The following is a 67,368-nucleotide window of genomic DNA, read 5'->3' as shown; positions in this document are numbered from 1 at the left end:
ATTTATGTTGGGTGCTATATATAATGCAAATGGTCTTTTTGAGGTACCACTTCAATTAAAAATTAAAGCTTGCTCTCTCCTTCTCTAAACTAAGCATGATTGTTAATGGAAATTCAAAAATCTCTGTCTCGCCGGGCAGTGGTGGCACACACCTTTAATCCCAGCACTCGGGAGGCAGAGGCAAGCGGATCTCTGAGTTCAAGGCCAGCCTGGTCTACAAGAGCTAGTTCCAGGACAGGCTCTAGAAACTACAGGGAAACCCTGTCTCGAAAAACCAAAAACCAAACCAAAACAAAACAAAACAAAACAAAAAAATCTCTGTTTCATGTCAGAAGAACCACCTGATAGAGGTCAGAAGAAAAAACAAAATTAGGAGACTATTCTATTTCCACTAATCTTGTAATTTTTTGGTTTTATTTTGACTCTTTAAAACTTTTCTTGGTTTTGTTTTTTTTGTTGTTGTTGTTTTTTCGAGACAGGGTTTCTCTGTGGCTTTGGAGCCTGTCCTGGAACTAGCTCTTGTAGACCAGGCTGGTCTCGAACTCACAGAGATCCACCTGCCTCTGCCTCCCGAGTGCTGGGATTAAAGACGTGCGCCACCACCGCCCGGCCAAATAAATAGAGAAGATTTTTTTTTTTTCGAGACAGAGTTTCTCTGTGGCTTTGGAGCCTGTCCTGGAACTAGCTCTTGTAGACCAGGCTGGCCTCGAACTCACAGAGATCCATCTGCCTCTGCCTCCCGAGTGCTGGGATTAAAGGCGTGTGCCACCACCGCCCGGCTAAAACTTTTCTTAAGGTATAAATATTATCTCAAAATTTATAAAATTTATATATATATATATGTATATGATATTAATGGTCATACAAAGTATTAATTCTAGAAAAGGCTTCCTCTAGCTTCCGGTACATGATTTTGTGTTTGAGTCTCTATCAGGTAACCTGGAATTAAGTTTTTGTACTCTGAATGCACATAACAAATTGTGGTTCTTTAGCCTCTTTGACATCTGCTGCATATAACATTTAAAATGTTTAAATTTTGTGCAGAGAACCATGAGCAAGCCTAACAGTGACCTTTGACGTCTCCAAAAAAGAGAATGTGGTCCCATAATGATGATTCCACTGGGACTATGGTAACAACACTAAGTTAACAAACACCACAAAGATTGGCTTTGGACTACAAACTGCTCAGGACAATTTCAAAATGGCTAGCTGAGATGATCCAGCCTCAAAGACTACTCAAGCCAGGACTTGAGACAAGCCCTGCACTTTTCCCTTACACAGAGGCTGGACAAAAAAATGATACAGCTACCTCTCCCAAGCCTTGACAAATAATCCCAATGTTTTTCAGGGCCCCCTAAAGATACCATTACCTCCAGGGAACAAGTAGTAATTTTAAGAACATGATGCCCACATTCCCAAGTGGTAGGGTGGGCAGTTTTTGGTCTTTCAATGGGTTATGGGTATTTGTCATCATTTAGGGAGGATGGTTACAAATTGCTATTGGTAATGGTCAGAAAAAAAGGTGAACAAAGGAGATTAGATTCAGGGATCTCATTCTAAAAAGAAAAGGGATATAGAAATAGAATAAAAGGGTAGATTATTGAGTCTACTTTTAAACCAAAACAACAACAACAACTACTGTCTCAAATATTTTACATTGGTATGGATTTTCATATTTTGATATAAATTTGAGGTTATTTTGTTATGCTACATATGCATTTCTACTCTTGTTTGGAATACTGTACTTAAGCATCCCATTTTAAAATATAATGTGTAGCTTAAAAATGCAGGTTAAAAATTAGTCATCTATAATAGTTACCCATATCTATCAAACTTATGGCCATGTTGCTCCTAGATTTTCTCTCTCTCTCTCTCTCTCTGGTTTTTCAAGACAGGGTTTCTCTGTGCTTTGGAGCCTGTCCTAGAACTAGCTCTTGTAGACCAGGCTGGCCTCAAACTCACAGAGATCTGCCTGCCTCTGCATCCCGAGTGCTGGGATTAAAGGCGTGCGCCACCACCACCCGGCGATTCTCTCTTTCCAGATGTCTTCTATTTATTCTCTCTGCCTATCAGCCCTGCTTATCCTTTCTCCTGCCTTGCTATCAGCTGTTCAGCTCTTTATTAAACCAATCAGGTGCTTTAGACAGGTACAGTAACTCAGCTTCACAGAACTAAACAAATGCAACATGAAAGAATGCAACACATCTTTGCATCATTAAACAAATTTCCACAGCATAAACAAATATGACACATCTTAAAATAATATTCCAGAACAGATCTCTGTGAGTTCAAATCTACACAGAGATGTAGTAGTTCAATGTTAAGGTCTTTAGACTCTTTTGGGGGGCCTGCTGCCCAGCTCCCAAATGAATCACACAGAGTCTTATTTTTTTTTTTTTTTAGTTTTTCGAGACAGGGTTTCTCTGTAGCTTTGGAGCCTGTCCTGGAACTAGCTCTTGTAGACCAGGCTGGTCTCGAACTCACAGAGATCCACCTGCCTCTGCCTCCCGAGTGCTGGGATTAAAGGCGTGCGCCACCACCGCCCGGCTCACACAGAGTCTTATTATTAGTTATAATTGTCCAGCCTTAGCTTGGCTTGTTTCTTGTCCGCTTTTCTTAATTTATATTATACCATCTATCTTTCCCATTCTCCCTTCTGTAAGTCTTGCTCTTACTTTGTAGATTGCTGTGCAATTGGATGGCTGGCCCCTGATATCCTCCTTCTAGGGCTAATTCTCCTCTGAACCCCTTCTCCCTGTTTTCTCCTTCTATACATTTTCTCTGCCTGCCAGCCCTGCCTATCCTTTCTCCTGCCTCACTATTGGCTGTTCAGATCTTTATAAGACCATCAGGTGTTCAAAGAATCACAGATTCACAGAGTTAAAAAAATGCAACATAAGTAAAAGCAACATACCTTAACATACTAATTCCAACAGCCAATGCTACACATAGGAATCCTGTCTCAAAAAACAAGCAAACAAACAAAGATGGGTTCTAGAGATAGGCTACCTGTACTAGCTTAAAGGCTTAAAGTCTGGCCTGATCTCAGTCATACAGGTAGGTTAGAGGTCATTTGCAGTATTACCAACATCTAGTCCTGGTTTGGGGAGCTTGATATGGCCTGGCCCAACAGATAACACAGATCACCAGGCTATTAATCACTTCCAATTCCCAACTTTCTGAATAGAAAAACAGTTTTTTCATCTTTCCCCTTGGAAAGACAATCCTGTCTACTTAACATTCCTGGTTTCTTTGGAGATCTGTGGGCACAAGGACCTTCGTGCTGTGCTCCTAAATATCACTGTCATCACCACCACTACCATCACCATCATCCAACACAGAGGCCATTAGATGAGTGTCCTGACATTGTATGATCCCAACTCCTACATGAATAGATGCCTACAAAGCTGAGCATAATATGAAAAACAGAAACTGTGGCAGTCAGAAACTGCGAGCTAGTCTCTGCCTGGGGATTACCCACTTTATCAATCAAAACTGTTTTCCTACTCCTCCCCTTCCTCCTTCCTCTCTCCCCTTCACCTCCCTTTTACCTCCTGTCTCTCAGACTGGATTTCTTGTAGCTTAGGCTAGCCTCAAACTTGCTATGTAGCCAAGGAAGACTCTGAACTCCTGATCTTCCTGTCTGTTGCTCCCAAATTCTGGGACTACAGATCTGTGTCAGCCACGAGCTGCTAGGAAAGCTCTTTCCTATGTTGGGGAGGAGCAAAGGCATTCCTGAGGCAGATGCAGAGGACACCATCCCCACAATCTAAGAGGTCATCTCAAGGGCAGCCCAAGAAAGCAAACATGTTACCACATGCCACAAAAACAGCATTTGGGAGAATGAAAGTGTCCAAGCCAGGGATGGGTCAATTTCCAGCACCAAATGGTGTAGGAGGAGCCAGTGAAGACAAAGATGAGATGGGCGTAGGAGCCAGCGAAGCCTGAGAATGGCCCTTCAGACTGGGGCATCACCGCATGACAAGCTCCCTAGAGACTTGACACAGGAGAATATATTATCCCTGGACCCTCATGACGTGGGTTCCCAGGTTGTTCTGCTGGCCATATGACCTGGGCCACCTATTTCTCCACTTAAATGACAGCTCTGCACGTGAAATAAGGGAAACAGGAACCCATTCCGATTCATTTTATTGGTGGAACACAGCAAAACTTGTCCACACAGATGGAGGCCAGGCAAGAAGCCCAGCTTTTTAGTCTAGTGTAGACATAGTTTCTTATGGGCTGCCAGTCTGCAGATGATGACGTGGAGACTTCCTATCAATTATGAAAGCTATGCTTGTCTTAACTAGCTCTTATAACTTAATTAACCCATTTATATTCATCTACATTCTATCACATGGCGTTACCTCTCTTTCATCTTGCACCCCTGTTTCTTCTCTGGCGTCTCCCATACCCCTAGATTCATCTCCTACTTCCCCTCTCCCTGCCCGGAAGTCCCGGCTATACCTCCTGCCCAGCTGTTGGCCGTTCAACTCTTTATTAAACCAATCACAGCGATCTATCTTCACATAATGTACAGATATCCCACAACCGTCTGCGTGGGCTGGAGCCACAAGCTCGTGGGATCACTCCTGGTTCTACCCTATGATTCCCCTCCGCGTGACCAGTAACACAGAAGACAAAGAACAATGACCACATCTGTATGAAAAGGACCAACAGAAGCAAGAGTTCTCATGACAGAGTCACCCAAATTCTCCCACCAACCTAAATTTAGAAAGGGAGAGACAAGGAGAGCTTTGTGTGTGTGTGTGTGTGTGTGTGTATAGCCCAGAGATTGGCACTTGTATCTTATCTTTCTCACTCTCCACTGTTTGGGATTTTTGTTGTTATGGCTGTTATTGTTTGTTTTTTTGTGTGAGGCAGGGTCTCATCATATAGCCCTAGAAATCCTGGAACTCAGAAATCTGTCTGTCTGCATCTACTCCCCAAGTATTGTGATTCAAGTGTGTGCCACCATGCCCTGCTATCTATCACCTTATAGTTTGAGACAGGGTCTCTCAGTGAATCTAGAGTTCACTGAGTCAGTTAGCCTGGCTGGCCGGTGAGCCCCAGGGCGCCCCGGCTGCTGTGCACTGTGCTGGGATTATGGGCATGTTTGGCCACACCTGACTTTTACAGGACACTAGGGACTGAACTCAGGTCCTTGCATACAGAGCAAGTACTTCCTGTCTGGAGCGTGACATGCTAGCACATAAAATAGTAAAGTGTTTTAAAAGGGGGGTGTGCTGTAGCTCAGCTGTAGAGCCCTTGTCTAGCATGTGCCTGAGGCAAACTGACTGCTGCACCCACTTGCCTTGCTAGGTGTGGCTGATACCCAGGGACGACAATGAATTCTCTGCACAAATTCCTGACCTCAGCTTTCTGATATAGGAATATACCGTGAAGACTCTAAGTTCAGTAACTAACTGTTTTTTATGTCTAAAAATGTTGGGTCCTGGACTTGCGTAGGTGACAGAGAGTGAAACACAGAGATCTAGAAACGGAAACAGCTTCCGGTCTAACTGGTCGGAGCCACAGAAAACAACTTGACTTTATAGTCCCGAGAAAGAGCTACACATCTCCTGTTATGGGCTAGAGTTGACACGCAGGACAGAGAGTACATTCGAAACCTAAAGCGCTATTGGTGTCACAGTGTCTTGGGACGCGCCAACTGAGCTGATGCTACAAGATTTATGGTAGCTCAGGAATATTGACCTGAACCCTAGCTAGAGGATTTACAACACCCCCAGCGTCTCTCTGTCTAAAACATGGCATTCTGAGTCCATAATAACCCGGAATTTATGACTCTTTATTATGTTATCCCTGGAATATTAGTCCAAAATGTTTATACAGTTGTGGGTGGTTTAAAATTGCCTTTTTCCCCTGCTTGGGAAAATACAGAGCTGAAGGAGAGAACGACCATCAGTCCTAACTTCTCGCAGAAGCACAGGTTATGGTACACAACTTTCTGAGTTCCTTAGACTCCTCAGTGGCTTAGGTTTATGACTCCCTTAACATTCCTTATAGGACTACCTCTCAAGTTAGGTAACAAAGTGATTGATTTACCCTTCACTACTGCAATTTGAAGCAGTTAATGAAGCAGTTAACTGAGAAGAAGAGCTCCTTGTTCTGTGACAGTTACTGAGATAGATCGCATGGGAGTTATCAGGGTGACTCCTTTCATTCAGACAGGTGGAAGGTAATCCTTTTTGACTCCTGCCTTGCCTAAGAGCTTTTGCTGGGGTATTTAAGGTGTGGAGAGAGAGAACAGGAGGAGAAAAACAAGGAAGAATAAAGAAGGAATCATCAGGACAGCGTTTGCGATCAGGACAGCGTTTGCGTGTCTTCTTTCCCCAAACCCTAAAGACAGAAAGGCCTCAGTGCAGCAAAGCAGTGGAGCTCTTTCTAACCTGGGTGGTCTGGGGCTGGTTCCTCTAGGCTGCAGTGCCTGGCTGTCCTGGAATTGGCTCTGTAGACCAGGCTGGCCTTAAACTCACCTGCCTCTATGTCCTGAATGCTGGGATTAAAGGTGTGCGCCACCACTGCCCAGCACAAGCAAAATTTTTTAAATATTTATTCATTCATTTATTCATTCATTCATTCATTTATTTATTTATTATACAATATTCTGTCTGTGTGTATGCCTGAAGGCCAGAAGAGGGCACCAGACCTCATTGCAGATGGTTGTGAGCCACCATGTGGTTGCTGGAAATTGAACTCAGGACCTTTGGAAGAGCAGGCAATGCTCTTAACTGCTGAGCCATCTCTCCAGCCCACAAGCAAATATTTTTAAATAGTTGTGTTGTGTTGGGGATTTGGAACGAGCCCAAGAAATAAACTGGCATGGCACCAATGAGCAAGAGACAAGCATTCACACTTGAGGCACGTGACACTTTATGAGGAAACGAAGATCTGAGGAAGCTGCACTGAACAGCCATGTAGTGCAGCTGCACAGACCAGCAAACTGCAGAAACAGAACAAAACCCAGGAGCTTGGGAGTGGCAGCTACTACGCTGGGGAAGTGGCTAGAAGATGAGGCTAGTGAGGGAACCTTTGTGCAGATTTCCCTGGGTCTCAGTATTTCCCCTTCACTTAACCTTAGCCAAACCTCAGCCTAAAAATAGCTCTCAGACACCACTCCCACCTCCGTTTCTAAGAGAACTCGCTGCAGTTCAGACCTTGGAGGACCAAGAAAGGAGCATTAGTGTTTGCTGTAGGAAGGACACTTGTTTGTTCCCAGCTGCTCAGCCCAGAAATAATCACATAGAAACTATATTATTTAAAACACTGCTTGGCCAATGACTCTAGCATATTCCTAGCAAGCTCTTCCATATTAAATTAACCCATTTCTATTAATCTGTGTATTGCCACGTGGCAGTGGTTTACCAGCAAGGTTCCATCCAGTGTCTATCTCTGGTGGAGCTACATGGTGTCTCACTGACTCTGCCTTCTTTCTCCCAGCATTCAGTTCAGTTTTCCCTGCCTAGCTCTACTCTTTTGCCCTATCACAGGACAAGACAGTTATTTATTAACCAGTGATATTCCCAGCATACAGAGGGGAATCCCACATCAAGTGTCCTGGCTGAGATGGTACCATGGGGTGGTGGGATTGGTGTGAAATGGCAAGGGCTGGTTCCATGTGTTGGGGACAATTTTTGGAACCATTGATGGTATCAGAGCAAACCTGGATTGTGTTTTGTGAGTCCCAAGACACAGAGCAGCTGGGAGTAGTGCTGGGCATCATTCAGAAGCATGAGGAAACGGGCTAGCAGACTTTCTGTCCTTGATAAGAAGAGTCTACTCTTAGGCAGACAGGCGGTGGTACACACCTTAATTCCAGCACTCAGGAGGCAGAGGCAGGTGGATCTCTGTGAATTCAAGGTCAACCTGGTCTACAGGTGGCCAGGACAGTCAGAGCCACACAGAGAAAACCTATCTTGAAAAACAAAACCAGGGGCTGGAGAAATGGCTCAGCGGTTAAGAGCACTGCCTGCTTTTCCAAAGGTCCTGAGTTCAATTCCCAGCAACCACATGGTGGCTCACAACCATCTGTAATGAGGTCTGGTGCCCTCCTCTGGCCTGTGGGCACACACACTGACAGAATATTGTATACATAATAAATAAATATTTTTTAAAAAAGAAAAACAAAACCAAAAACAACAGGAAAAAAAAGTCTGCTGTGATGTAGGGAGGGCATTGTCTTATGGGAATTCATTTCCTACTTTTGCAATAAGAAGAAAAGAAAAAATAACAAATAAAGCAAGGCTAGCATGGTGTTTCATGACCCAGCTATTTTTCAAAAGTTATTTAGCTCAAAACAGTCAAATGCCAGAGAGGCACATTTAGAAATGGCATCTTAGATCTTTTCATGTATACATATGTAAAGAGATTCATTGTATGATCTGGGTTCCCAGGAGCCTTAACAAAGTGCCATGGGTGCTATGGAATAATCCCCTTGTACACTATAAAGATTTGTCGCTTGAATTAGTTTAATAAAACACTGATTGGCCAATAGCCAGGCAGAAAGTATATGGGGCAACCAAGCTAAGGATGATGGGAAGAAGGGCACAGGAGTCACCATCCAGATGCAGATGGAACAGGAGAAGAATGTGCCATGTTAATAAAGGTACCACCATGTGGCAGAGTGTAAATACGGAATATGGGCTAACGTAAAATGTAAGAGTTAGCTAGTAACAAGCCTGAGCTATTGGACAAGCATTTATAATTAATATAAGCCTCTGTATGACAATCTGGGAAGTGACTGCCAGGATTTGGGAACAGGCAAGTAGAAGACAAACTTCCAATTACACATGAATAAGCTGGAGATCCCTGGAAGCTGGAGGGCGGAGTAATTCCAAACCCTAGAGCAGTGATCCTCTGGATTTCAGACACAGTTGCTCAGGAGAGGCAGTCAGGCATAGTCAGTGCAACACTTCAACCTTTTTGTTCTACTCGATAGGACGCTGTCCATCCACATTGGAGAGGCCTGTCTGTAGCAGGAGTTCCTGCAGAGCTTTGCAGCTGGCCTGATTCTGGAGTCTTAGCACCTGGCTTTGATCTGCCTTTTGTAACTGTTATCTCTTGTGCCATTACCTTCTGTTTAAAGCATGTAAATCTTATCTGAGTGCTTCCCAAAAGGTGCAAAACTTGGTTGTAGAAGATCTGAGAAGTTTTGAAGCTGAGAAGCTTTGGCATTTATCTCCTTTGGGGAACTTCAGATAAGAAATTTTGGTAGACTTGCTAAGGTGAAAATTATATAAAAATAATAAAAAATAATAATAAAATAATAATAAAATAATAATAATAATAGTAATAATAATAATAATAATAATAATAATAATAAACCTTTTGCAAAGCTACAGGTATTCAGGTCACCAGAAGCTGACTCCTCTGTGGCTGCAAAGACTAAAAGCATCCTAGAGTGACTGTTTCTCCCACAGACCTGAGTGAACGGAACACCCACACATATGGCAACTAACGTGGGACTTGAAGAAAAAAGGGATCTAAACACTCTTAACAATGTGCTCTCAAGGTAAGAGGACTCCAGATTTTTGCAGGGTCATGGGGAATTTAAACTCCCATGAAATGGAGCAATGAAATGTGCAGTTTCTAAAATGCTTGTTAAAAGGAAAAGTTAGTAACTGCACAATTATTGCAAATATCAAAAACAAATAGAAAGGTTCTGAGACAAAGAATAAATCAAGAAAAGAGACCCATCTCAGTAGAGAAGAGGGAAGGAAAGGAAATTTAAAAAAGAAATTTCCCAACGGGAAAGGGAGAAATGTTCAAACCAAGAGAAAAGTTTTTCTTGGTTGAGAAGAAAGGAAAATGTTAAATTAAGGTCTAAAGATTAAAGGACCTCATAAACAAAAAATAAAGGAAAGAAAAAAGTTTCTTCCTAGTAGAAATAGAAGAAGACAGGGGTCTCTTTCTGATAAAAGAAAGAAATTAAGGACAGCTGGAACTCAGAGCTCTCTGCACTCGGCCTGCCTGGAGAGAGCTGCAGCATCTGAATTACAAAGAATGGTGAATGGAGCTTCACTGCCTCTGCTTGAGCTAGCATGGCTCCCAGAGCTTAGAATTTTCTTGTTGTTAGTTTGCTTAATTTTGGTTTAAATGTTTTTTCCCTCAGAGCAGGGATAACTAAATATTAAAGGTCCCTTCAGGGCATAAAGTACTAAAGCCAATGCTATTTGAATTTCCAGAGGTATTAGTCATTCATTATGTGGAGGATGTCTTGATTGTCTAATTAATGTTTAAATTAATGTTTAGTTTTCATAGTAAATAAACTAAAAAAAACAAAATTCATGATTTTAAACTAGATTATTGGATATGCTCTTGTCTGTTTATTATTGCTAAGAATTTGGCTCTGTTCTTTTTTTTAAGATTTATTTATTTATTATGTATACAGCATTCCTTCTATGTATACCTTCTATGTATACCTTCTATGTATACACCAGAAGGGGGCACCAGATCTCATTATAGATGGTTGTAATCCATCATGTGGTTGCAGGGAATTGAACTCAGGACCTCTGGAAGAACAGTCAGTGCTCTTAACCACTGAGCCATCTTTCCAGCCCCTTGGCTCTGTTTTTTAAGTTGCTTTCTGCAAATTTTTGGTTAAATTCTATAAAAATGTAATAGCTGAAATAGATCAGGTTTTTAGCCTATTAGCTACTGTGGCTACCAAGGCAAAAGCTCATAAAAATAATCTTTTACTGATAAAGAACCTTCAAAGATTATTTTCCAATAAATAAAATCCAGGTAAATTGTTTATTCCACACTATTAATAATTAGCAAATGTATAGAGCCCAAAGGACAAGAAGGGATATTAAAGCCTTATGTGACTGATATAGCCATGGATTTATGGGGTAGAGATTTATTACAAGCTCAAATTAACATTCCTACAATTTCAAAAAAAGCTCATAAATGATTTTTAAAATGGGATAAGGGGGGAGCTAGAGAGATGGCTTAGTGGTTAAGAGCACTAACTGCTGCTCTTCCAGAGGACCTGGGTTCTATTCCCAGCACCCATATGGCAGCTAACAGCTGTCTCTGACTCCACACACAAGATACACATGCAGGAAAAACACCAATGCAAATAAAATAAAAAAAATTATTTAAAAAATGGGATATGGGGTGGTGGTAGCACACGCCTTTAATCCCAGCACTCAGGAGGCAGAGGCAGGCAGATCTCCGTGAGTTCGAGGCCAGCTTGGTCTGCAAGAGCTAGTTCCAGGGCAGGCTCCAAACCTACAGAGAAACCCTGTCTCACACAAAACAAAACAAAACAAAACAAAAAAAGGGATATGTTCCTGAAAAAGGTATTAGAAAAAAATTATCAAGGAAAATCACAGACTATACAGGTTGTTCAATGGCAAGACAAAATAGAAATTGCCTCTCTAAACTTGGGATAATGGCCACTGCCAATAACCCAACTACTCTGTTCTGAAAACGTCAATTTTAATTGTTTTTAAAATGTTTTTAAAATTAGTTTTTAAATAACAGAGTTTTTTTTAAAAACTAATAAGCCTGTATGGGTGGATCAAAATAGCCCTGACTAAAGAAAAATTACAGGCGCTTAAACAACTAATAAGAGAATAGTTAGATTCTCAGCACATTGAGGAAACTACTAGTCCTTGGCATTCTCCTGTTTGTAATAAACAAGAAATCTGGAAAATGGAGAATGCTAACTTATTTGAGAGTTGTAGTAAGGTAATTCAACCTATGGGATCTTTGCAGCCTGGAAGCCCTTTACCTTCTTTAGTACCTAAAGCTTGGCCTAGTGTTGTTATTGATTTGCAGGATTATTTCTTCACTATCCCTTTACAAGAACAAAACAGAGAACATTTTTCTTTTATAGTGCCTGCTTATAATAATCCCAGCCTGTAAAAAGATATCAATGGAAATAATTCCTCAAGGAATGTGAAACAGTCCAACTTTATGTCAATATTTTGTACATCAACCACCAGAAATGATTTGTAAACAATTTTCTCAATCTGTTATTTACCATTATATGGATGATATTTTGTTGGTAGCTTCTGATACAGGTACCTTAGAAAGAATGTTTAATATAGTACAAAAACTTTACATTGTTGGGGATTACAAATTTCTTCTGAAAAAAAATACAGAAAGGAGATTCTCTTATTATTATTTATTTATTTATTTATTTATTTATTTTGTTTTTTTTTCGAGACAGGGTTTCTCTGCAGCTTTAGAGCCTATCCTGGAGCTAGCTCTTGTAGACCAGGCTGGTCTCGAACTCACAGAGATCCGCCTGCCTCTGCCTCCCGAGATTATTTAGTATTTAAATTAAGTAAATAGAATCCATCCACAAAGCATACCGATTAGAAGAGATCAGTTACACACTTTTAATGATTCTCAATATTTTTGGGTGATATTAACTTGTTACACACTACCATTGGGTTATATACTCAAGAGTTAAGTAATTTGTTTCAAATTTTGCAAATTGACTCATATTTAAACAATTTAAGACAATTAACAGCTGAAACTGAAAAGGAATTGACCCAAGTAGAACAAAAATTACAAAATGCCTATGTGGATTGATTGGATCTCACAACTGAATGTATTTTAGTAATTTTTCCTTCTACCTATTCCCCTACTGGACTCATTATGCAAAGGGAGGGTAATATTTTAGAATGCTCTTTCCTAGTTCACAGAGCAAAAAGCTAAAAACCTATATAGAAAAGGTTTCTGAATTAATTATAAGGGAAGAATAAGACTTCATCAATTGTCAGGAATAGATCCAGTTGAGATTGTAGTACCTTATAGTATGCTAAAACTATGCAGTTGTGGGTGATTAATGATGATTGACAAAGAGCTTGTAGTAATTTCTTAGAAATTAACAACAAATATCTGAAAGTTTGTGACTTCCATTATAAAAAGAACTGAATGGATTCTTCCCAGCATGGTGAAAAAAAGCACCCATTACTGGTGCTTTTACATTTTATGCTGATGCAAATTATCTAGGAATGTCTGGTTATAAAGCAGGAAACATCAAAGTAGTTCAAAGTCCATATGCTTTAGTCAAAACCTCAGAATTATATGCCATTCTAATGGTTTTATTGTAGGGTAAAAAGGGCCAAGAAAAGAACACCTTACCACCAACTAGACCTAAGACCTGGACCCTGAAAAAACACCCTGACCTTGACTTGACCCCAGGACCAGAATCAGGCTGCAGAATTTTACCAATCCCTGAGCAAAGAATCCCACCAACCTCTGAGGTCCCTGAACACAGAATCCCACAAATCCCTGAGCATGAAATCCCACCAATCCCTGAGCTTGCCCCAGAATCAATCTACAAAAGTCCACCAATCCCAAACCACCCTGGAAAGCTACACACACACACACACACACACACACACACACACACACACACACACACTCCTATATAAATTTAGTCTGCGGCTGTTTCTCACCTGAGACAGTCACCTTCCAGGATTCTTCCTTCCCAATAAATCTCTTGAGTGAGGTTTGTTGTGTGGTGTGGCACTTTTGCCAGAGCGGAGCCCAGCTGTAACAATTTTTGCTGGAGCCAGAGCAGAGGAGAGAAGAGCAGAACTGTAAGGCTTTGCTGCCGGAAGCTTTCCCCTGCTGGAGCAGAGTTGTTACCTCTAGGGGCCCTAAGCAGAGCTGTAACACTTCTCCCGAACTGTAACAACCTTGCTGAGGAAACCTTCCCCTGCTGGAGCAGAGCTGTCACACTGGCATTGGGAACCCTCCTATGGAGCAGAGCTGTAAGCTGCTAAACTTACTTGGTGATAGTCCTTGGCTCCAGACTACCAGGATACCTTTCCATCCTAGCTACATTTATTAGACTTTAATGAATCTCTTAATATCGTTACTGATTGTTAATCTGCATAAGGGGTTATATTGCATATAGAAATTGCTGAACTTATTCCTGATAATCCAGAATTAACTTTGCTATCCATGCAACTGCAACAAACAATCCTGGACAGAAATCATGCACTATATATCACACATAATCCATCTCATACTAGATTGCCTGGGCCATTAACAAAAAGAAATTAAGAGATTGATCAATGGCATGTGTACCATTATTTGCTACTGAAGGGGCCTGTCCTGTGACACCTGAATAATTACAGCATCACATGGGAGCTCTGTACCCTTCATACCTGTGTTAATTCTAGTATGTCTTTAAACATAGCCTCTGAAAGTTTATACATTCTTCTTAGAGCAAGGCCAGTCATCTGGATAGCAGTGAAGTTATTGACTCACCCGTGATGATTCTGGTGCAGAAGCTTGCTGACAGAATATTAAGAACACATAAATGCTCAGACTGGTTTTCACTCTGGTTATGGGAATTATTACATTGACAGTACCTGCTACAACGGCTGGATTGGCACTTCATAAAGAAATTCAAACTACTGGGTTCATTAGCGACTGGCAGAAGCATTCTACAGGGTGCCCTTGTTTCTCCCACAGAGCAGCGTGAACGGAACACCCGACACACCACCTGTCTCCTTTTCAGATTCAAACACTACAAAACCACCCTTTTACACCCTTTTACAGTGTCCAGGCATAGGGTCCACGTATATAAGGAGTCAAACTGACAGGTAGGATTGAACATCATAACTGGGCAACCCCACTCTCCACTGCCCTGACTTCTCACCCTTTTGGTTGAAGGATGGAGAAGGAAAAGGGATAAGTGGCGATTGGAGAGGCTGGGCGGTCAGCACAGAGGCCCTGGGTGTGGTCAGAGCAGGGCTGCAGGGCATCTCCCTCAGAGTCCCCAGTGTTGTAGGTGGAAGGAAAAAAAGGCCGCAGGGGCCTCCTTCAAGCAGCCTGAAAGGAGAAAAGTACAGCTCTGAGGAGACTTACCTAGGACCGGAAGCCACTGTTGGTGCAAAGGCAGACCCCACATACAGAAACCCATCCAGACGACAAATTCCCTCTCTCCATCTTTCCAAACAAAAGAAAACCCTCATTGCAATAAAATCAAGTCTTACAGGAATTGTCACTGGAGAGCCTAGAAAGAAGCATTAACGTCCTGGCTGAGGTCTGCCCAGGCGCCATGGAATGGTGTGGCTGCGCATGGAATGGCCATGGCTGAGTGCATAGATAGAGGATGTTTGTGATATCAGAACAATCTTGGATGGTGCATCAAGGTGGGATGCCTGAACGACTTGGCAAATCCCAGGTAGACAGAATAGTTGTAGGTAACATCAGGTATTGCCCAGGAGGGTGGAGAAATGGGCCAGTGGCTGCAGCCCATATTGCCATAGGTAGGCTTTTGGATTCAGGTACGTGAATTAAAACCAAAATTATACCAGGATGGGGAGGTGGCTGGGCAGTAAAGAGCACTGGCTGCTCTCCCAGAGGACTTGTAGTGGTTTACAAATTGCAACTTTAGTTCCAAGGGATCTGATGCCCTCTTCTGGCCCCCACAGGCACCAGACACACAAGTTGTGCGCAGACATACATACGGAGAAAACACCCATGCAAATAAAATTAAAAGTAGAAAAGAAAGAAAGAACCTGACATTCTTATATGCTCTCAAGCTGACAAATGGCAGCTGACACAAGAGCAATCTGTGATGTGGAGGAGGGAGAGTGAGCAGGAGAAAAAAGAGAGACAGTGGAGTCAAACCTCCAGGTCAACATTAGTCATTGTGTAGCGGGGTGGGCAAAAAAGACACTCCTACACCCGAGACATGAGTATGAGAAGAGAATGAGTTTGGGGGTCTAATATAGGGTAGCACATGAGAAATACTGGGAGGAAAAGTTGAGAATGTGCGTGAAATGGAGCAGATGAAGCTGTGGTAACATAAGAAAGGGGAGTGTTGTTTGATGAAGTCCAGAGAGAGGGAGAAAGGCGCAGGCAGGACTGAGCACACAGTTGGGTTCCCAGGGCTGAAGAGCAAGGACACACAGCACCCAGAATAATGAAGTACTGAGAAACAACCAAGACTGACAAGGACAGTCTGGTGGCCTCCAGCCCTCTCAGGAGTGAAGACCCAGCATCTTCGTTTCCTTTCCTGTTGCTGTTACAAAAGCGACTTAAGGAAGGAAGGGTTTATTTCGACTTTACTGTTCAAGGGTACACAGTCTGTCACGTGGGGAAGTCACTGTGGCAGGGGCAAGAGGCAGTTGGTCAGATTGTGTCTGCAGTCACCTGTGATCTCTGCACCAGGGAGGTAGACACAGGAGGATTCCAAGATCAAGGCCAGCCTGAGCTACATAAAGAGACCCTGTCTCAAAATGAATAAAGAAAGAAACAGTAACAGTGAAAAACAATATCCTTGTGACCTTAGACCTGGGGTGTGTCTCTTAAACAAGCCCCAAACAAACGCCCTTACAGTTGAGGATTTCCTCTGCACCAGGCTCATTGTGGTGTATCAGATTATCAGAGACCATTAGCTCAGAGGAAATGCCTGCGCTCTCCCACACAGGAGGCTGACCTCCCACTGAACTGTCAGAATCCTTCCAAGCCATAAAGACCACAAAAACAAAAGCCATTTTCAGCTTCTCACGAAAGTAAAATTTGAAGCAAAGCAATTGAAAGCTTCTAGCACCAATCTGCTTGCCTGGAGTTCACAAGCCAGAGGCTCAAAGGGAAGCCAGGTGTTATGGAACACTCCTAGTATTCACAAGGCTGACTATGGAAGAGGCTGAGGGCTACAAAGAAGGGCCCAATCTCAAACAAATGAGAACAAACAGGGCCAGGGTAAAGGTGCTTGCTGACAAGTCTGCGGCCTGGGTTCAACCCTTAGGACTCATGTGGTAGAAGGAAAGAACCTTCTGCTCTAAGTTGTCCTCTGATCTCCACACATATACCACAGATAGACGATACATAGACTGATAGATAGATAGATAGATAGATAGATAGATAGATAGATAGATAGATAGATAGATACATACATACATACATACATGCACATGCATAGATACATAGAGAGATACATAGATACATAAATGTAATATAAACTAATGAAGAGACTTTGAAGTTTAAACACAGGTTTCAAAATAGGATGGGAAAATCATCATCCTTTCCACTGCTCTAGAACATTCTTTACAATAATCTTCTCTCATGCCTCCACGAGAGTTGTAGAATATTCCAGCCAGCAAAAGAGAGTACAGGCAACAAGTGCTTATTATTAAACAATGAAACTGAAAATAAAAACAACAAAGCCTGGCAACAAATCATTCTAGCATTTTTACCTTTATAAAATAACTTTTAAGAATGACACCAGCAGCTGGAGAGATGGCTCAGTGGTTAAGAACATGGAGTGCTCTTTAATTGGACCCTGGTTCAATTCCCTGTACCCACATGGCAGCTCACAACTGTCTGTAACTTCAATTCCTGGGGTCTGACATCTTCACACAGACATGTAGACAAAACACCAATTCACATAAAATAAAAATAAACAAACATTTAAAAAAAAAAAAGCTGGATAGAGGTGTCACATGCTTTAACCCCAGCACTCGGGAGGCAGAGGCAGCATTCTTTGACCTCAAGACCAGCTTGGTCTAGAGTGAGTTCCAGGACAGCCAGGGCTACACAGAGAAACCCTGTCTCAAAGAATAATAAATAAATAGATGAACGAATGAATGGCAGCGGTGGTGGTGCTTTGAGGAGGCAAAGGCAGCCAGATTTCCGTGAGTTCAAGGTCATCCAGGGATGTGGAATGAGAACCTGTTTCAAGGTGTGTGTGTGGGGGGGAGTAACATCTAAGGGTTGGGTAAGTTGCTCAGTTGAGAGTGCTTGCCCTAGTGTGTGTGAGACTCTGGGTCCCCAGTGCCACGTAAAGTCAGGCATGGTGACGCCTGTTTGCCATCCATTGGTTGGGAGGTGTAAGCAGTAAGAAGTTAGAAGTCACCTTCAGCTACATAGGAATGTGAGGCAGCCTGGGCTACGTGAGAAGGATATCCCCTTCCACCACCAGAGCTCTAGGAGTTGAACTCAGCTCTCAGACTCGGCAGTGGGTACCTCTGCCCAGCGAGCCACCGCACCAGCCCTGTTCTCTTTTTATTTGTTTGCAATAGTGTCATTCTATGGCTCTCAGGCTGAGGAGGGGAAAAAAAAGACTAATAAAGAAGACAGGAGGAGAGGGAGAGGGAGAGGGGGAGGGAGATGGGAGGAGGGGAGGAGGGGAAAATTTGTAATAATAATATTACTAATAAAAATAAATAAATAAAAAAGAAGACAGGAAAGCTGAGGCCGCAGAACATTTAGAAAATTAGGATTTTTGAAAAATAACTGTCTCAGAGGGGGAGGGGTGGCTCAGCAGTTAAGAGCACAGGCTGCTTTTGCAGGGGACCCAGGTTCAATTTCCAACATAGGGACTCAGAACCATATGTAACTCCAGTCCTAAAGGATCTGATGACCTCTTCTGGCCTCCACAGGTACCAGGCACACATATGATGCATAGACATACATACAGGCTAAACACCCACACATTAAAACAAACAAACAAAACACAAAACTGAAATAAGATGAGTCTCTGTCAGGATCACTGCCGACCTGTCTCAGCTGCTCTAGCTGGAAGGCTGGTACCCTTTAGCTTCACGCTGTTATTCAAGATTAACCTGCCCATAGCTAGAGGTATGAGTCGGTGGCAGGGCTGTGCATAGGATCCACCGTGGAGGACCTGGGGCACGGTTCAGTGGTTCAGGGCTTGGAGTCTACCCGGAGTTCCATCTCTAGTACTGAAAAGAGATATCTTGGCCATTCTTGGCTCGTCTTCCCGTACACATTGTACTATCAAATTCTCAGTTCTATGAGAAGTCCTGGCGGGTCATGGGCCAGGGTTTGCAGTGAATGTGTAGGTTTGGAAAGCCACATCTTTGGCTACTAGCCTTGCTCCAGTAACACTCCTGAGTTACTAAAGCACTGACTCCAAGGGTCACGGACCAAATCATGCAAGAAAAAAGCCATGAATACCACCTGGGGCCTCGCGACCTAGTGCAGCAACAGAGGCCCTTCCTCCTTGTTGTAAGATTTTGTTATGGGGAGAAACTGCTTTTCCAAGGTACAGAGTGACCTCAGGAGAAGACGTGGCAGAAGCTGAGCAGTTTCGCCTATGTCTAGCTACAAAGACCCGCAGGCTATTTTCTTTCCTTCAAGTTCAGTGGTTCTCAACCTTCCCAGTGCTGTGACTCTTTAACACAGTTCCTCATACTGTGGGTGACCCCAACCATGAAATTATTTTGTTACTGCTTCATAACTGTAATTTTTGTACTGTTATGAGTTTAATGTAAATATCTGTATTTTCTGATGGTCTTAGGCAACCCCTGTGAAGAGGTCGTTCAAACCCCCTCCAAGGGGTTGTGACCCACAGGTTGAGAACTGCAGATTCATTTAGATGCCATTCTAAAAACTGCATCCTTGGGCTGGAGAGATGGCTCAGTGGTTAAGAGCGCTGCCTGCTCTTCCAAAGGTCCTGAGTTCAATTCCCAGCAACCACATGGTGGCTCACAACCATCTGTAATGGGGTCTGGTACCCTCTTCTGGCCTGCAGGCACACGCACAGACAGAATATTGTATACATAATAAATAAATAAATATTTTAAAAAAACTGCATCCTTTGTTATAGGTTTTCTGTGCCCCAATAATAGGTTTCTCCACTGATACTGTAAGCCAGGTCAGGCCGAACTGAAAAGTGAAAGAATAGGTTTATTTAGCGAAGCAACCCCTGGGTGAGTTCTCTAGTTCCAGAGATTGAGGCAGGACAAGTCACATGTGAACTAAAGCAGTTCATATAGCCTGTGGGCGAGGGGTGAGGACATGTCCTCCACAAACTGGGTTTGTGTCCAGGTAAGGTCAAAAGCTGAGCACTTTAGACGGGGTCTTGGGCTGCAGGCAACTTCAGGGGAAGAGTTACTGACCGGGCTTTTTGGTGGCTTTGCTGGAGATTCTCAGAGAGGGTGGGGTTTGGAGATTGGGGAATGGGGAATGGGCTTTCTGGATCAAGCAGGAGTGAGCTGGAGGTTCCAGCCGAACACGGGTCAATGGTCTCTCATTTCTAACCGTTCCCAAGAAATGTACAGACACCTCCCACATCTGCCACCCCACACAGTCATCAAGGGCCACTGGACAATAAAGAGATTAGAACTTTGTTTCAGGACAAAGAGTGGGCAGGATGCCAGGGACAACTCAGGGCTGGCAGAGGAGACACTGCAGAGAGTTGGCCCTGTCCTGCTGGGTGTCTGAACTCAGGCCGGCTGTAGGGACACAGCAGGAGTGGCTGAACGGTGATGTGACCTATGACCTGTCGCAGTTGAGACCTCAGTGTCTCCATGGGACGGAACTGCAGATGATGTCCCTTGTGACCAGCAGAAGACAGAAGACAAAGAGGGAGGTGAACAGTGCAGGTGCCCAGCCAGGTACAGGCTGACACAGAGCTGGGACCCACGTCCCTCCCCGTTTGCAGGACTCAGCTGCATTCCGTCTGTGTTCTGACTCATAGTATCTAGCTAGGCTGGAAATGAGATATAGTTATAACTTTTGGGAGACAAAGGCAGGCAATCTCTGTGAGTTCGAGGTCAGTCTGGTCGATGTAGTGAGGCCCATCTCAAAAAGACAAACAAACAAACCCAGCTGTGTAGGGAGGCACACTTGCAATTTCAGCACTCAGAATGCAGGAAGGCCGTTCAGGGTCAGCCTGGGCAATATTAAGTCTGAGGTTAGCCCGAGGCACATGAAACCCTTTCCCAAAGCAAAAAACAAACACAAAACTGAAATAAGAGAACAGTTAACAGATCTGTGCATATACTATGTGCCAGTTCCTATTCAAGAACTTTACGGATGAAGACATTTAATGAATGCAATTACACCTCGGGGAATAAAGAGGTCAAAGAACTTGTTCAAAGCCACAGAAGAGCAGAGGATTAAAACTAACCGGCTTCATATTGCTCTCAGCAGGCTCACCCAGAGCTCCCTTAGGTCAACAGTGGTTTACTTGATGGCAAAGTGACGGAGGGAATTAACCACAGATTATGAAAGTTACAAGACCATCTCAGACGCCAGCATCAAACATCCTTCAGGGGAAAGCTGTGCTGCTAGGAGATGATCAAGACCTCTCTACCAAGGGGCAGATGGAGTTCAGTTGCCAGAGGGCCCGCCTGGGCTCAAGCCCTGGGCTCAAGCCCCAGCTCTGATAAAAATCAGCTGTTGGGGCTCGAGTTTGTAAGCCCAGCGATCAGGAGGTAAGGATGGAAGAAAGAAAAGCCCAAAGTCTCCTTTGGTTTTGTAGTGAGTTTGAGGCCAGGCATTAACCCTGTCTCAAAAAAACCAAAAGAGTCAGCAAGCTTCATAGTTACTGGCAGTCACAACAACATCAGATTCAAAAGCATTTGGCTCTTGGATGGTGGGCAAGTCTTAGTCTTTTATGTCAACTGCTAAAATTTTTGGATCATTGAATTCATGAGCTATTGTAAAGTGGGTTTTTTGGGGGTGTGGGGGTGGTTTAAGATAGGGTTTCTCTGTGTAATTCTGGCTGTCCTGGAACTTGTTTTGAAGACTAGGCTGGCCTCGAACTACCTGCCTCTGCCTCCCAAGTGTTGGGATTCAAGGCGTGTGCCATCACTGCCCAGCCTTTTCTTTTGTTTTCTTTTTGAGACAGGGTCTCATGCAATAGTCCAGCCTCAAATTTGCTATGTAGCCAAGGATGATCTTGAACTCCTGAGCCTCTTGCCGCTATCCTCCACCTCTTCAGTACAGAGATAAAAGGTGTGTACAATCAGGGACTGGAGAGATGGTTCAGTGGTTAAGCACACTGACTGTTCTTCCAAAGGTCCTGAGTTCAATTCCCAGCAACCACATCAACCACATGGTGGCTCACAACTACCTGTGATAAGATTTGGTGCCCTCTTCTGGCTTTCAGGGATATGCATGCAGAACACTGTATAGGTAATAAATACATCTGAATCATACTGTATAGATAATAAATACCAATATTACCTGTATAGATAATAAATAAATTTTTAGAAAAAGAAAAGGTATGTACAACCATACCTGGTTTAAAGAGTATACAGCTCCTCCAAAATGTATATTTTGTATATTTATAACAAAAGAAGGCTTTATTTTTATTTTTAATTTTTAAAATATAAAATAAGTTATGGTATTAAATAAACATTTTATGTAACACCACTCTGAGGGTCAAAGTAAAGAGAAGTTCCTGTTACACAGGCCTTCGTCCCCCTGGGCCCAGGCAAAGGGTTACTCTATGTAGTGGATCTTGGTGGATGAAGAAAGCTTCCTGGAAATGGTGACATCCACAGGGTTTCTCAGGAGGAGGAATAGGAAGAAAGGGGCCAAAGGGACTAACAGATCCCTGGTGCGTGCCTGCTGTGCAGACAGGGCAATTGGAGAGAGGACATGGAGTTTTGAATGCTGGAAATAGGAACCTTGAGTTTAGCCCTGATTCAGTGGGGAAACGCAAACAGTTGCTGGCAGAGGGCGGGAGACAAACGTGCCTGGGGTTTATAACATTTCCACTGGCTCCACACTTATAGAAAATGAATTGGAAGCATGATGGGGGTTGTTAGGGAATGTGAAAATTTCCAGGTGGCAGATAAAAGCCACGGCCGTGAGGAAGGGCTGAGAACACGGAAGCCGGGGTGTAAGGCAAGCACAGTGGGCATGAAACATGTGGGACAGAAGCTTCCCTCATGCCTCCTGGTGTGCAGACAGAAGCCAGAAACACAGGTAGCGACACAGGCGGAACAGGCTGAGAAGGAGCGAGCACCCAGATGAGCTTGCTTAGGAGGTGACACTAAGTGGACTTTGAAAAAGACTTTTATTTTTCTAGCCCGACTTGACCTCAGATTCATGGTGATCCTGTTGCTTTAGTCTGCCGAGAGATGGAATTACAGATGTGGGCTACACAGCCAGCTTCTAGACCTCTGTGTCTCTCTCTGCCTCTCTATTTCACACCACACACACACACACACACACACACACACCCCCCTCTCTCTCTCTCTCTCTCTCTCTCTCTCTCTCTCTCTCTCTCTCTCTCTCTCTCTCTCTCTTTCCCTCCTCTCTTTACTGGAGTCAAAAGGCAGAGCCTTGAGCATGGTAGGCAAGCTAAAGGACATCTCCAGCTGCCTTCTTAAAAAACAAAAACAAAAAAAAAAAACACACCCCCTCGATTTGAAACAGGATCTTGCTATGTATCCCTGATTGGCCTGGAATTCACTACATGCACAAGGATAGTTTTGAATGTGTAGTAATCCTCCTGCCTTTGCCTCAGACCTTCTTTACTCGAGGAGCCTGACAAGCAAGAACACTGGCAGCTATACCTTGCTGAGTGGACCACTTGGCATCCTAGCTACTCTGTCTTCTTCTGTAATCAGGTTCATCAGTTAGACTTTGTATGTGGGGGATTAGGGAATAAATAACACATGGTAAACTCTTGATGCTGAGCCTGGCACTAGATGAACATGGGACTTGCCCTTCATGCTCTATTTCCACCACTTCCATGACCATCGTCTCTTGTCTCTGACACCCTGTCGCTTCTCTTTGAGGCGTGAGAAAGAGGGGTTGGGGAATCCTCTGGCTCCATCCTGCTCCTCCTCCTCCTGTCCCCAGAGGATTGGCAGAGTTAAGTCTGAGCCCTGGATTAGCTGTGTGATCCCTACCTCTACTCAGGCTTTTCTTCTCCACCCAGAAGGGACCTAGACAGCTCCGCTAGGCTGTGAAACTTCAGGCAGGATGTGGATGCTCTTGAGTGCAGAGCATTGTGGGAGGGAAAGCCTGGACCGGAGTCCAGCTCTACCAGTCAAGGAGGAAATCCTTCAGAACCTCATTTTCACCCCCATGGAGTTAACACCATCTCGGGCCATTTCCTAGTTTCCTGTCTATTTCAGTGATAAACACCATAACCAAAAACAGTTTGGGGTGGGGTGTTGGTGACATGAGACAGGCAGATCTCTGTGAATTTCCCAGTCTGGTCTACAAGAGCTAATTCCAGGATGGGCCCCCAAACTACAGAGGAAACCCTGTCTCAAAGAAACAAAAACAACAAGCAGTCCATCACTGAGGTCAGAAGAAAGGACAGGAATTGGAAGTAGGATGCTGGAGGCAGAAAAGATGCAAAAGCTATAGAGGCGGAACACTACAACACTACTTGCTGGCTGGCTCGGCTTACTTTTTCTTGCTCTTTTCCTTTCTTTCTTTCTTTCTTTCTTTCTTTCTTTCTTTCTTTCTTTCTTTCTTTCTTATTTCTTCTTTTTGGCTTTTCAAGACAGGGTTTTTCTGTATAGCCTTGGCTGACCAGGCTGGTGTCGAACTTACAAAGAATCTGCCTGCCTCTGTTTCCCAAGTGCTGAGATTTTAAAGGCATGTGTCGGGGCTGGAGAGATAGCTCAGTGGTTAAGAGCATTGACTATTCTTCCAGAGGACCTGAGTTCAATTCCCAGCAACCACATGGTGGCTCAGAACCATCTGTAATGAGATCTGGCGCCCTCTTCTGGCTTGCAGGCATACATGGAGGCAGAATGTTGTATACATTAATAAATAAATAAAACCTTTAAAAAAAAAAAAAAAGGCATGTGTCACCACCACCGGCTGCAAGTACATTTCTAAAGAGAAAGGATGAGGGCAGAGCAGGTCCTTCCTATCCAGAATGGAAGACTTAAACGGGGGGGGGGGGGGAGCCAAAAAGAAATCCAGGTCTGGTGGCATACACATGGGAGGCAGAGGATTTCTGTGAGCTCAAGAGGGTTAGTCTGACCCTACACAGCGAGTGCCAGCCCAGCTAGAACTGTATAGTAAGACCCTGTCCAGTAAAACAGAAGAAAGTGAGGGAGGGAGGAAGAAAGGGAAACTGTTATATCTGGGGCATTCTTGTATAACCAGCATTAGGAAGTCAGAAGATGACAGCAAGGGCCGGGCGGTGGTGGCGCACGCCTTTAATCCCAGCACTCGGGAGGCAGAGGCAGGCGGATCTCTGTGAGTTCGAGGCCAGCCTGGTCTACAAGAGCTAGTTCCAGGACAGGCTCTAAAAAAGCTGCAGAGAAACCCTGTCTCGAAAAAAAAAAAAAAAAAAAAAAAAAAAAAAAGAAAAAAGAAGATGACAGCAAGCTCAAAGCCAGACTACTCCACAAAGTAAATTCTAGGCCTGCCAGGGTTAAATGAGACCCAATCTTAAAAGAAAAACAAATGAAACATTTTTGGTTTTGTTCTTTAAAAGTCACACTGGAACCAGAGTAAGGTCCCAAAAGGCTGAGCAAAACAAGCATTGGTTGATTGAGTGCCCAATACTTTCTGGAATTGAAAAGGACAGAGAAAATAAGGGGACGGAGATAGCAACATTCATGCTCTAATGCCCAGCGAGGCCCAGAAAAGGGTCTTGGAAGAGACAACAGCGGCTTGGGCCATGCTGAAGGGATGGTGGAATCCTTGAGAGCCAATCTGGGGTTGGATTCTGAAGACAGGAGGGATCAGGTTGCAGTGTGGAGCCAAAGCACCAAGGGTGGATACCCTGGAAAGGGAGGGCAAGCAGTGCAGCATCTGTTGGAGCATGTGACACCCAGTGAAGGCCTATAGACACACTGGCATCGAGAAGATCAATGCAAAGAAGCAGGGTCAGCCTTGTGGGGGTGTGTGTGTCACCCGGTTCCCCAGGCAGACAATGTCCAGAAGGAGCGTGTGGGGTGTGTGTGTGTGTGTGTGTGTGTGTGTGTGTGTGTGTGACCCGGTTCTGTAGTCAAGAAGTACTTCCCCGGGCAGACGGATGTCCAAAGGGAGTGTGGTGTGTGTGTGTGTGTGTGTGTGTCACCCGGTTCTGTGGTAAATAAGCACTTCCCCAGGCAGACGGATGTCCAGAGGGAGCGCTTAGTCCAATAGCGACTGGGTACGCGTAATCGACCAGATCAGGTCGATTCGGCTCTAGCACCACTGATTCTCTCCTCAGCGTCCATCTGTGCATACAGCAGGTATCCACTAAACGAAGAGCCTGTAGGGAGTGGAATACTCGGGATCCAGCAGAGGGCGACACCGGAGCCTTGTTTACTTGGGAAAAGAAACTGGTCTCCAAGGAAGGAGGGGCTGGGGCAGGTGGACTACATCTCCCAGAAGGCCCAGCACCAGAGTAAATTTACGGCCCCCGTGTCCACGCCCTCTTGGTAGGCGGGGCCAATGGCAGAGCGTGAAGGCGCGGGGACGGCGCGTGAACGCGTTGCTGGTTGAGAGGCATGTGACGCACTTCCTGTGCGCCCCCACCTGTGCGTTTCTCTCGCGCCTGTCCCGCGCCAGGAGCTGTGAAGGTGACAGCGGGAGGTGACCCGCCTGGGTTCCACGATGCTAGCGGCACGGCAACTTCTCGGCGGGTCGCTTCCCGTGCGGGTATCTGTGCGTTTCAGCAGCGGCACGGTGAGGCCCTTCCTGGTTCAGGCCTGGGTGTGCGCGCAGCGCGCTCCTTCTCTTCGGGCTGCAGCTCAACCTGGATAAAAACGAACGGTCCCGACCCAGGGCTCTCTGGTCCAGCTTCTTTTATTTAGCAATCTCGTCCTAGCGTGAGGGTTTGCGGGGTTTGAGGCATCAAGGTCTGTTATTTCTTTCACGCAGCCTTGCCGGGTATCGGGGTCATTCCCCATTTGCAAATGCAGAAAACAGCTTTGGAGAGGATGGATATATCCTCATCCCCCGCTAGTGTTCTGCTTCCTGTAGTGGCCAGGAAGCGCTTTTGTGGTTTTTGTTTGCGTTAAGAGATAGGAGCTCACTTTATAGTCCAAGCTGTATTTATACTAGTGATGATGCTCTTATCAGCGTCCCGGGGTGCTCTTAGGACCACAGGCATCCACCACAACACCTGAGAAGTACTTTTAAGGAGGCGAGACTGGAAGTCTGGCCACTTTCTACTGTCATGACCCATTCCAGCCCATACATCTCCACTTTATCCCAGGTAGGCCCCACATCCCTTTTGTGTCCCGTCCCCAGTGAGGCATTTCGTTTCCCTCAGTGAACACAGTTTACCTCCTTAGCAGGGATGTCAGACCCCTCCAGACAAATACATGCTGGACTTGGGGAAGCAGTGTTGATCTCGTAGTTGAAGCATGACATGGGCTCAGCAGGGGCCATCTGCTTTTAGCTTTATGACCGTTCCTTTTGCTCAGGGCCTCCGATTCCTCCTTTGTAAAATGGAGGAAAGGATTCCTACCTCAGGATTGCTACCTGGGTGAGTTGAGGTGAGGTGTGGAATGTTTAGCCCGGTAACTTCTAAGCAGGAAGCCCTGAAATAGGTAGCGATGACAGGTAGCTGTGACGCTTGAAAGAGTCTGAAGCCTTCACCCCGTCTGTGGCCCAGCCCCTCCTATTCTGGAGGGTCCAAGAAGCTGAAGCGTCTACCCAACCCCTCGTGGCCACAGAGCTCTGCTGGGCCACCTCCTGACCTTCTGTCTCTCCAGACAGCACCCAAGAAAACCTCATTTGGGTCGCTGAAGGATGAAGACCGGATCTTCACCAACCTGTATGGTCGCCATGACTGGAGGTGAGACAGGACCCTTGGACTGCTGGGTCCCTTAGCAGGCCTCTCCCTTATATCCTTTCCTACTCTTTCCAGGTTGAAAGGTGCCCAGAGTCGGGGTGACTGGTACAAGACAAAAGAGATCCTGCTGAAAGGGCCTGACTGGATCCTCGGTGAGATCAAGACATCTGGCTTACGGGGCCGTGGTGGTGCTGGCTTTCCCACCGGCCTCAAGTGGAGCTTCATGAATAAGCCCTCAGATGGCAGGTTTGCGGGGAGTACCCTGAGATGTGGTTGTAGGACAGGCTGGGCGCTGCTGGAGCACTGGACTTTGGGAGCGATTCTGGGGGACTTAGCAGACTGTAAGCAGTTAGGCAGAACTTAAGAGATCTCCGGATTTCCTCAGCAGGGACTGAAGAGTCTAAAATCCAAACAAGATTTTGATTCAGGCAGGCCTTATTATTGTTGAGCTCTGCGGAATCTAGTCCTTTCGAATCTGAAGTTTCTTTTTTCATGCCTGAATATGATATGTGGGAATAGAAAGATAATGCTGGTTCAGCTTTTGACCTGTAGCTTCAGTTGACACTTAGAGTGCAGATCATAGCGGTGAGTCATGGGCTGTCCAGACAGGACTTTTTTGTATAGCCCTGGCTGTCCTGGCACCTGCTTTGTAGACCAGACTGGCCTCTGACTCAAGAGTACTGGGATAGTCAGTCAGTGCTGGTGCACGCCTTTAATCCCAGCACTCAGGAGGCAGAAACAGGCAGATCTCTGTGAGTTCAAGGCCAGCCTGGTCTACAGAGTGAGTTCCAGGACAGGCTCCAAAGCTGCAGAGAAACCCTGTCTCAAAAAATAAACAAAAAAAAGAAAAGTACCAGGATTAAAGGTGTGGGCCACCACACCCAACCCATTTTTCTTTTCTTTTTTTCTTTTTTTTAAAAGTCAGCTGCTCTACCTCCTGTTGGTCTCTGGGCTGTGGTGGAGGTTGGAGAAGAGTTGTTATGACCAGGAGCTGACTCGGAAGGGAAGGCACAGGGAGAGATGTCTTGTGGACATACCTGGCCAAAGATGGACTGGGCTGTCATTGGAATGAGGCCAAGAACCTCAGCTAGGGCAGAGAGGATCAGCTTTTTTGAGGCTTCTCTGGGTACACAAGGAATGGAGTTTGGTTGAGTGCTGGGTCCTGGTATGTCTGTAGCCTGACTGATGTTCAGGACCCCACAGGCCCAAGTACCTGGTGGTGAATGCTGATGAGGGGGAGCCAGGAACCTGTAAGGACCGAGAGATCATGCGCCATGACCCTCATAAGCTGGTGGAGGGCTGCCTGGTGGGAGGCCGAGCCATGGGCGCCCGGGCTGCCTACATCTACATCCGAGGGGAATTCTACAATGAGGCCTCTAATCTGCAGGTGAGCACATGGGTATTGGCCGACAATGCATGCATCCCTCTCGTGCTCCTTTTCCTGGCACAGCTGTTCTTAGATGGTAGCACTAGTCTCTGGTCCAGCCTGGGGTGGGGTATCCATTTCTGCTTACATCAGCAACAGGGCATGGCCCCATACGTCTTCCTTTGTGCTCCAAAGGTTGATTTAGGTAGTCTTTAAGGATTCCATGGTCCCTGGATTAGAGGCTGACTCTTGGAGTGTGGTGGGGCTGGGGAACTCACACTTTGTCCCACAGGTAGCTATCCGAGAGGCCTATGAAGCAGGTCTGATTGGTAAGAATGCCTGTGGCTCTGACTATGATTTTGACGTGTTTGTGGTGCGCGGGGCTGGGGCCTACATCTGTGGAGAGGAGACAGCACTCATTGAGTCCATTGAGGGCAAGCAGGGAAAGCCACGCCTGAAGCCACCCTTCCCAGCAGACGTGGGTAAGACCTTGTGAGATCCTGGATCTGACCAGGGGCCCCCTGGGTGGTTCTTACGATATTTCTCTGTGCCCTTTGGAGGGGAGGACCGATTGATAGGAGAAGGTATCAGTAACACAGGCTCCACCAGTGCCACCATCAGACACCCATGTCCCCTGCTAGCCGTGGACTGTGTCTCACAGTACCTGCTGTAGGAGCTAGGAGTGTGGTGGTGAGCAGATGAGCTCCCCTGGACTGGAGAGCAGTGTGGGCAAGAGTGCTGAGGAGACAAGAGTGGGAACTGCCACAAGACCAGGGCAGGAAACATCTCACTGCAAGAAACATGTTCCTAGCCAGGCAGTGGTGGCATACGCAGAGGCAGACAGGGATGTCTGAGTTCAAGGCCAACCTGATCTACAGAGCAAGTTCCAAGACAGCTGGGGCTGCACAAAGAAACCCTGTCTTGGAAAAACAAAACAAAACAAAATTGTTCCCTTTCCTGGGAAGCCACCAGTCACCGATCTCTTTTTCATTTTCTTAAAGGGGTATTTGGATGCCCCACAACTGTGGCCAATGTGGAGACAGTGGCTGTGTCCCCAACCATCTGCCGTCGTGGGGGCACCTGGTTTGCTGGCTTTGGCCGAGAACGCAACTCGGGTACCAAACTGTTCAACATCTCTGGCCATGTCAACCACCCCTGCACTGTGGAGGAGGAGATGTCTGTGCCACTGAAGGAGCTGATTGAGAAGCATGCTGGTAAGCCTGGGGACCAGCCAGAAGGGGCAAGGTGCTAGGAGGTGGCACGGGGGAAACTCAGGAGCGGGACTCAGTTCAGGGCTGACATTGGTCCTGTCTTTAAGTCTAGGCGGGTGTGCCAGGCTTACCCATGGTAATTCTTTTGGGAATTGCCACAGGTGGTGTCACCGGCGGCTGGGACAACCTCCTTGCTGTGATTCCTGGTGGCTCATCCACTCCACTGATCCCCAAATCTGTGTGTGAGACAGTGCTTATGGACTTTGATGCACTGGTGCAAGCACAGACAGGCCTGGGCACAGCTGCGGTGATTGTCATGGATCGCTCGGTAATAGCTCCATGCCCCACAATTCTACTGCCAGCCTGGGCATTACTCCCTACCCTACCAATCCTTGCAGCCTGAGATCCCAGTACAGTGGGAGAGTGTAGGCCAGAACACTAGAACCCAGGTTAGAGGTTTTGTGGGAGGCCAAGGTGTCTGCACATTGCTTCTTGTCTCCTAGACAGACATTGTGAAAGCCATCGCTCGTCTCATTGAGTTCTACAAGCATGAGAGCTGTGGCCAGTGTACCCCATGCCGTGAGGGTGAGCTTCCCGGAAAGGCTGGGGTTTGGTTGCTGGGCTGTTCTTAATCTGCCATGAGGCCTGCACCCTTTGAGTGTTGTCCCCCTCCCTGGTGGGAGAGCCTCAGGCCCCTCTTGCTGCTCTGTTGCAGGTGTTGACTGGATGAACAAAGTGATGGCCCGCTTTGTGAAGGGGGATGCCCGGCCAGCTGAGATTGACTCCCTCTGGGAGATCAGCAAGCAGATAGAGGGCCACACCATTTGTGCTCTGGGTGATGGGGCTGCATGGCCAGTACAGGTACACACTGCCCTGCTGTGCCACACTATGGTGGGGGCATTAAGACTCCAGAGCTTTGGGAATTTGGAATTCTGGTTCATGCAGTGCCTCCCTCTCCTTCCCAGGGTCTGATCCGACACTTCCGGCCAGAGCTTGAGGAGCGAATGCAACGGTTTGCTCAGCAGCACCCGGCCCGGCAGGCAGCCTTCTGAGCTGTACCCTGGCCTCCAAATTTCACATCCCTTTGGGAAGCTGGACAATAAACAAGTGCTGCCTGCTCTCCGATCACAGCTTGTCTGTGGCTGTGCTTTTCACCCTCTACCCCCATCCACTTGTGGAGGTTTGCTCCCTCACTGGGCCAGAGAAGCAGGATGGGACAGGGAGGTGAAGGCTGGGCTTGGCCTACTTTTCTTTTTATGACACTAGGGGATCCATCCCAGGCCTGAGGGCATGCTGGGTGAGCATGCTGCCACTGAGCTATGTGCCCAGTCGTGAGCCTCTAAGGCAGTGCTTCTCAGCCTGTGGGTCTTGGCCGTTTTGGGGGGTCACATATTAGATATTTCCATTATGACTCATAACAGTAGCAAAGTTACAGTTAGAAGTTGGGGGTTACGAGAACATAAGGAACTACATCAAAGGGTTGCACCGTTAGGAAGGTTGAGAACCACTGCTCTAAATGCTAAGAGACAGGAGAGTATGGGCCTGGTCTGCTCTGTGAGGCAGGCAGAGAAGAGGCAGGTGTTCCTACAGAAAGGCCAGGCACCTGGCTGGCAGAAGCGGATGTTTATTTTGCGTTGTGTTTGGAGGTAGGGTGACTGAAGGAGACAGGAATGGGCACAGCAGGTAGGGCCAACCTACAGCTCTTTCCAGCTGCAGCAACATCTTGGCCCCTGAAGAGGCTGCAAGCAGGGTTCTGTGCTGGCTAGTCGCCAAGTTGCGGGGGCACACTGTCCAGCAGGTGCCACAGTTCCAGCCGGCGGTCACTGCGGCTCAGGCACTCACGCCAGTGGCGAAGGCGTTCCCCACTGGCTCTGTTACTCAGTTGTACCCCACCTGCCGAGGGATGGGTCAGTAGCCAGCAGAGGCTTGTGAGACCCCCCCACCCAGCACCCTGTGTTGCTGCTCACCGATGAAGTCATCAGCTGTGCCCAGGTCGTAGTCCCACACTGACACCAGCAGTGCCTTCTGAGCCAACTCCTCCCTATGACCTGCGTAAAAGAATTCCTGTAGGGAAAGGGACAGGAAAGACGTGAGTTCTTTGCTGCTTTAGAAACGGGCTCAGGCAGGGCCTGGTTTGTTAAACCATGACCACACTTACTGCCCAGCTGTGACCCACCTCATTGAACTCAGGGTTCAGGGTCTTTCTCCGAACACTGGTCTTGTATTTGGATCTCTTCCCAGAACCTGGATGCAAGAAACTAGGAGAGATGGGCTTGTCAGGTGTGCCCCTGCAGAACCAAAGGTTTTCTCTCTCATTCTCCATGCCCACCTGTCTGTTTCTACTCACAGGCGGACAAAGGGGTCCGAGTAGCCATTGGCATCCATGGGGGCCAGGTGGGCACAGCGCAGCACACCCACCAGCAGGCCACCACGCTGGGAGCTGTAGCATAGGGACAGGAGGATGCGCCCACGTTCCTCCCCAGACACTTCTGCCTCCATCTCCTCCTGGAGATGCAAGCTACAGTCAGACCCTGTCCTGTCTGAAGCCTGCCACCTGTAGCAGCCGGGCCCCACTGTGGGAGCACAGATGCTGTAGAAAACCAGGCCATCAGGTGTATTTCCCTAAACAGCCATTTCCCCCGTTCCCAGAAGAGACCTTACAGTGGCACTCAGAGATCTGGACCCTCCAATGCCCAAGAAAGGCGGGGGCTTGCTGCTCACATGTCTGTCAGTAGGAGAACTGACAGCCATGCATGTGACATGTCAAAACCAGGAGCTTTCTAAGTGGCTTGTTCCCTTGCAATGGAAGTAGCTCTGGGAGATAGAGAGACAGGTCTCTTACCTCTTAAGCCCACCTCCACAACCACTGCCTGGCTGACCATGTTATGAATGTCCTTTGCCACATTCTTTAGACATTGGAGCGCCCCAGCTAGGATGATGGCCTGGGTAATCAAGCCTTCTTTCCCATCTTGGGGTAGAATTGATGGCAGAGATCTAGACTTTTATCATTGGCAGTGCTCAGTAATGCAGGAGTGTATGGCCTCAGCTTCCATGTGCCAGGGCACAACTGCACATGGGCTCTGGGATCGGCAGACTGTTTGGGGGTTCTTAGTGATATCCACTATGTGGAACTCAAAGGCTTGGGGTTAGCTAATCAGCTGCAAAATCTGGGCCTCCACTAGTGGGCAGGGCACCTACTCTGTTGACAGGAGCAGCTGGAAGGCCTGCCTCCAGCCTTGTAGATGCCCTTCCTACCAGGCTGTGGGGTTACCTTCACTGCCTCCTGACAGGAACACCCAGAGGTATCCCCAGAGCGGACACTAGTGGCAGACAAGCTTGTTCTATCCTAGCCAGTCCTCCCACCTCTGGTCACAAATACCACCTTTCAGGCTCTGCCTCTGGATTGTTGGTTCTCTGCCTACCTACCTTCTGAGAACTCTGCAGGTCCTTCCTAGGGTTCCTCATCTCCAGGCTACCCTAGCAAAAGAGTCATCGTCACCCTGCCTACCCAGTTCTTGAGGACTCGGAGAACTTAAGAGAGAGATGGACTCAAATTCCTCCCAGCCTCTGATCCCAGCCTGGGCCTGTCTGTCTCCATACCTGCTCGGTCAAGTTCTCCTACCTCTTTTTTTTTTTTTTTGGTTTTTCGAGACAGGGTTTCTCTGCAGCTTTTTTTTAGAGCCTGTCCTGGAACTAGCTCTTGTAGACCAGGTTGGCCTCGAACTCACAGAGATCCGCCTGCCTCTGCCTCCCGAGTGCTGGGATTAAAAGCGTGCGCCACCACCGCCCGGCTCTCCTACCTCTTCATACAGAGACATCCCACGGGCTGTGTCCAGACTCTTGGGCCTCTTGGTCTGAAAAAGCAAAACCCTTGGTCACTTCAGTAGATATTGTCCAGGTCCCTTACCCCATTTTCATTACATAGAATTTGGCCCTGTGGACCCAACCTGAGCCCCAACTCTACTCACCAGCCTCCGCTTCTCCAGACAAATGTCAAAGCTCCTGGCTTCGTTTGGCACTAGCTTCCTCAGGGGCACTCGTAGCTCCCCTAAGGGGGGTGCACGTCGCCGCCGCAGTCGTGAGTCTTCACACACACATAACCTAGTGGCCAACCAGGTCACTCCTGGTCATATGAGCCCCACCCCCTGCCTCCCTACCGGTGGCCTGATCTGAGTCCTCACCTCAGGGTCTTCCGTCCAGCATCCTGGTAAGTAAAGCCATGATAGGTGAGCGTCTCCTCCCAGACAGGTCCCCTGGTTCCTCGAACAGTACGTGTCCGAAGCTGGCTGGCCTGGAGCCAGGCAGGGAGGTCAGGCATCCTCCTGGCCTCCTGCCTTGACTCTTGGATCCTTGCAACTGAGACTTAGTTCTTGGACTAGTGGCGAAGCAGGATCCATGGGTACCCAAGCTGGTCCTGCTATCTAAGGGGCCTAGATCTTACCCTTACCTTGATGGCCCCCGGCAGCAAGTTGGCTTTGACATAGGTGTCCACAGAGCCCGAGGCTGGTGGCTTGAGGCCCTGGAAACAGAAAATGAATGTAGAGGCCTGTGGCTTGTCCCATCCCAGAAACTCTGCCTCCATCCTCACCTTGGCACGATGAGCTGTGCAGTGCAGGGTGCTGTTGTCCGCATCAAAGAGAAGTGTGAACTCCAGGGTACCCAGGGCAGCTAAGGTGGCAAGTGGCAGGCATGGTCACCTGTACCCACCTGTCCCACATGGCATCCCCTCATTGTTTCCCCTACTCACTGCTGTCATCCGAGTCTTCTGGCTCTGGGTTGGGCTGCTGGTGGGATGCAGAGTGGATGGCCGGGGCCAGCATAGCCTGTGAGCCTGGTGCACGCAGCACCGGCTCCAGGAAGGGGTAGAAGTGTGGGAAGTAGTCAGAAATGAGGCGGATGGGCTGTATGGGGCCGGGGCTCACGTCAATAGCCATGTGTTCCTGCATGCTCACCCGCTGCCGCCCACCAGCTGGCCCTGCACATGCCATGGTGGCTCAGACATAGAGACTCGGAGAAGCTCTCACCTACCGGAGACACTGGGCACACACCTAGCCACCAAGCTGGAATAAAGAGACATCAGCAAGGTTGCTCGGGGGGACTGAAAGGGAAGGACTGGGAGCTCTACTGGAGGTCAAGGCTGGGGTCAGCCCTCTGGGGCCTTACCTCTGACAGCCGTGTCTGCTCTGCTGCTGCTGGCTCTGGTGTATGCTTAGGGCAACAGAACCCGAGACTAAAGTGACCCATCCGAGCAAGTGTGTGACTGAGCAGGGGTGGGGGTCAGGTGCCCACACTGCCCAAGGGCCCTTCTCTAGAGCTAGCAGCCCAGCCTTGTCTACTGCCTCTGCCCCTCCATTCACACTCTGTCAGATGGAGCTATTTTTGCCACTGTCATGTGGTCCTGCTGCTGGGTAAGGAGGCTGCAGGGCTAGAGGTGACAAAGGGGGTGTGTTGGGGGTAGGTGGGAAAGGAAATAGGTGAGAAGGGCAGGAATGTGGGGGATGAAGAGAGGGGACTGTGGAGGTGTGCAAGGATGGAGAGGCTTCTGTGGAAGAAGCGGGTACAGCAGCTGGTAAGGCCCTGCATTCTAGTTCCCTTGAGGAAACCAGCTACAGATCACACCACATTCCAGCCCTGTCCCCTGGCTGGGACACAGTCAAAGCAGTCATGCCCCTTTGTCTCCCTACCAAGTCTGCCCCTTGTCCTACAGTGGCCCTCTGTGTGGCCTGGCCTATCACTTCATCATCTCCATGATCTCTTCTCTTCCACCGCTTAGGCAGTACCTTCTACTTAGACCGGCCTCTGCCCTGGCAATTCGTCACTTCGTTGAGGTGTTCCTGGCAGGGGATCTCACTGACAGTAGCTCCAGCATCCCTTCCCCTTCTAAAACCCAACAATTTATTGGTTTCTGGGACAAAGTCTCAATATGTAACCCAAGTGCAAAGGGACCTTGAATTCTCCATCCGCCAGTCTCTGCCTCCACTGTGCAGGCATTACAAGGGTAAGCCACATGCTTTTCTTCTTCCATGTTTTAAACATTTATTCTGTGTACCTCTATCCATACACGTATGTGAGCATGCATGTGGAGGTCAGAGGGCAACTCGCAGGAGCTGGTTCTCTCCTTCCACCATGTGGGTCCCCAAGTCAGACACTGGTCGTCAGGCTTTGTGGCAGGTGCCTTTACCCATCCAGCTGTCTCACCAGCCCCATCTTGTTTTTTTGAAACAGGGTCTTTCATTTGGTCTGGTTCTCACTAAGTAGCCTATCCAGGCGGGCCAGCAGCCTCAAGAGATCCACCTAACTGTTCCCCCAGTGCTGGAATTCCAAGGGTGTGCCACCATGCCCTGCTTTTTCATGTTCCACACAGAAGATGCTGAGGGAGAATTGTCAAAGACTTTTAATCAGCTCTGGTGTAGCCTGGTCAAAGGAAAACAGAGGCACTTAAAGGCCAGGCCTCAACTCCTGGGCAGCTCAGGGACAACTAGGTAGGGCTGGTAGATGTCAGGGGCCAGCAACTTCAGGGTGAACTCAGTGATGATAGCTGTGAGGCCCCAGACACGGTGTGGTCCATTCAAGAAGACAGGCATTGTGTAGCGGAAGTGGCCGCCCTGGCAGAAGTGGGTATACCCCTGGTTCTGTGTCTGCAGCAGGTGGGCCAGAGACAGCTCAAACACCTCATCCACCTGTGGGCAGGAGACAAGGAGAGGGTGGGCAGAGGACTGCCTCTGAATCTCCCGGTGGGACATCCCAACTCCCCAGTACCCCCCATTCACCTCCTCAGGGTTGGGCCTGAGGCTCTGCAGATCCAATGGGCCCACGTTGGCAAGCACAGGAACTACAGTTGCCTTTCCCTGGGGTAGGAGGAGGGTGAGAAGTCAGGAGAAGCAAACCTCAGAGGCAGACCCGCTGTCATTCAGAGGCCTTGGGTAGTCATAGCCCAGACCTCCAGTCCTTTTCCTTGGCTTCTTGCCATGCTGCCTGATTACAGGGTCGAAGCGTTTTAACCCTCTGCCCTCACCGGTACTACCCTGAAAACACCCACTTGCCATTCAAGCCCAGATGCACGCCTTCCTTGGACCCTGAGCAGGGCAGGCTCACCCTTCACTTGGGGTACATAGCGTGACAAGATGAGGTGGCTCACCGGGTCATACACAGGCTGCAAGACACCCCAAACGTGCTCCTTGGGCACTTCTAGACCCAGCTCTTCCTGAGTCTCCCGAAGGGCCGTATGTATTACATCTTGGTCGTCGGGGTCACACTTACCGCCTGGGAAACTAAATGAGGAGAGAGAGTCTTGGGACCACAGGCCTTCAGGGGGCAGTTTATCTCACTGTATCATTAGAGTAAGGGGGCGAGGGGAGGCACTGGAGATGCAGGTTAGGGCATGAGGTCGGCAGCAGGACAAGGCTATCCTGCTGCTCCGACACCCCAAGTCTGCCTATTGTGTCCCAGTGGTACAGACTTTGACCCAGAAGTGTTCTCAATTCTGCTGAGGGCGAAGCCAAAGAAGGGGAACCCCGGACGGCCTCCCTCCAGTTCCCGATAAGGAGCAGAGTCCAGTTTTTGAAGGGAAAAATTCAGCGGGCTGTACGGGCCGCAGGTAGTGCGCCGGGGGCCGGCGTACCTGACTTGCCCCTTGTGCCTCCCGCGCAGGCGGCTGGAGCGCAGCGTGTAGAGCAGCGCTGGGACACCGCGCACCAGGCACAGCGGCACGAGCACCGCGGCCGCCGCGGGCCGCGAGCGTAGCCGGGCAGTGGTTCCCGCTAGCAGCTGCCGGCAGCGCCGCTCGCCCTCGGCGGACAGGCAATCAGGCAGCATGTCCCAGATGACCGGGACGAGGAGCGCGCCCGCCCGCGCGGAGCCGGGAACCAAGCGAGACCCGGAAGGGGGCGTTGCTGGGGACTGAGGGGCGGAGACTCAGGGCCGGTCGGAAGCGTGTGTGTCTGCTGGGGCGGGGCCTCGGGTGGAGTCGGGAATTGGATCGGTCCGGGATTGCCCGAGCAAGGCTTCAGAGGCCGGCGGGACGGGGCCTGCTCCAGCAGGGCTTCGGAGGCGAACCGGGCAGTGCTGGGGTGGAGCCTCGGAGGCCTTCGGGGGCAGGGCATACAGGGGCTAGAAGGCGGGGTCAGATGCTATTGGACAGCAGAGGTGATGGGGTGGGGCATCTGAGGAGGGGCTTGCTAGGTGAGGGCAAAACCGGTTTTGTGTACCGGGACCAGAGCACCACGTTAGGGAAAGACCTGGCCCAGAGCCAGTGGAGGCGTGTCCGGAAAAGTGGGCCCCCTGACTTGAGTTTCTTTCCGGGGGCGTGACTTCCCTATCAGTGCAACCGGGTTGTTTTGGTCTTTGTGTTTCCGGAACGCTTGGGTGACCTGAATTGACAGATTCGGGAGTTGAGATGTCTGGCTGGTGAAGATCTGCTGGGTTCCTTGTCTCTCGCTCCTGCAAGTGTTGGTGCTTTCCAGAAGGTCTCGCTCCCGGTTAAGCAAAGTCGGAGTCCTCCGGTTCCCTGGGGCGCCCACTCCCCCAGCCTTATCCCACCAGCGTCTGTCGAGCAGGAATCCAGCCCCTATCCGCCTGGACTTTACCCTCCGGCCTTGATTGGCTCTCCAGTCTACACCCGTCCCTACCCTGGCCTGTGTGATCCCTACCAGTCATATTAAGCACCCCTCTATGGCCTCTAGCCTTCAGGACCAGCCTTGGCGCACAGCTTTTAAGTGGAGTAACGGGTGTCAGATGTACTTTGCTGTGTGACCGTGAGCAAAAGCCTCTCTGAGCCGGTTACGTCCTTATATAGGTGCACAAAGTAGGGGACACACTAAGTGCAGCCTTGCTGGTGTCATCAGTGTTACCATCACCCCGTGCTCCTGGGTCCAGCCTTGGATACCTACAAAGGTGATGGATGGGACCGTCTTGTCTGGGAGTTCCTGTGGACAGAGTGCTCTGACTCCCAGTGTCAAGCAGTTTAATGTGGGGGAAGTACAACTGAAACAGGATTTAGAGAAGTCATTTTTGAGGCAGGGGGTCAGGATTCAGGGCTTCTGAGTAGGAGTCCTGATTCCAAGATTGGAGGCCCCAGACTGACTTTGAGGCAGGAACCACTGCCTTCAGGGTTTCCTTAGAAGATGTCTTACAGAGGAGGATAGGAGAGTGGGGCACAAAAAGCACTTGGCCATCACTGGGAGTGTTGACTAGGTTCCAAGAACAAGGCAGAGGAGGAGGACAGGAGCCCCAGCTTGGCTGGGAGGGTTGGGTCTTCCTGATCTCCATCAGGACTGATGTTGGGGAGAGGGTACGGTGCCAGCCGAGCCCTTCGGAATCCGACGTGGCCAGGGGCTCCAGGGTACAGGTCCTGGTAAGGGAAAGGCCTGTAGGTGGCAGGGGCCAGCAAGACCTCTGGGGCAGGCAGCAGCTGATGGTGCGGCTGGGTAGGGGTCCTGGAGTTGGAAGCTGAAGCTTTACTGGCTTCTGAAGGAGGAAATGGTTTAAGTGGTTCACAGATTTCCCCTTGTAAGCCCAGTCCTAATACTGAGACCTGTCCTGTCTGCCTTGTCCCTGTTCGTCCATCTTGACGTGCTTCAGTATTTCTTCTTGTTCTCGTCTCTGCTTGAACTTTCTTCCTTAGCTTCTCCTCTATCCAAATACCCTCTCCCAGTCCCAAGATGGCCTTCCATCTCCGATGCCCAGCTTGGGATCCACCTCCTCCAGGAAACCCACCAGGCATCCCTCCTGTGCTCTATACCTTACCCTGCCCTGCTCTCTCTGCCCTGGCCCTTTCTGCATAGGTAGGGGTGAGGGTGAGGGTGGGGTATTGCTGATCATGGTGAAGCCCCTTCCTGGAGACCTGTGTGCCTGTCATCATGTTTGGGCTGGGTCCTCACCTTTCTCTCGTTCTGCCAAACCCTTGAGGAGGCAGGGACCAAAGTTGTTACGACTCCGGGCTGCAATGCTGAGCAGTGGTCTTGGGGACACAGGCCTGAAGATAGGACAAGCAGGAATGGGGCAGGAGGTCAAGGGGAGCCCCACCCCCGATATTATGGTCAGAGTCTGATGGGGATCCCATGGCAAACCAGAGGACATAACCGTGAAACAGGTCAGGAGTGAAGGCCTTAGGAGCTGCCTGGGTGGATCCTGGGGCCAGGGCTGGGCTTAGAGCAAGAAGACACATGTGAGACAGTACCATGAGTCCAGGTCGCTCTCTCTGAAGCCTTTGGCAAAGGGGTTGCTGGCAATTTTCAGCTGTGTGATCTACAGAGAGAAAGTTTAGTTACAGGCTGGCCCCCAGCCGTTTGGGCCCCCAAGAGCCCACACTTAGGCATTTTGTCCCTTGGGAACTCCCAGTCACCCACCCAGACCCCCTTGGCCCAGGACCTCCAGAGCTGCCATGCAGGCAGATGCCCAGTGGGCAGGAGGAATCGCCAGCCTCAGTCTCCACCCCTCAGAGAAGGGTGGTCCGCGGGAGTTCTGGCGTGACCCACCCGGTGGTTCTGATAAGCTGTCACAGCTGTGAACTGGGTCTCCGTGAAGACAAACGACTTGAAGTTTTCCTGGGCGTAGCGGGCGCTATCCTTGCGTGGGTCCACGAAGACCACGTGGAAACGGGGCTGGTAACGGTGCATGGAGTTGAGAATGATCTGTAGGAAGGTGGGAGCCGAGTGCAGGGGTAGAGCTAGTACACTGCCCTCCCTGGGCCCAAGACTCTGCCCCTTCTTGTCCATGGCCCACCTGTTCTTTGCCTTTGAACTACCTCTCCAACCACCGTACTAACCAGCCCCAGGCATCTTTCAGCTGGCCTCCCTGCCTCCCCATCCTGTCCTGCCCCGTCTCCACACAGAAGCTGGGCAAGACACATGAACTCGCTCTAAATCCTCTATAGCTCCCATCCACAGAGAGTAAACGCCACGGATCTCACTCGGCACTTGGCCCCGCGACAGCCTACCCGCCACTTCCCTTAGGGTCTTTTCACCTCAGCCGTACTGGGAGTCTCCCGACTCACTCCATATTGTCTGGCCTCAGGACCTGTGCTCAGGATGTCTCCTAGGCTTCAAACAGCTTCCTTCAGCACCTTCCCTTCCTCCCTCTCTTCCTTCAGATACCCATTCAAATACCACATCAGCTCTGCTAGCTCCAGGCTCCCCCCAACCCGAGTGCTGCCCTGCTACAGCTGCCACAGGCCCTCCCCGTGATGGCTTAGTGGCTTGTGCCTCACATGGCCATTGTCGTCCATCAGGTTGTTGGTCAGCTTGAGTTTGTCAAAGGACACGATCTGACGCATCCACTGGGCGCCCTTGGCTGGTGAGTCAGGATGGAAGTGCACCCTGCCAGGTGTGGCAGGATCGGCCTTGCCCGCCACCAGCCAGGCAGAGCTGTGGAAGGCGTACCTGGGGGAGCCGATTGAGACGTCAGGGGCTGTCCCTGTCCTGGTCGGTGCCAAGTCTGACCAAGACAATGGTGAAGAGGGTGATCCTGACCCCGCATGCTCAGTCTGCCTGGTGAGTATCCTTCATTTTTAAATTAAGTCTGTATGTGTGTGCATGCCTGTGCCTGCCTCAGGCTAGCCCACTCCCTCTGTGCTAGGCTAGCCCATTCCCTCTGTGCTAGGCTAGCCCATTCCCTCTGTGCTAGGCTTCCTTCTGCCTAAAGGCTGTTGCTCCAGGCTAGGTTTCCCTAGCACGAACTCAGAAGGGCTGCACCTCACCCTGTCCGCCCTTGGGCTCAGACCTGTATCTTTTGTCATCCAGAGGGATGAAGTCCATGAGCAGAGCATAGTCAGCCAAGGTGTCCATGCCCAGGATCTTCACCTGGAAGGTGGGGAACATCCTCCTGCGGGAGGGAGGCACTCAGCCTCGCTGTGGCCCCACCCCCTGCCCAGCCCCCACCGTCTATGCCCATACCTTCCCGCTTTGGTGACAATCATTTCCGTGCCCAGCTGGTTGAATTCTTCCCAAAGGGGCTTCATCTCCAGCTGTACCATCACACTGGACACACGTGGGTTCTTGGGGCCCTGCCCTGTGGCCTCCACCATGGATTGCGCTTCTGAACCTGATGGGAATGACATCCCCAGCCGGGGCTCCCAGCTGGTGCTGGTCACAGGTGGGGGGTAGGTCTCTGGGGGAGCAAGTACCCCGAGGCCAGCAGACAGGAAGACTGTGGAGAGAGAGGATGAATCTGTGAGTCCTGCCCTTGCCAGCCTGGCTCGCTGTCCATCCAGTTTCAGGTAGTGGCCTCTTCCTCTGGGAGGTCTCCCTGCCTGCCAGGCTTCTGTTCCCAGTGCTGTCATAAAGCATCATCCCGTATTTAGTTACAGTGAACTTGTATTTGTTTGTTTGTCTTTTTTCCTGAGACTCAGTCTCATTAGCCCAGGCTGTCCTCAAACTCCTTGGACTTTGGAACCTCTTGCCTCCGCTTCCCAGGGCCTGGGGTTACGAGCCCGTGTCACCATGACTCTCTGGATGGGAATGTTGAGGCATGGTAGTATTCAGTAGCCACGGCTGGCCACAAGCTAGAGGGAATCCTCCTGCCTCAGCCTTTCAAGTCCCAGGATTACAGCCACTGTTTCTAATTTAAAGTTTTTCCCTCAGCGGGATTCTAGAGGGCAGAGACAAGAGCTACGTGGGCCTTGGACAGGCGATCCCACCTCTGGATCCCCAGTTTCCCTGTCTCCTAGGGCAGACACACACATTGGTGCCGAGAGCAGAGTGACAGTGGAGGCTCTTCATAGGTGACATGTGCACAGATGGCAGGAAAGTGAGCAAGTGTGCAACAAGAGCACAAAGCTCCGTGGAGCCCCCGCTGCCTAGTGCTGTTTACGGGAAGGGGGCTGAAGGCGGATCTCAGTTCATCCAAATTACCTAAACTATCTTCCTTAGACTTCCCTATGACCCAGGCAAAGCCTTTATATTGTGGTAAAGTATACCTAAGGCAAAATTTACCAAGTTAGTCATGCTTAATCATACAACTCATAACATTAGGACATTCGGGCTGTGCAACCCCGCCCTCCCTGCCCTCAAGATGTTTTGGACATTCTCTGCCATGATTTCAACACAAACCTTGGCCAAAAGCTTTCAAACTCTCCAGTCTCCCACTAAAAACAATATACATGGGCTGTGAGGTGGCTCAGCAGGTGAAGGAGCTGCCACGCCTGAGCAGCTGAGTTCAGTTCCCAGGACTCACATGGTAAAGAGGAAACTGACTTGCTTATCCTCTGACTTCCATTTGTGCTCGCTGCTAGTTCGCTGTCTGTTGATGTCATAGGCAGCAGGACCGAAGCAGCTTGGGGAGGAAGGGTTTATATGGCTTAGAGCTCTCAGTCCGTCACTGAGGGAAGGCAGGGCAGGAACTCAAGCCGGAGCTTGGTGGTAGGAAGGTAGGAACTGAAGCCATGGAAGACTTGCTCACTGGCTTTCTCCTCATGGCGTGTTCAACTTACTTTCTGTTTGTTTGTTTGTTGTTGTTGTTGTTTTTGGTTTGTTTGCTTTTCAAGACAGGGTTTCCCTGTGTAGCCCTGGCTGTCCGGGAACTCTAGACCAGGCTGGCCTTGAGCTCAGAGATCCATCTGCCTCTGCTGGGATTGAAGGTGTGCGCCACCACCCTCTGGCTCAGCTTTCTTTACCACCTGCCCGAGGAGGCACTACACCAGTGGGCTGCATCCTCCACATTAACTTTGCCCTATAGCCATGCCCGCAGGTCAGTTTGATGCAAGCAATTCCTCGGGTAATTCCCTCTACCAATATGACTCCAGTTTGTGTGAAGTTGACAACTAGCCGGCACACTTACAAAATAAATATTAACATAAAATACTGACGCTAGGCTGGGGACATAGCTCAGTTGGTAGATTGCTTTTCTGGTGTTCCCAAAATGCTAGGTTTGATCCCCAGAGCCACGTTAAAAACACAGCAGTGTGGTAGTACATGCCTGTAATGCTAGGACTGGATGGTAGAGGCAGGAGGATTGGAAGTTCAAGGCTCTTCTCAGTTATGTAGTGAGTTTGAGGCCAGCCTGGGCTACATGAGACCCTGTCTCAAAACAAAACAAACAAGAAAAGAAAAGGGAAGAAAAAATAAAAATAAAATAACAAGCAAATAAATAGGACTCTGATTCAAAAACCACAAATAAAGAAAACAGTAGCACTGTTCTCAGTGAGACCCAGGTCCAGCCGTCAAAATGGCTGCTAGGACAAGAAAAGAAGCCAGAATTTAACCAGTGTGGGTGAAATTATGGAGAAACTGGAATCCTAGGGTGGGTGGGATTTTAAAATGGTGTAGCCTTTGAGGAAATCAACAGCTCCTTACAAAACTAAACGTGGAATCACCAAAGGAACCTACGTAAAAATGTCTGCACACCCAGCCGGGACAGCACTGCTTACAAGAGCCAAAAGGCAGAAGCAATCAAGTGTCCACTGACAGATGAGCAGATAAACAAAATGTAGCTCACAATTAGAATAGTAATTATAGTAATTCACCCTGCAAAGGAAAGGACGTTCCGAGACTTTGTGTGAACATTCTCTCAGTGAGATCAGCCAGAAGCACTGGGTCAAACTGTATAATTCTGTTCACAGAAGGTAAAAAGTTAGAGAAACACAGAGTTCAGTGGGGTTGCCAGGGTCCAGGAGGAGAAATGTTCCATGGGAATGAGAGATTTCCGCTTTCTAAGATGCTGAAAGCTGACTGATGAGGGGCACACAACCAAGGGTATCCTAATGCCCTATGCTGTATGCTTAACCATGATTAACACGGTAAGTTTTACATGATATATCCTTGGTTTTGTTGGGGATATAGCTCAGCAGTTGAGCCCTTGCCCAGCATGTAGAGGGTCTTGTTTTCAACAGAAATCAGTGAAGGACAACATTGCAGTAAGGAGCTGAGGACAGGAGGGTCCACAGAATCCATGGTGGCCAGAACTCAGGAGGCAAGGTCTCCATTCCCAGCAGCTCACCAGGTAAGCCTGAGAAAGGGGGCTGCTGGATGGATAGAGGGAGATGACGAGAAGGGGAGGGCTGGTGAGCTGGCTCAGAAGGTAAAATGATTGCCATGAAAGCCAGACAACCTGAGTTTCATTTCCAGAACCCACCAGGCTGGAAAGAGAACCAGCAGCACAAAAGTTCTTGAACTTGCACACGTGTCCCACGGCTGCCCCACCCTACCGTGCACACGAGTCCCACGACTGCCCCACCCTCCCGTGCACACAAGTCTCACAGCTGCTCCCCCCCCCCCACCGTGTACACTTGCATGTATGGTGCAGGAAAACGCACATACAATAATTCTGAACAATGAGAAAGACAGGTGGCTGGAGGTGTCTAACACGACACCAGGTAGACAGTGCCACTGTTTACAGAGCTTGTGCGGATGGGCTTTGCAGCAACCCTGACTGCCCCTGACCCATGAAGGGGTCATAAGATCCTGGGATTGCAGCAGGGAACGGAGGCTTTGAGGGAAGATCGGCAGGATCTGAGGTTGTAGCTTAGGGAGTCACCCATCCAGTTGTCCAAGTCCCAGAACCCCATCCACTTATGAGGCCACCTCTACTGCCTGAACCATACCTACCTGCCATGCAGACAGCAGGATCTCAGCTCAGGCTGGGCTGCAGCCTCACCCAGGAGGAGTAGCCAGCAAAGCTGGGTTGTCCTATATGCTCAGCAACAGACCTCACTCGAGCGCGCACAAGTCCTCAGTTCTCAGTACTGTCCTCCTTTCTCGACTGTTCTCTGTCCACGTCCCTGGCCAAAGCTTTTCCTCCTGAGATGGCACTTGGTCTGGATGCTCATAAAGTCAGGCTCTGGGATGTCCAGAGTGGGGTGTCTCCAAACCACCTCTGACTGTAGTGTCTGGAGCTGGGCCACTGGCTGGGTTTAGCTCCAGGGACAGGCACGTGTGGAAGGGGGCAGGTGGGAAGGCTGTGACGTTGCAAAGCTCCCCCTCTCCTCTCCTGGTCCTCTCTCCCTTCTCCAGCTGAGAGCCCCCCAGCTATTCCTGATCAATGGGCCCCAGTGCAGGTGGGGGTGGAGTGCCATCTTGAGGCCAGCCTGGTGTCCACAGGGGCCAAGATCCGGCTGGATGGAAGAGCTGAAAGAGGAGGTAGCAGGAGAGGTGGCAGATGAGGGCTCAGTGCAGAGGTGATGCCCTCCCTCATAGCCAAGACCCCAGCCCACTAGTATTGAATGGGATAAGGGACGAGCAGGAAACACAAGAGAGGCAGGAAGAGCTCCAAACTGGGTAGTCAGATATTCAGATCTTCCAGCCAGTCTCGACTGCCTCGGTTTCCCTGACTTCAGTGAATCATCAGCTCTGCCTGGGATGTTCTGGCCTTAGCCGAAAACAGCATAGCAGGGGTCACGCCCTCACCTGATGATCATCTGTCATCTCCATTAGGGTAAACTGAGGCAGACTACCCACTGGTCCCTCTCCAGCCTTGCCAGGCACCTCCCCCAAGCTTCCCCATCTGTCCTGAGGGAAATGTAGTCACTGCCCAGGGATGGGGCTTCCTCTAAGCCCACACTTCCTTAGCTGAGGGTACTCTTTGACTAGTGGCCTGTGCTAAATGACCCATAGAAAATCACCTGGCCAGATCACCTCAGCCCACCCTGGGAAGGAATAGCCAAGCCTCTTTAGAGTCCAGTGCTGCTGGGGACAAATGGGCAGGACCCAAACCCATTGCTGGAGGAGTGCTTTTCTCTGAGTGTGGTGCACTCAGATTAGATAGCCCTGCCTCCTGCTGCCACTCAATGTCCCTCAGCCTCAGATTCCAGCCTGAAGCTGGTTGGGCGCCTCCTCCACACACACACCAAATACACGTGTAGAGAGGGGCGCGGTGAGGATCCCACCCTGCACTGATTCATACTCCACTGTGTGGAGAACATTGACATTGGCTCTGGAGCTTTTACCCAGGCAAGAAAGCAAGAAAGGGGTTCTGTCTTCAAGTCAAAGGGCACCAGAATCTCCCAGGGGCCTCCAGTGACGTGCGCCCCAGCCCTCCTGCCCCAGGATTCACTGTGGTGGGTGGGAAGTAGGAGACAAAGGTGAGGTTTGAGAGTTCTGTCCCAACAGCCCAGATTCCCAGAAGTGGGCCAGCCTAAAATTCTGTTGGGTCTTGGTGTGTGTGTGTGTGTGTTTGTTTGTGTGTGTGTGTGCACGCATGCGTGCGCGCTTGTCTTTGATACTTGTAATGGGAAACACGCACATAGCATAAACATGCTAACTCACAGCCTACATGCACACACATGAACTCAGAGGCCCACTCACGGCAGGATAGTGGATGAAGCTTTTGTGTGTGTGCTGTCTCTTCCTCCACACTGGGAACAAAGCCCAGCACATGAACACATGCACCCCTCCCTAACTGGCCTGCCTGCCTGCCCCAGGCTCCTGCTGGCCCCCACTGCCCTCTCATCCATCTTGTCTGCCAGCTGGTCCCTGGCGCACCCGTATCCTTCACACCTTCTCATCTCATAGCTCAATACCAGGAGGCGGCATGGCAGCCATGGCCGCAGGGAGATGGATGGGCCAGGCAGACTGCAGAGGCCCAGAGCGTGAGGCTGCAAAATGACAGAGCTCTGAGCCCCAGCATCCTGATCTTTCCTGGGTTGATTGCAATGCTTTGCCTGCCCGGGAGGGAACCTGGGTGAGGACCAGGGGATACCACCAGGACCTTGTGCTGGGGTTAGGGAGCCAGGGTGGAGGTGGAGGTCAGTCCAGCAGGGCAGACACAGAGACCCGGTCCTCAGATTCCAGGTCGTGTTCACTCCCCTGATGCCACTGGGTGGGGGGAGGTAGAGAAGGTGGTGGTAAAGGAACTTTGGCTTCCTTCTGCCCGACCCAAGCCATCTCCCCTCTCCCTCCAGTGCCCTGCAGCTGGGCAGTTGTCCTGGTGACACCCCCTAGGCATCCTGAATCCCTTGAGTCACCTGGGAATTTGCATCTAGGCCATGTGCCTAGCTACATACAGATCACCTCAAAAGAACACTTGTGGGCCCAGGACCCTTGGTAACACGTAAGTATGCTAAGAACCCTTGGGTAGGTACAGCTGTGCATGCTTACATGGGCACATGTTGTAGGGGCTGGGGATCCCTCCTGGGCTCTTGACCATTCTCCACATATAGGATCTCTCCCTGTTTCCAGGATGTGGGCACAGATATGGCTGTCACTGGTCCCAGGTCCAAGGTTACACTTACTGGCCCTTCTCCCAGTTTCCCCTTCAGTGTGCTGTGCCCATACGTGCAGGTCCTTGCATGGTCCTGTGGGCACCCCTCCGCTCCTCCACCCACCTCCCCAGTCAAAGAGAGGCCATGCTGGGCAGAGAACAAGAACCATGGTTTCCAGGTACATTTTATTTTATATCATGGGATTGGTAGTCTGGCAAGGGACATGGTGCCCAGAGTAGGACAGAGGACCCTGGGCTTGGAAATGTTCCTTAGGACAATTGCTCAGATATGGAGACTAAGACCAGGGAGGTATGACTCGGGTTAGGGAGCCAGGGTGGAGCTGGAGGTCAGTTCTGGCAGGGCAGGCACAGAGACCCGGATCCTCTCAGATTTCAAGAAAGCCACGTGTTTCTCGTAGTAGGCAGCCTCATTGATGAACACAGGGTACACAGTGGAGTTCCCCTCGTACAGCACATCCTCACCACTGAACAGCTTGAAGATGGGTTCACCGGGCCTCAGTGGCTCAAAGTCATGGTCCTGGGAGAAGAGCCAAGGCCAAGGTAGCTCTGGGGCCATGATCTCTGCCCCCATCCTCCCTCCCCCAGGAGGGGGTAACTCCAGCCTTGCCAAGGAAAACTGCCTAAAAACAGGGTTAGTTCTGAGAAATATGTCATCAGGTACAAGAACATCATGGAGTATACTATGCAAATTAGGATGGCGATGACATCATCAGGAAACACCCTCTCACCAGAATTGCTTCTGTCTACAGTCTCCTCTTGGATAAAGTATAGATCATGCTTACATTTTTTAAAGTAAAATCCCTAAAGCAACTGTTATTACATATCATTAGCAAAGCTTATGGGTAGACCTGGCTTATGATGCTCTGCCAGATGTCAGATACTCTAGACTCTAAGACTGCTGCAGGAAAGGCCACAGGGCTGCACAAGACCCTGTTCAACAGCGACCCCGTGTGGACAGTCAGCTCACGGAGGGGGGGGAGTTGCTTGTGTATCCATGAAAAAAGAACATTTACACTTCCAATCAGGTGACTATGTCTGGTCCCCAATGTTCTTCAGTTAAACAGCCACCCAGGGGCCTCCTTCCACCCCAAGAGTGAAGATTTGTGCCGCTCCAAATGCCAGGTACGAGGCGGGGCTCCATCTGCAGGCTTGGACTGGATCAGCATCTGGTCCAGCTAGGATTCTAAGGTACTGGGGGCTCCATCGGACGTTCAGGGTACCACCCCCACCCTACGCTCCCTGCAGCACCAACCTGGAGCTGAGGGTGCACAGTACCAGCCAGGTCGCCGTCCACGGTGCGCGGGAAGTCCACCCTACCCAGGATCCTGTAGATGTCTATCTCAAAGGCGGGAAAGGCCTTGCCTGTGTAGAGGTTGAGTGTGACTGCCTATTTCTCCGTTTTCCAGGAGCCAGCCCTCTCCCCCACCTCAGTTTCCCTAAAAGCTACTGTGGGATCTCACCTTGGTTGAAGAGTTCAATGAAGTCCAGAGTGGAGGCCACCAGAGTTCTCATCTGTGAGAACAGGTCAGCGCGCAGCACGCCCTGAGGCTGGGGGCCCAGCTCCAGACCTAGGGACCAGGAAGGGAAAAGTCAGGCAGGTGCCCTAGGCTCAGACACCTACAGGAGGTCCAGCCCCTCTGGGTGCTGGTTCTGCCCTCCAAGCATCTGTCCTACCTCTTCCCACTCGGCCTCTCCAGGCCCTGATTCCATCTACCCTTCGGCCCCTTCCCTCTTCTCCCTGCCTATTCCTCTACCCAACCTGCTCACCGATTCCATTCTTGGACACAGATTCCACACTGTAGGTCTCCATCCCAGGTGGCTCGTACTGCAAGAGGCGGCAGGGCAGCCCCGGGTTCTGCAGCTGTAGAGTGGGGGGGGGAGGGGTCAGTCAGGATCCAGGCCTTCTTGAGAGGGGAAACTGAGGTACTGAGACTGGGAAGAGCAGTATACAGGAAGCACAGTGTCATCCACCCTGCCCACCTCTCTCCCTTGGTTGGAAGGTTCCAGAGACTCTGGAGTACCTGCAGGTGGCAGGCCTCTGGGGACAGGGGACAAGCAGAGGTGACTCTGGTTCCTTGGCCCTGTTCCCTGCCCTCCCTCTCCCTGTCCTTCCTCTCCCTTCCTCTAGGGACCACCTGTAGGTAGTGGCACAGGTGTAGGTTGAAGGAGCTGTGGGAGGCTTCAGAGATGAGGCAGACCCCAGTGTTGGCCGTGGTGTTGTGCAGGTCCAGGATAAAGTCGAAAGCCTGGTCTGTGCCCTTGGGACCCAGTAGCTGGTTCAGCTCTCGGGCTCTTGTCACCTCATATGGGTCATCAGGAGTGGCTGTGGAACTGTGGGGAAAGTAGGGCACACCGGTCCCCATCATCTCAGGCTCCTTCTCTTGGCTAGCTTCTCACCTTTGAGGGCTTGACTGAGAGGCCACCTCCTACAAGAAGCCTTCCCAGACTGCTCTTGGCCAAGTTGGATGCTTCATGTAGCAAGTGGTGCACACACACGCACACACACACACACACACACTCTTCCTCTGTGTCCCCAGGAACCTGAGGCTCACACCTCCTATTCCCCATGTGAATCTCACTCCAACTGGTAAGAGTCTGGCCTAAGGGTCAGTGACTGACCCAGCTTGCTGTCAGGACAGATTTACTGGAAGAGGTGACATTGATCTGAATCTCTCTAAACCAAAGGGTCAATGAGCAAAGGCAAGGGTGGCTTGCTAGTCACAGAGGCGGATGTGCAGGGATGCTAGCCACAGAGGCCGGGCTGCAGGGATGCTAGCTACAGAGGCAGGGATGCTAGCCACAGAGGTGGGGCTGCAGGGACGCTAGTACCCAGCTGTGGACTGGCCACCTTGGCCAAGCCTACTCACTTGAGGAAGGTGAGGGTGCAAGTGCGGTTGAGATCGCGGCCCACGTAACGGCGACAGGCAGCTGTGGCTGCTGGGTTAGCCAGCACTGGCATGGCTGAGAAGCTGGGTCTCTGCAGCTCCCCTGGAGCCTGCAGCCAGTGTTTGGCCAGGTAGACACCACACATCTCATTTCCGTGTGTGCCCCCAGTCACAGCCACTCGGCGCAGGGGCTGCCGGGACACAGGCAGGGAGCACATCCTGGTGTGGGGCAGGAGTTCACCAGACACAGAACTCCCAGGCCCTGCGGAGTCTGAGGCAGAGGGCTGCTCGTGAAGAGGTTGCTGGGCGGTAGTGTCGGCTGTCTTCCACCTGTACCCGGAAGCCAAGTTCAAGGACACTTTCAGCTAAACTTTTGTTCCACTTGGAACCTCAGTCCTGCTTCTGGAATTTTCTTGGAGGGTGTGTTGCGCTCTCCACTTTTCTCTCAGAGGAGACAGTTTTTCTTGATGTCTTTAGAAGGAAGGTCCCTTCACCTGTGGGACCAAGACAGGGCCATGTTGCTCCTGAGAAGCCACATTGCCATTGTTGCATTGTTACTAAGTCTCCATACCTTCTAAAGTTTAAGGTTAAAGGTGGCTGTGCATGCCTTTAACCTCAACACTCAGGAGGCAGAGGCAGGAGGAGCTCTGTGAGTTCAAGGCCAGCTTGGTCTACAAAGCTGGTTCCAGGTCAGGCTTCAAAGCTACACAGAGAAACCCTATCTCCAAAAACCAAATCAAACCAAACCAAAAAAAAAAAAAAAAAAAAAAAAAAAAAAAAAAAGAAGAAGAAAGAAAAGAAAGAAAGAAAGAGAAAAGAAAGTCTCCATACCTTACACCTTACAATAATTTTCTTTTTCCCTAAAGCAAATGTGTCCTGCAAACCTTGTTTTCAACCTGTGCTGAACTGGTAACCCCATAATATATGCCCAGCCCCTTGCCTTGTTGGACTCCCAAACATACCCCTTCCATGTATGCGTTCTCGTACTCATCTACCCCCAGACAGCCTTGAGTATTGAGCCCCCCATTCTTCTGCCCAGATGCTAACAGCCAATTATCTCAACAGCTCTTTCTGCCAACCTAACCCTTCCTCAAAGCCAGTGAGGGACCTCAAAAGCCAGTGAGGGGCTGGCCTCTGAAACCCTGACTTAGGGGGAGGCTGTTGTCTGGCCAGTCCGTTGTGCAGCTCTAAATGCAGCTTGCATTAATCAGGCAGCGTGGGAATGGCTTTTTCTCAGGTCTAACACATGTAAGCTGAGAAGAGGGACTCAGACAGTCAGAAGGGTGGACTGGTCCCACCCACACCATCTTCACCATAGAACTACACTCATTTTATAGATGGTGAAACCAATGCCAAATTTTCCAGGGAGAGAAGACTGTCACGCCATTAGCTGCAGCAAGCAGCTGGGCTCCAGGCCTCCTGCACCCTCCTCTGAACTGGCAGGAAGCCTCTGCCCGTCCTCTTACCTGCTGGGACGTGGCTGGGCTTCACTAGGCACAGGCCTGATGTGTCCACTCCTACTCCGCTGTATTTACAGGCTTGGAGGGCCCAGGCAGGAAGCATTTGTGCCCAGTTAGTGGAGAACTGGGGGCGGGTGGCTGGGCAGAGAGCCAGGCAGCCAAAGTTCTTAGAGCCCCACCCCCACCTCCTATAAGCTCCACCTGCCCTCACCCGCCACAGCCTACTGGGTCCAGATCCCCTGGGGCCAGTTCCTGTCCTTGCACTCTGCTCCTCCTCCGGGAACAGGGACAGTTCTATGTGCCAGGGCCTCTGAGGACTCCTGCTGAAAGCTGCACTTAACCCTTGGAAAATTAACTGCTGAGATTCCTGACCTGGAACGATGATTCCCAGTCCTCAGAGAGGATTTGGCTTTGCTGACTGGCAAGGTAGTCCAGGGCCTGGTCCCACGTGGGTGGACAGGCCTGCCTGGAGCCAGATCCACCCAGAAAGGTGCTTCCCTTGCCGCTACTTAAGGCAGACAGCAGCGGGTTGTGACTTGTTTGTAGCCGCATCAGCCTTGTACCTTGAGGGCCACCAGAAAAGAACTCCCCTTCCCTCCACCTTCCCTCTGTCCCTGCAGCTCTCCCCACTTCCTTAAGGCTGTGACCCATGGGGTTCAAATCTTACAGCTCATTGATGCTTCAAACAAAATTGCAAAATGTCTTGCCTAGTTTTTGTGGTCTTCAAGGGCGCTGTGATCAAAATGGATTTGTTTGCTCTGCTGTGGGGACAAACCCTTAGACCCAGTTTACAGATGTGGAAACTGAGGTTTAGGCAGAGTAGCTACGGGTGCACTGAGCACTGGGGACAGTTGGGCCTGGAAGGCAGGGTCTGGGCCCTTTCCGCTCCCTGCTGTCCCTGCGGGGTCCTGGGGAAGGGCAAAGGAGAAGTCCTTGTTCCCTGACACAGGGCTGTCCCTCCCACTGGGCTCAACTGTTCGGAGGTCTCTGAGGAGAGAGACAAGATGGAGGCCGTGAACCATGCCGCGTGCAGCCGATTACATCTGTCTGCCGACTGTCCGTGCCGGGGCACCTGTGTCCCAGGATGCCTTCCCTCTAAGATTGCTCCTGCCATAGGTCCAAGCTGACCAGATAGTTTGGGGCTTCTTGGTGGCAAGGGTCCTCTGTGCTAACTTTCCTCAAAGCTGACTCAGGGGGCCCGAGCCTGCCCTTTGACCCTCCCCCACCCTGTTCACCTTTGTACTCACCAGGGCCGCTGTCCTTTGGCGGGGAGCTGGAGTCGGTGAACTGTGGTCCTGAGCACTCAGGCCTCAGCTGAGGGATGGCAGAGACCTCCGTAAGGCCTCTGCAGAGGGTCACCGACCCTTCTGCCACAGTTCCTAGGCACTGTTCCCTGAGTCCTTCCCCTGTAGGGAGGGGAGGTGGTTGGAGGGGGATGAGCCTCCTTCCCAGCCACACCCCCCACCGCGTTGTGCTCCAGCCCAATGCCTTGGTGTTCAGTCTGAAGGCCACCCAGCTGAAGGGTGCTGCTGACTGCTGCAGGGACTCAGAAGTAGGAATTGTTAGGCAACTTGGCTGTTTTGGGGGGGGGGATGGGTGGCAGTGGCCTTCCTCTGCCAGGAGGCCCTGGGCTCCCAGCTATGGGGAGGGCAGCAGTGAGGAATAGATGCCTCACATCCTTGGCTTCTCTGTTTCTGTGGGTCTCTCTCTCTCTCTCTCTCTCTCTCTCTCTCTCTCTCTCTCTCTCTCACCAGACACAGTTGTGAACAGAATGTGGGGCAGGCCTGATGAGTTACCCCAAACCCCAGCAAAGAGAGGGGGCTCCCTGATAAGCTGTGTGGCCCTGGAGAGAGTCAGTGCCTGCCCTGGGTCTGGCATCCTGCTTGGGAAATGAGGGTGAGGCAGCTCTGAGCCTGAGGCAGCTGTGGAGAGTTGGGGCAAAGCAAGTGCAAGCCTGGAAAACTGGCATGGGCAAGAACACCCCCAGATGAGCAAGCACTAGAGCGATGGCCATCAGGGGATCCACATCTCTTTAGTTAGGGAAACTGAGGCCCAGGAAGGTATCAAAAAACTCCCCTGTCTTCCCCAGTTGTAAATTTTGATCCAAGAGGGCCTTGTGGCCTGGGATCCATGCCTGAGGATCAGGGACCCAGTGACTTTGGAGGCCCTGCCTGACCCTCCACTCTTCTGAGCAGGCTATGCTTCCTCCGTCACTGCTCAACTCCTCTGGCCTGCCTGTCACATCTTGGTCAGGGGCCCTCAGCCTTGTTCCCTGTGTCCTCAGAGTGACACTGGCCACCCCCTACCATCTTCTCCAGATTGCTGTGTCCTGTCAACCCTTCTCAATGACCTCCCATCTCCCTGCCAGTGACTCCCAAGGTGACATCCAAGACACAGCGTGTGTCAGCAGCCGCTCCACCATTTTCCTTCTGGGACTGAATCTTCTGGGAGTGCTTAGGCCACTCCGAGAGGGAGGCTGTTGCCTTGCAGGGCTTGTGGCATTGGCTTTGTCTTTCTTTGAAAGGGCTCTGGATGCCAGTCTTGGGGAATGAGCCAGGAAAGGACCTGGAAGGCCTTGCCAGGGTCCAAGCCAGAGACCACAAGGCCTCCACTGGGAGAAGGAGGGGAGGAAGTAGACAGAGAGGGCCTGAGAATGTGGGGAAGGGAGTGTAGGCAGCACCGCAGCTGAGAAAGGAGAAGGCCCAGCTGGGGTAAAAGGTTCATTGAATCAGAAGGTTTAATTTTCAGCTCGCTGAAGTGGAAAGCTGGAAGAGGCAGCCATGTGGGCATTGACCAGAAACCTTGTGGCCAGGCCACCATCACTATTTCTCAAGGCCAGGACCTGGGCTTGGGGATGCCCAGGTGGGGACTCTTGGCCCCTTCTCAAAGGGTACAAGGCAAGTTGGGGGGAAGGAGAGGAAGGAGGCAGCTGAGGGGTGCCTTTGTTTCCTGTCCCTCAGCCCTCCTCCACCTGCTTTATTAATTCTATTTAGGTACCAGGCAGTGCCAGCTCTGACTGGGTACTTGGGACATGGCAACCAGCCAGAGCTGGCTTCTGCCCCCTAAAGTCTGCTTTCTAGAAAACAGGGAATAGAAGGCAGGACTCTGGTGACCATGCTGGGGCGGAAGGACATGAGAAGTCTCTTTGTATTCCTCTGGGGGGCACTGAGAACCCTCTGAGGTCCACGGACACAGCCCCGGGGAAACAGCTCTGTCCTCTGTCCCTGGCACTGTGCCAGACAAGACTTTGCAGCCAAAGCTGCCACAGCTCCTGCTTTCTGTGGCTGTGATTAAAGACTCCACGAACAGAGAGCTGCCGCCGGGAAAGGCGTACAGGTCTGCACAAGTCCATCACTAAAGGGAGTCTGGACAGGAAATCATGGCTGGAACCTGAAAACAGGAACTGGAACTGAAACAGAGGCCATTGAAGAAACGCTGCTTCCTGGCTTGCTCCCCGTGACTTGCTCAGCCTGCTCTTCCTTTCATACCCCTGGACCACCTGCCTAGGAATGGCTCTACCCACAATGAGCTGGGCCCTCCCCACCATCACTCATTAAGAAAATGACACACAGACTTGCCTGCAGGCCAAGTTGATGGGGCATTTTCTTAATTGAGGTTCCCTCTTTCCAAATGACTCTAGCTTGTGTTAGGTTGTCAAAACACTAACTGGCACAGCCCACACAAGGGCAGGAGGCCCTTGCTATGACCACACACAGATATATGCCCTTACCTTAGTCCTTCCTCCCAGACCTGACCTCCCAAAGCCATTTACGCTCCAGGCCTGGGATCCTGCTGCTCTCTCTGCCAGGGCCACTTTCCCTGGGACCAGTCCCTTCAGCTCCCCCTCCAGCCCTGTGCTGCTGGCTTTTTGCTAACCTGATGTCCTGGGTTTGGACCTGTAGTGTTGGTTTTCCTATGGACACTCTCAGTTGAGGCTAATGACCACTGTGGACCCAGAACCTATGGCTAGATTTCACTATGACCCACTGGAGCCCCAGGGCAGCTCCCAAGCCTGCCACTCACCTGCCCACCTACTCAAGAACTCATCAGTCTTGGCATCCCTCCATCCAAGCACCTCCTCAGCCAGCCATCATCCACACACCCATCTGTTCCTCTTCTCATTCATTCGTCCATTATCTCTTTCATCCACCCATAAGCCCGTTAAGGGCCTTTGCTGTGTTCCCCGTGTACCATTCTGGAGATGCCACCACCCAGACTTTCGAAGACCACACTTCTTTTCATCTCTCAGCCTCAGGCCATTAGCTCAGATTTCCTGTGACTCTAAGGAGCCAGCAAGCCAAGGCTGGGAATTGGAAGTGGCTCTGCGCATGGGTATAGGGGAATTGGGGAAGAACAAGGAACCAACTCCAAGGTCAGGCATTCTGTCTACTCAGACTCCAGCTCCACAATCCTCAACCAAAGCCCTCTGTCTCTAGACTCTACCCCTACTTTCCTCTGTGAACTCAGATCAACCCTGTCTTAATTAAGGCCTCAGTTTCCCATGTTCGGATGAAGTCTCCAGGTTTTTGTTTGTTTTTTGAGGTAGGCTCTCCACACACCCAACTGTCCTGGAGCTCATTCTGTAGCCCAGGATAGCGTTACAAAGATCATAAATATCTGCCAGTCTCTGCCTCCCAAGTGCTGGGATTAAAGTCATGCACCACCAAACTTGGTTTCAAGCCTCCATTTTTAAATTTTATTTTCCATGTATAAGTATTTGCCTATGAGTATGTCTGGGCATCATATGTGTGCTTGGTACCTGCTGAGGCCATAAGAGGAAGTCAGATCTTCTTTAAGTGGAGTTACAGATGGCTGTGACCTGCTGTGTGGGTTCTGAGGTCTGAACTCAGTCTTCTGGAAGAACAGTCAGTGCTCTTAACCACTGAGTCATCTCTTTATCCCCAAGTCCCCAATTTTATATTTTACCTCTCATTACATCTTTTTAGGAGTGGAGATGTAGCCAACACACGCACATACCTCTGCCTGGGCCCAGAGCAGACTTGACTAATCAACCATGCTTTCCTTCTTATTCATGATGTTTCCTGGCTTGCCATCCTATGAACTAAACTGTATTCTGTCATGTCTGCTGAGTCATGGGGGATAGACCCTTCTGAAGCTATGAGCTACGAGAGAATCTTTTCCCCTTGAACTTGCCTATCAGGTCATTGGATCAAAGCAACAGAAAAGTAGCTAATGAACATCGCTCAGGCACACCAATATATCTGATTAGTGTTCAAGATCATGTCACTTCAGTGGGACAAAGCCACCCTCCGGGTGTGGGTGGAGCTGGGAGCCACTGCTCTGTCTTTTGGGACCCTGTCTAGGATCTGACAAAGGAAGTCCTCCTCAGTCACCAGATCTGCTCAGCCTTGGGGAGGGGGTTTCTCTGTCAGCAGATCTGCCTAAGGAGAGGGTCAGGAGGCTGCCGAGGGGGGCATGCTCTGGGAAGGGACTGGACCAGCCACCCGCAGGTCTTGCCTGACTGCATGCAGGTCTGTTCAGCAAAAGTTCCAGAGGTGGGGTGTGCACAGGCTGGGCCAGTCACCTGCCTTTCGGAACCACTGGGGATGTGAGTGCAGCTGAAAGCTGGGTAGGGCAGGGTCTGGGCAGCAGGAGGGGGGGTGGCGTTCATAGGAGGGTGCAGCTCTGGGAGCCCATGGCCCAGCTTATAAACTGCTGGTTCCAGGGACCATATGGTGGGTAGCGGAGGTCGTTAAGCTTTTCCATCCCAGGGCTGCGCAGCAGACAGGCACGCTGGTGGGAGAAGGTGTCGAAGGAAAACTTGCCGTGGTACCTGCCCATCCCGCTGTTGCCTGCAAGGACACAGAGAACAAGAGTGTGAAGACAGCACCTGTGTAACCCTGCTTGCCAGCCTGGGTGGCCACCACCTACCTGGGTAGACACCCAAAGCTCGCAGGGAACACAGAAAGGCAGCACAATCAAATAACCATTTTTCAGATATGAAAACCAAGGCTGTAAGAGGCCCAGGGCCCACATTCAGGTGGAATAGCAAAGACTTTCTGGGGTTGGGGCTGGATTGTGGAGGGGGCCAGGAACTCACCAACTCCCCCCAGGGGCAGAGCAGGTAGAGTCAGGTAGAGGAAACCATCATTGCCCCCAAAGCCACCACTGCTGGTACGTTCCAACATCTGGTTCACCACCTGAGGGAGGCAGAAGCACACCGGCAGGGGGTGAGCCCTGACAGTCCCACTGAGGGAACAAAGAGCTCTCACCTCTGCATCGCCTTTCCCAGCTCCTCCCTCTGCTGGCAGTCCCTTATTCCAAGCACCCATTGGGGGCACACTTTGTAGGGATAGGTAGGGCACAGGGCCATGCCCATCACTGAGACCATGAGGACTTGGCGAGGATGTGGTGGATCCCCACCGTAACCAGCCAGGCTTTGCCCATTCGGTCCTGGTCAGTATCGTCTTTCAGTCTCATAGGAACTTGGTTTATTAGGAACTTTGCACAGCTCAGAAATGAGGAGGGGCCTTCCTCCCTGGCATAGCTCTTACTGCAAGTGGAGGCTGCCTCAGTCAGGACAGACAGCTGGCCAGTCATGCTGCTGGCATCCGTGTGTCTTTGTGTGGAAATCGAGGGACCCAGGCTAGTGGCTCAAACTTGCAGCACCTGTCTAAAGCCCCCAGCAGGAGGTGTGGCCAATCGTCCCCTTGTCAACTTTTCTGTGGCCCCAGCCCCAGCAGGCCTACCTGGCTGTTATTGGAGAAGGCATACAAGGCCAGCGGCTTGTCCCGCTGGTTAATGAAGTTGATGGCCTCATCCAGGCTTCTCACGGTCACCAGGGGCAGGATGGGCCCAAAGATCTCCTCCTGCATCACGGGCTCTGACTCCTGCACGTCTGCTAACACTGTGGGTGCTGTGGACAAAGGGAGGCACAGCCTCGCTTTTTCTCAGGGCTTTATAGAAAAAAGGCTCCAGACTGGAGAAACTAAGGATCTGACCTCTCAGAACTCCAGGGTTTGAGTGTCTAAGGACCTGGCCTTATGGGGCAATGAGAAGGAAATAGAAGTTTATCCCAGCTCGGTAAGTCAAAAACTTTGGGGCCTAAGGTTGGAATTTAGGAGTCACAGATTCACTCACAGTTAAGGCACCAGAGCGGTGAACTTAAGGATCCAAGATGAAGCTCACATTCAGGGTCAAACACAGCACTTTTCAGTATGGAAGGGTCTCAGCCTGGGGTGGGGGTGGGGACTGTGTGCCACTGATGGAAACGATGGGAACAGGACACTCACCAATGTAGCGTTCTCCCTCATCGCTCTGGCCACCAATGACCACGCGGCCACAGCCCAGCAGGCCCTGGAGCCGCTTGAAATGTTTCTGGTTGATGATTCTGCCCAGGCTGGGGGAGGTCTGTGGGTTGTCTCCATAGAAACGTGTGATGGCATTCTGCAGGGCAGGTACCAGCCGCTTCTGCATCTCCTGGCTACACAGGATGTAATCGGGGGCCACACAGGTCTGGCCAGCATTGAAGTAGCGGAACCAGGCCACACGGTTGGCCACAGTCTGGGGGTCGCAGTCATCGTCCACATAGCAGGGGTTCTTGCCCCCCAGCTCCAGGGTGATGGGCGTCAGGTGTTTGGCAGCAGCAGCCATGACGACCTTGCCTATTTGAGGGCTCCCTGAGGACAGGGTTGAGTCACCATCTTCACCTGGACAACTGGCCTAGGCATGAACTTTGACCTCCCCTCTCACAGACACCTTTCTCAGCCCAAGTTCTGGGCTGTTCCATCTCTCCTGACCACCCAGGATCCAATCTCCAAGGTTCTCAGAGGTCCTGGACAGCCACCCTCAGGGACACCTCCACCTCTTGATTTGTTCTCTACGCTGTGTTCCCTGCTGTCCCCATGCCCGGGATCCTGGCCAGGGCCATCCTCACCCGTGAAGAAGATGTAGTCAAACTTGTGGTTCAGCAGCTGCCCAGTCTCCTCAGGCCCGCCCAGCACCACAGCAAAACAACTCTGCAAAACAGGATGACAGCAAGGACAGCAGGGACCTCCCCACTGGCCAGGACAGGGATATGGGAATGCCGGGTGCTGGCAGGCAGAGCCATACCCACCTGGTCCAGATACTGGGGCAGCAGCTCGGCCAGCACCGTCTCTGTGTTCTTGCTTATCTCTGATGGCTTCAGCACCACACAGTTCCCTGCAGGAGCCAATGGTGAAGCAGAGCGGGAGGCCTGTGCCTGCACCCTCCAGGAAACTCTGGATGCCCTCTTTGGGAAGGACTGTCTGACTAGGGGGTCCCAAACCCCACTCACCTGCAGCGATGGCCCCCACTAGGGGCATGATCAACAAGTTCAAGGGATAATTCCAGGGTGCAATGATAAGCACCACGCCAAAGGGCTCCTTCCGGATGAAGGCTGAGCTCAGCTTTGTGAGCTAGGATGCAGGGTGATAGTGAGGTGCCAAATGAGTAACAGCCTCCCCCACTGCCCTGGGTCCTCACCTCCCTGGGTGATGGGTCCCCAATGTAAAGACTGGCTTACTTTGGTTTCAAGGGCAGGAAGGGGCTTGGGGCAGGCTGCCCTGTGTGCTGCCACCTCCACCCACCATTACCGAGACAACAGTGCTCACCAAGTTGGTGGACACAGACTCGTCCTTCATCCAGGTCTGCAGGTTCTTGAGGGCCAGGTCCACCTCATTCTGGCACAGGATGATCTCACTCATGTCTGACTCGAAGGCTGACTGTGGGGTGGGGAGGTCTGGTTCAAGGCTGGGCTGGGGTCTACCATTCGGAAAGGGCATGAGGTAGTGTCCTTGAGCACATAGCTGCAGTGTATGGTTTCGTGGGGACTAACTCTGGACTGCCACTGCCTAGCTTTGAGACTTTGGGCAAACAATTTAAAACTGAGTGCCTCAGTTTCCCTATTTGTGACCTGAGAACAACCATCCAGCTGGCCTCTCAGTGGCGCTCTGCATGTTCTCAAGTCAATGTTGCATTCTGCGCATAGAGCAAGGGTTAAGCACACCAGGACATTCTCTTCTTGTCGAGGGCACAGGATCTCACGGAGCATGTGGTCCAGCTTGGGAAGGACAGTTGCACCTGTCTAGATCCCACACTCATGCCCCCACAGCACCTTGCCCACATCCTTGGCCAGTGCATCCTGCAGCCGCTGCTTGTTGTCCTGAAAGAAGCGGCTCAGGCCCTGCAGCTGTGCTGTCCGGAACTCCGCAGGTCGAGTCTGTCCTGCAGCGAAAGCCTCCCGCAGCCTCCGCAGTGTGTTCTCAGTGGGGTCCACCCTGCAGGATGTGACAGCGTTCAGTGGAGCTTGTGCTCCATTTGACCTTTGGGAAGAGCTTCAGCCACTCCACAGCACAAAACAGCCCCCTAAGTGCACATGCCCCGCCTTCCCATCCTCCCAAGTCCCTACCCTGAGCTTCAGAGCCCTCAGAGGATCCCTCGGAGCAGCTGTTACAGAATGGTGTTGGGTGTTACTGTGGTTTTATATTTTTTTATGACTTTTTGTCGTTGTTTGAAATAAGCATTTTCATAGCTTCTTTCTTTTTTCTTTTAAATTGTATTTGTTATTGGATGTGAAGAGAGGCATTCCGACTATGTGTGTGTGAAGAGAGGCACTCCCACTATGTGTGTGTGAAGAGAGGCACTCCCACTATGTGTGTGAAGTCACAGGACAGACTTGTGGAGTCAGTTCTCTCCTTCCACCATTCTTGTGTCCCAACACACACAGGTCACCAAGCTCGTGTGGGACGTGTCTGCCTTGCCAAGGCATCTCACCTGCCCTCCTGTCTCTCTGTCTGTCTGTCTGTCTGTCTGTTTCTGTCTGTCTCTGTCTCTCTCTTTGTTTCTCAGTCTCTGTCTGTCTCTCTGTCTCTGTCTCTCTCTATGTCTCTGTCTGTCTGTCTCTGTGTGTGTGTGTGTGAGAGAGAGATGCAGCTGTCATTGAGTCGTTTCTGCTCCTGCAAGTAACCCCTCACCCACACTCCTGTAAGTAACCTGGAATTAAAGTCACTGGTTCACCAAGTTGGACTTTGGTGGTGTCTGTACTTTGGTCTGTCATGGGATTCCCTATCTGGGGTGAGAAAATCTTTGTGTTCTGCCTCTGCGTAAAAGTTTTGCCACACAACAGTAGCCCTGGCTTGCCTCCAACTATGAAGATGATATGTATATGTTTGTGTATGCACGTGCGCTTGTATACACGTGTGCCTATTTTCAAGTGTAAAGGAGTGTCTGTCAGTGGGTTTATCTTGGTGTGCACATCTGAGGGCCTGTTCACATGACTTGTGTGGTGAGTTGGGTGGGAATGGGTGTTGCTTTGCATCGGTGTAGACAGAAATAGCACATGTTGGGACCTGTTCACAGCCCTGAGAGGGAGCAGAAACAGAACCCCTGTGGTGCCCTTGAAGTCCTGCCCCATCAGCACCTACATCCTCCCTGGACTTCACAGGTCACCATTCTAGTTAATGACATCCAGACACATATCCTTGCAGACAGTGCCTCACTCTCAGGACAAACTGCCACACACGCCCAACTTTGGCAGTGAACAGAATCTTACAACAGTGCCCCCTGTGGACAGAACCCTCAGGACAACGCCCTCTGTGGACAAAACACTCAGGACAGCACCTACTGTGGACAGAGCTCTCAGGACAGTGCCCCCTGTGGACAAAACACTCAGGACAGCACCTACTGTGGACAGAGCTCTCAGGACAGCACCCCTGTGAACAGAACTCTCAGGACAGAACTCCCAGTGGACAGAGCTCTCAGGACAGCACCTACTGTGGACAGAGCTCTCAGGACAGAACTCCCAGTGGACAGAGCTCTCAGGACAGCACCTACTGTGGACAGAGCTCTCAGGATAGCACTCCCTGTAGGTAGAACTCTTAGGACAGAGCCTGGGGTAAGTTGAGCAGCCACTGCAGGCTCTGAGGGACTGTCCCAGCTGACAAATGTGGGGAGACAGGAGAATGCAGACTTGCCCTCCTCCCTAGGACAGTGGTGCTGATTTCCTGGCTGAGTCCTTCACATTCAGGTCCCCCTTGTCTGGGACTGGCAGGACACAGCTCACACCAGCATTGGTGAGGACTGTCCCAGAGCAGGCTCAACTCCTGCCAGGGCTTCATGGGAACCCAGACCCTCCTTCATTACACTCAGGCCTGAGGGAGTCCCCACCTAGACTCCCTCCCAGAGAACCAAGTGCTTTTCCATGCAGGGGCTCCCTGGAGGAACCGGGCCTGGCTGGGGAGCCTGCTTGGTTGGCTCGGCCAGCAGAGCTGGCACAGTTGGCTTAGATTCTAGGCTCTAGCGCATTTCAGGCCTCTTCCTGAGCATTCCTTCTGGGGTGTCAATGTCACCAGCCCTCCCCAGTGCTCCCTGCCTGGGCTCTGTGGGCTCCTGGTCACACTGGCCTTGTTCTGACATTGTCCATGGCCTCCTACTGCCTTCATGGGCTGAGCCTGGGATGTGCTGAGGCCCCCAGGGCTCCTTAGTGTGGGGCCGCCTACTTCACTCAGCCTGGCTCTAATCCGCGGGATTACTGTTGTACATCTGACTGTCACTGGCTGACCTGTCAGTTATGAGGCAAGAGACTGTCATTACACAGGATCAGCACACACAGACACCTCCAGAGGCATGTGAGAGTCACCCTGGCTCTAACTGCAGTGGAGACACAGGGACACTGGACGTTGTGGACGTGGGGCAGCAGGGGCAAAGGCCTTGTGATGCCAATGGTCAGTAATGAGTGGGTGCAGAGCAGCTGTCCTGGCGGGACCTGCTGCACAGGAAGCTACGACGGATTCTGTCGCCATCAAAAACAACACGGAAGGGAGCTGGAAGGGAGTCAGAGCTGGCAATTGGACAGAAGGGTGGCAAGTGCCATCTCATTCAGCTCAGAAGAGATTATCACCCCATACTAAAGAATAGAAAGCGAGGCTCAGAGACTAGCTGATTTGTTCCAATTAGCTTTGACTGTTATCCTGACTTAAACTAGGGCCACCTGAGAAGGGGATCACCATGTATGTGATGGGTTTGAGGCACAGTCTTATCACGCAGCCCTAGTCAGCCTGGTATTCTTATGCAACCTTGAACTTGAAGCAACGCTCCTGCCTCTGTGTATGGAGGTGACATATGCCTGTCAGCCACCACACTAAGCTTTTAGTTATATGCTTTTTTTCTCATCTCCTCAATGCCTGTTGGTAACTTCCGGTTTTCTAAGAGAATGTCTCATTTCCAGAGCCATAGTAACCAGGAATTTTTTTTTTTTTTTGGAACCAGGTCTCACTAGGTAGCTCTCACGAGCCCGGCACTCTCTACATAGATCAGGCTGGCCTTAGAGTCACAGAGATTCACCTACCCACCAACCTCTGCCTCAAAGTGATAGGATTAAAGGCATGTGCCATTCAGCACAATAATATAATCTCTTTTTTAAAAACTATTTCTATTTTATGTGTATTGGTGTTTTGTCTGCTTGTATGTTTGTGTGAGAGTATCATGCTCCTGGAACTGGAGTTACAGACAGTTGTGAGCTACCATATGGGTGTTGGGAATTGAACCCTGCTTCCCTGGAAGAGCAGCCAGCGCTCTTAGCCACCGAACCATCTCTCCAGCTCCCAACAGGATCTTATGTAGCTGAAGCTAGCCTCAAGTTTGCTATCTAGCTAAGGATGACCTGGAACCCCAGATCCTCATGCTCAGACTACTACCTCCCAATTGCCAGGATTACATACATGTGCCACTACATGCAGTTTATGCTGTCCTGGGGCACAGACACAGAACTTCATGCCCTCCAGGCAAGCACCCTTTGCTTTCTTTCCTTTTTTAAAAATTGCCTTCCTTCCTTCTTTCCTCCCTCCCTCCCTCCCTCCCTCCCTCCCTCCCTCCCTCCCTCCCTCCCTCCTTTCCTTTCTTCTTTTTGAAACAACTCTGGCTGGAGAGATGGCTCAGTAGTTAGGAGCACTGGCTGCTCTTTCAGACGTCCTGAGTTCAATTCCCAGCAACCACACGGTGGCTCACAACCATCTGTAATGAGATCTGGTGCCCTCTTCTGGTGTGTGGGCATACATGGAGGCAGAATGTTGTATACTTAATAAATAAATAAATCTTAAAAAAAAGTTTAAAAAAATGAAACAACTAGGCTGTCCTTGAATCATGATCCTACTACCTCAGCATCTAGAGAGCTGAGATGACCCCTTTGCTAATGTGGCTTTTTAATCCTTAAACTGGATTGGGTGTGGTAGCACATGCCCTAACTTCAGACTCCAGACACAGAGGTGAGTGGATCTCTGTGAGTTTGAGGCTAACCTGGTCTACATAGTGAATTCCAGGGCAGTCAGAACTACACAGTAAGACCCTACCTCAAACAAATAAAACCCTGAGTTCTGACCTTGCCTCCCAAGAAGTCCCTCCTTTTTGATACCTTAATCACAGCTCTGGTGTCCCTAGCCAGGGCTCCATTAGCTCATATGGCTATCCCTTCATCAGTATGGAGCTCTTCCAGACAGGATGGCTTTGTCCCCAGTCCTAGGGCTCTTGAGCACTTCCTATCTGTCACAGAAATGTGAAGAAGGAGAAAGCAGAAGGCTGTACCTCTGCCCTCCACCCCAGGTACTGTCGTCACTATGCCGTCCTAGGCTCCTTGGCGATCTCAACCCCTTGACTCCCAGCTCTGCCTCTCACCCAAGTCCACCAGGGACTGTCCCCCACCCTGTCCCCCACCCTGTCCCCCACCCTGTCCCCCACCCTGTCCCCCACCCAAGGCCTTTTGTATTAAGACCCTTTGCCAGCTGGGCGGTGGTGGCGCACGCCTTTAATCCCAGCACTCGGGAGGCAGAGGCAGGCGGATCTCTGAGTTCGAGGCCAGCCTGGTCTACAAGAGCTAGTTCCAGGACAGGCTCTAGAAACTACAGGGAAACCCTGTCTTGAAAAAACAAAACAAAACAAAAAGACCCTTTGCCACCAATAGCAGTGACGCTACCTACCCAAGTGAGGGCTCCGCGCCTGCGTCCGTAGCAGACATTCTGGTTCCAGATGTGTGGCTCCTTTCTTAGCCTGACTCTCTCTTGCCTCTGACCACACTACCTTGCCCTACCTGGAAGTGCAGGTAGGAGCACTAACAGATCTAACAGATGGTAGGTGGGGCAGCCACCTCCTAAAGCCCTCGCCCTGGCTCCGCACTGCCTCCTGGGCACAGCTATAGGGAACCGGAATGGCAGGCTATGCAGGCTTCTCTGCTGGTCTGTGTTCTGGAGAGGATGACAGGAAGCTAGCTAGTGGGGAGAAAAGTCATGGGGGTGCGGGTGAAGACAAACCACATCTGGTCCCTGACAGCAATACCACCTCCTCCAGGAAGTCATCTCCACCCTCACACACAGGCACAACCAGGTTGTCTCTGTCTAGAAGAAAAATTGTGGCACTTCTATTTCCACTCTCCTGTGACCAAATGACACACAAGGGACAGAGGACAGAAGGGAACTGACAGTCGTAGAGGAGACTGAAGCAGAGGAGTTGCTGCAATGGGCAAATGTCACTCACACCTTTCTTTTCTATTTGTTGTGTGATCCCAGTCAAGTTGCTTACTCTCTCTGAGCCTAATGTCATAATTTAAAAAAACAAACAAACATATGTTTATTTTTATTTTTTTGTGTATGGGTGTTTTGCCTGTATGTATATATGTGTACCGTATCACATTCCTGGTGCCCGCAGAGGCCAGAAGATGGCATCAGATACCCTGGAATTGGAGTTACAGAAATGGAGATGCGGTCTGAGAGCTAGAAACTAGACCCAGGTCCTCTGGAAGAGCAGCCATTGCTGGAAACCACTGAACCATCTCTCTAGTTCCTTACTAGCATGATTT

General features: G+C 50.3%; 6 protein-coding genes across 10 annotated transcripts; 1 reads left to right on the top strand and 5 right to left on the bottom strand.

Moving 5' to 3' along the window:
• Window positions 1-26,145: 26,145 nt before the first annotated feature.
• Ndufv1 (NADH:ubiquinone oxidoreductase core subunit V1) lies at window positions 26,146-31,171 on the top strand. Its single transcript, XM_038331494.2, has 10 exons — window positions 26,146-26,355; window positions 27,390-27,472; window positions 27,545-27,715; window positions 28,673-28,856; window positions 29,128-29,317; window positions 29,837-30,049; window positions 30,208-30,374; window positions 30,550-30,631; window positions 30,762-30,907; window positions 31,012-31,171. Exons 1-10 carry the CDS (start codon window positions 26,284-26,286, stop codon window positions 31,096-31,098), a joined length of 1,395 nt encoding a protein of 464 aa, XP_038187422.1. The 5' UTR covers window positions 26,146-26,283; the 3' UTR covers window positions 31,099-31,171.
• A 483-nt stretch (window positions 31,172-31,654) lies between these two features.
• On the bottom strand, window positions 31,655-36,290 carry LOC119815760 (double C2-like domain-containing protein gamma). Of its 2 annotated transcripts, XM_038332061.2 has the most exons (10): window positions 34,794-36,290; window positions 34,635-34,714; window positions 34,494-34,565; window positions 34,228-34,337; window positions 34,015-34,147; window positions 33,847-33,900; window positions 32,394-32,551; window positions 32,223-32,304; window positions 32,014-32,110; window positions 31,655-31,939 (listed from the first exon to the last, which is right to left on the bottom strand). In XM_038332061.2, the coding sequence occupies exons 1-10, from the start codon at window positions 35,032-35,034 to the stop codon at window positions 31,809-31,811; spliced, it is 1,158 nt and encodes a 385-aa protein (XP_038187989.1). In that variant the 5' UTR covers window positions 35,035-36,290; the 3' UTR covers window positions 31,655-31,808. The 2 variants fall into 2 exon arrangements, with proteins under 2 accessions (XP_038187989.1, XP_038187979.1); XM_038332051.2 differs by having other exon boundaries at window positions 34,494-34,714.
• A 134-nt stretch (window positions 36,291-36,424) lies between these two features.
• Nudt8 (nudix hydrolase 8) lies at window positions 36,425-38,083 on the bottom strand. The gene is made up of 4 exons (XM_038332072.2): window positions 37,668-38,083; window positions 37,185-37,317; window positions 36,817-36,894; window positions 36,425-36,726 (listed from the first exon to the last, which is right to left on the bottom strand). Exons 1-4 carry the CDS (start codon window positions 37,859-37,861, stop codon window positions 36,499-36,501), a joined length of 633 nt encoding a protein of 210 aa, XP_038188000.1. The 5' UTR covers window positions 37,862-38,083; the 3' UTR covers window positions 36,425-36,498.
• A 1,135-nt stretch (window positions 38,084-39,218) lies between these two features.
• On the bottom strand, window positions 39,219-42,323 carry Tbx10 (T-box transcription factor 10). The gene is made up of 7 exons (XM_038312208.2): window positions 41,938-42,323; window positions 41,765-41,866; window positions 41,253-41,424; window positions 40,522-40,677; window positions 40,224-40,291; window positions 39,925-40,019; window positions 39,219-39,511 (listed from the first exon to the last, which is right to left on the bottom strand). The coding sequence occupies exons 1-7, from the start codon at window positions 42,321-42,323 to the stop codon at window positions 39,219-39,221; spliced, it is 1,272 nt and encodes a 423-aa protein (XP_038168136.2).
• A 6,019-nt stretch (window positions 42,324-48,342) lies between these two features.
• On the bottom strand, window positions 48,343-54,093 carry Acy3 (aminoacylase 3). Of its 4 annotated transcripts, XM_038311128.1 has the most exons (8): window positions 52,548-54,093; window positions 51,064-51,575; window positions 50,332-50,527; window positions 49,964-50,057; window positions 49,657-49,764; window positions 49,449-49,558; window positions 49,210-49,337; window positions 48,577-48,713 (listed from the first exon to the last, which is right to left on the bottom strand). In XM_038311128.1, exons 2-7 carry the CDS (start codon window positions 51,297-51,299, stop codon window positions 49,218-49,220), a joined length of 864 nt encoding a protein of 287 aa, XP_038167056.1. In that variant the 5' UTR covers window positions 51,300-51,575; window positions 52,548-54,093; the 3' UTR covers window positions 48,577-48,713; window positions 49,210-49,217. The 4 variants fall into 4 exon arrangements, with proteins under 4 accessions (XP_038167044.1, XP_038167036.1, XP_038167050.1 ...); XM_038311116.1 differs by lacking the exon at window positions 49,210-49,337 and having other exon boundaries at window positions 48,343-48,713; window positions 51,064-51,605; window positions 52,548-53,728; XM_038311108.1 differs by lacking the exon at window positions 49,210-49,337 and having other exon boundaries at window positions 48,343-48,713; window positions 52,548-53,728.
• A 3,957-nt stretch (window positions 54,094-58,050) lies between these two features.
• On the bottom strand, window positions 58,051-61,721 carry Aldh3b2 (aldehyde dehydrogenase 3 family member B2). The gene is made up of 9 exons (XM_038342940.1): window positions 61,639-61,721; window positions 61,136-61,246; window positions 60,820-60,940; window positions 60,619-60,704; window positions 60,439-60,520; window positions 59,795-60,181; window positions 59,252-59,418; window positions 58,603-58,702; window positions 58,051-58,354 (listed from the first exon to the last, which is right to left on the bottom strand). The coding sequence occupies exons 2-9, from the start codon at window positions 61,226-61,228 to the stop codon at window positions 58,170-58,172; spliced, it is 1,221 nt and encodes a 406-aa protein (XP_038198868.1). The 5' UTR covers window positions 61,229-61,246; window positions 61,639-61,721; the 3' UTR covers window positions 58,051-58,169.
• Window positions 61,722-67,368: the final 5,647 nt, after the last annotated feature.

This window comes from Arvicola amphibius, chromosome 1, assembly GCF_903992535.2.
Source record: "Arvicola amphibius chromosome 1, mArvAmp1.2, whole genome shotgun sequence".
In the NCBI taxonomy this organism is placed as follows: Eukaryota; Metazoa; Chordata; class Mammalia; order Rodentia; family Cricetidae; genus Arvicola; species Arvicola amphibius.
This window is presented reverse-complemented; position numbering and strand designations above follow the sequence as displayed.

Coding starts and splice junctions, on each gene's coding strand:
- LOC119815760 (XM_038332051.2), bottom strand. CDS start 35,034: ATGGCATGTGCAGGGCCAGCTGGTGGGCGGCAGCGGGTGAGCATGCAG. Junction 34,715..34,793: donor AGAAGACTCGGATGACAGCA/GTGAGTAGGGGA, acceptor TTGCCACCTTAG/CTGCCCTGGGTACCCTGGAG. Junction 32,111..32,222: donor TGAACCCTGAGTTCAATGAG/GTGGGTCACAGC, acceptor CTTTCCCTACAG/GAATTCTTTTACGCAGGTCA.
- Nudt8 (XM_038332072.2), bottom strand. CDS start 37,861: ATGCTGCCTGATTGCCTGTCCGCCGAGGGCGAGCGGCGCTGCCGGCAG. Junction 37,318..37,667: donor AGGCACAAGGGGCAAGTCAG/GTACGCCGGCCC, acceptor CTCCTCATTTAG/TTTCCCAGGCGGTAAGTGTG. Junction 36,727..36,816: donor TCAGGCCCAACCCTGAGGAG/GTGAATGGGGGG, acceptor TCCTGCCCACAG/GTGGATGAGGTGTTTGAGCT.
- Ndufv1 (XM_038331494.2), top strand. CDS start 26,284: ATGCTAGCGGCACGGCAACTTCTCGGCGGGTCGCTTCCCGTGCGGGTA. Junction 28,857..29,127: donor ATGAGGCCTCTAATCTGCAG/GTGAGCACATGG, acceptor TTTGTCCCACAG/GTAGCTATCCGAGAGGCCTA. Junction 30,908..31,011: donor GGGCTGCATGGCCAGTACAG/GTACACACTGCC, acceptor TCTCCTTCCCAG/GGTCTGATCCGACACTTCCG.
- Aldh3b2 (XM_038342940.1), bottom strand. CDS start 61,228: ATGAGTGAGATCATCCTGTGCCAGAATGAGGTGGACCTGGCCCTCAAG. Junction 60,941..61,135: donor AGTCTGTGTCCACCAACTTG/GTGAGCACTGTT, acceptor CCTGCATCCTAG/CTCACAAAGCTGAGCTCAGC. Junction 60,521..60,618: donor TGCCCCAGTATCTGGACCAG/GTGGGTATGGCT, acceptor CCTGTTTTGCAG/AGTTGTTTTGCTGTGGTGCT.
- Acy3 (XM_038311116.1), bottom strand. CDS start 51,299: ATGTGCTCCCTGCCTGTGTCCCGGCAGCCCCTGCGCCGAGTGGCTGTG. Junction 50,528..51,063: donor TGCACCCTCACCTTCCTCAA/GTGAGTAGGCTT, acceptor CTTTCCCCACAG/TTCCACAGCCACTCCTGATG. Junction 49,765..49,963: donor TGTGTCCAAGAATGGAATCG/GTGAGCAGGTTG, acceptor CCTGGTCCCTAG/GTCTGGAGCTGGGCCCCCAG.
- Tbx10 (XM_038312208.2), bottom strand. CDS start 42,323: ATGACAGCACTGGGAACAGAAGCCTGGCAGGCAGGGAGACCTCCCAGA. Junction 41,425..41,764: donor CTGGATGACAAAAGATACAG/GTCTGAGCCCAA, acceptor CGGCTCCCCCAG/GTACGCCTTCCACAGCTCTG. Junction 39,512..39,924: donor TTTGGCAGAACGAGAGAAAG/GTGAGGACCCAG, acceptor TTCCTCCTTCAG/AAGCCAGTAAAGCTTCAGCT.